General features: G+C 53.1%; 2 protein-coding genes across 6 annotated transcripts; one reads left to right on the forward strand and one right to left on the reverse strand.

The window, feature by feature from the left end:
• The first annotated feature begins 29,286 nt into the window (after positions 1 to 29,286).
• Positions 29,287 to 50,588, forward strand: LOC102445399 (adhesion G protein-coupled receptor E2-like). 5 transcript variants are annotated; one of them, XM_075910029.2, is made up of 17 exons: positions 29,309 to 29,411; positions 30,756 to 30,791; positions 31,442 to 31,471; positions 31,864 to 32,094; positions 32,326 to 32,402; positions 32,905 to 33,012; positions 33,540 to 33,717; positions 34,099 to 34,218; positions 36,317 to 36,513; positions 38,319 to 38,489; positions 44,910 to 45,107; positions 45,746 to 45,981; positions 46,736 to 46,802; positions 47,925 to 48,016; positions 48,766 to 48,934; positions 49,285 to 49,389; positions 50,395 to 50,588. In XM_075910029.2, exons 1-17 carry the CDS (start codon positions 29,381 to 29,383, stop codon positions 50,443 to 50,445), a joined length of 2,097 nt encoding a protein of 698 aa, XP_075766144.2. In that variant the 5' UTR covers positions 29,309 to 29,380; the 3' UTR covers positions 50,446 to 50,588. The 5 variants fall into 5 exon arrangements, with proteins under 5 accessions (XP_075766148.2, XP_075766144.2, XP_025037135.3 ...); XM_025181350.3 differs by having other exon boundaries at positions 29,321 to 29,411; positions 31,864 to 32,028; XM_075910030.2 differs by having other exon boundaries at positions 29,346 to 29,411; positions 30,759 to 30,791.
• A 3,820-nt stretch (positions 50,589 to 54,408) lies between these two features.
• Positions 54,409 to 61,775, reverse strand: PROK1 (prokineticin 1). The gene is made up of 3 exons (XM_006116404.5): positions 60,630 to 61,775; positions 58,713 to 58,838; positions 54,409 to 55,935 (listed from the first exon to the last, which is right to left on the reverse strand). The coding sequence occupies exons 1-3, from the start codon at positions 60,699 to 60,701 to the stop codon at positions 55,816 to 55,818; spliced, it is 318 nt and encodes a 105-aa protein (XP_006116466.1). The 5' UTR covers positions 60,702 to 61,775; the 3' UTR covers positions 54,409 to 55,815.
• Between the last annotated feature and the right edge of the window lie 8,089 nt (positions 61,776 to 69,864).

Genomic DNA, 69,864 nt, shown 5'->3' on the forward strand with positions numbered 1-69,864 from the left:
ACCCGTATCCATCAAAGCTGTTTGCTTAATACCATGGAGAAAATAGATCTTAACCATATGCCTATATAAACTAACTTGATTTACATTATCATTCATTATGGTTTCCTAAGGTAACACAGTAAGTTCTCCAGGAGTCATGCATTCCCTCAACATAGCTATGAAATCATGTGTTAAATCCGGCGTCATCGACACTCGCGCTAACCAATTCAAAAACATACTTTTTATTACAAGGCCCCACACGCTTACCTAAGGCCTGGGCTTGCCCTGGTGTATAGGCCTTGGTTTCCTGCTCAACGTCTGTTTCCATCATATGCAGTCACTGTGGTGAAAACCTGCATTAGGTTCCTTCAGGCCCATCTCCTCAGGAGGGGCAGATGGTACCACCCATGAAGGACGCTCCTCTGAATAGTTTGGAGGGAGACTCTCGTTTTCAAAGTTAGCATCTGGCCCCTCATAGTCCCCGTGGAGTGCAGTCAATAGGTCACTGCTGACGGCACCTTTTACTCTCCTCAGCAGCTGAAGCTGTTTTTGCAGCTTCATAATGTGCTGCTGGCACTCACCGTAGCTGGTGGGCCCCACTATTTTCTTACAAGCCTCCTTTAACAGCTGCCACACAGTGGCTTGAGACGCCTGCACTCCCACAGCATGTATTTCAGCAGCTTGCGGCCCCTTGCTGCATCAGACTTCTGACTCTCCAAGTGGGAGACCTGCAAGGTCAGTGATGTCATCTGGGCCTTTTTGGCCATCAGGTCAGCACCTTGCTGCTGAATCAATTGATTCTTTTGTTTTTCAGACTCAGAGTTTCTGAGCCACTTGCTTTAGTAGCAGAATTACCTGGTGGTCTAGTTCCCTGCTTACCATGGCCAAGCCGGACAGGACGCATTTTGCTGCTTTGCTTTCTTTGGGTTGGTTTACAGATGGCATACGGCTCCCATAACTCAGAAAACCTTTTCAGAGAGTCCACCCTGCCAGGGACCTCTCCTTCCAAAGATTTCTCCCCTTCCCGAAAGATTGGAGACTGGAGTCAAATGAGCTTTTATTTTTCTGCGTCTCCTGTCCTCTTCTGTCGGATATGCAGTCCATGCTGGACACCTAAGAGCTTGGCCCCGTTCTCGGTGTTCAGGCAAAGACTGCTTGCAGGGCTCTCACTGGGAAGGGCTTATGGAAGCTGCTTAAGAAGCTGCTGCTTCAGAAAAGGGATGGTGCTGTGAACGCAGAGCACCCCTACAAATGTTCTCGGCTCTTAGCCTATCCCTGCCTCTGTCCAAAATCACTAGGTGCAGTCTCGCCACTGGAATAGCCTCCGAATGATGGTTGACCTGCTATTCCATCTGGAAAAAGCGGCACCCGGCAGAGCCCAATTTGGTGTTCAGGGGCAAACCAGGCAAAACGTTGTCCAGGGATTCATGGCAGCGGGGGCGAGAGAACCCGAGCAGGCCTGACAACCTCAGGCACACTGTTGACGGCACGAACGGCCCTGAAGCCCAGACCCACTACGTCGACCCCCTTGGCCGAGTGTTGTAAACTGGTAAGAGAACCAGGGCGGACGGGATTTTTCTCTCCTCAGGACGGGCCGTGGCGCTGGTGGGGCTGCCCAGGACCTTCCCCGCTCGGGCTGATGAGGGCCCTTGGGAGGAGCACAGGGCAGTGCCTGGTGTCCTGTCCCGGGCGTGGGGTGAAGAGTCACAGGCCATGTGGGTGAGGATGGTAAAATCCCCTTCTTCCTCCGCTGCAGGCACGGCCGGGACTGCCCCTTGGGAGCAGGGCAGCGCAGCCCTTCTGCAGCCGCAAGGCGGGAGACGCCTGAGGAGAGCGGACCCCGCCTGAGCGCTTGGCGGGAAAATCCAGTTCCGACTGGTCTCTGCTCGGTCAGTGCCTGAGGAGTTCCCGCGGGGATTCCTAGGTCAATTGGTTGTCCCAATTACTGACTTAAACACCATCATAACATTACATTTAGGCTGCGTCTAGACTGGCATGATTTTGCGGAAATACTTTTAACGGAAAAGTTTTTCCATTAAAAGTATTTCCGCAAAAGAGTGTCTAGATTGGCACGGACTCTTTTGTGCAAAAAGTGCTTTTGCGCAAAAGCATCCGTGCCCAGTATAGACGTGCTTTTGCACAAGAAAGCTCCAATGGCCATTTTAGCCATCAGGCTTTCCTGCGCAAAAAATTAAGGTGCCTGTCTACACTAGCCCTCTTGTGCAAGTATTCTTGCGCAAGAGGGCTTATCCCTGAGTGGGAGCATCAAACTATTTGTGCAAGAAGCACTGAATTCTTACATTAGAACGTCAGTGCTCTTGCGCAAATTCAAGCCGCCAGTGTAGACAGCTGGCAAGTTTTTGCTTTTGCGCAAAATCTTGCCAGTCTAGACACACCCTTAATGAAGTAGAACCATTAAACCATGCATAAACAAAACTCCCTTGCAGCACCGGGGTGCACCCCCTTACTTTCACACTGCATCTAGTGGTACACAAAGCGAGGCGAGAAGTAAATCTTCTGGTCAGTGTCGTCTTTATCAATCAATTTGGCAGGCAGATTGCAAAGAGTTTGCAGTGCATTGGTTGATTTAAAATGCAATGGCTGCATAAAGCCCCAAACCACTAAAGACTCACAGTGCACCTTAGAAAACAGAGGGGAGATTTAGATGGTGAGCATTCAGAGCAAAGGGGTTCTGCTTGTTTGGCGTTTGCCTAGCACAAATGGTTCATGACAGGACCCAGTAGATGCTACCATAATACAGATAGAAAGGCTCCTGAGATAATAAAGCAGTAGAAGGTTTCTGAGTGTCTTAATTCACCCCAGAATAGACATCTTCCAACTTGTGGGTTCCTTAAGGGCAGCAGGGAAGCTGTGTATCAACCAGATGTGGGCAACCCCCCAATTCCTCCCGACACGGGCAATTATTTCATTCAAGGGAACATGGGCTAAGTTCACAATCTCATTAGCAGCATGAGGGAGACAGAGGGAGACAGATGAGATATGTGATCGCTGGCTGGGGTGAAGTAAAGGCTCTGACCTCCAAAGCAAACAGGAGACATAAGAAGGGGCATGGGACCAAGAATGAAACTGTGGGGCAAATACCATCAATCCTCCAGTGAGCAAAGCCAGCAAAACCAGACTGAGCCTGCTGCAGATAATAAGGATGAAGGCAAGAGACAGCCGTTCTAGAAACTCCTGCAAAGAGGACCCCACACCTCCACCAAGGCTAATGGTATCAGACATAATGGGCAAGAAGGGGATGCAAGCATGACCTCTGTCTCCCTCTGGCATCGCCTGCGCCTGACTGCCCTTGGCTGATGCAGCTGTTATGCAGACACAGGGACCCCTCACCAGTTTCCCTGGAAGCTGAGCACTTGGGCAGCCTCCCAGGAGAGATTCAAATGCGCCCCAGCTAACTAACAGAGCTCACAGCCAGCAGCGTGTGTTGTTACTGGTGATGTGCATCCACACATGCTTCAGTGCACATAACAACATTTATTCTGCATATGGTTGGAAAAAAATAGAGGGCACATTGCTGCTCACAACCCCATTTGCTCCTGTTGCAGTTGTCTGGCTTCCATGTGGCCTTCTGAGAGATTCACGGGGCTGAACACTTTCCTGCCCGCTCTGTCTGCATCAGAATGGCACTGGAATGCAACAGACACGATAGGCCAGTTCCCCAGAATCGGCAAGGAGTCCTGTGGCACCTCATAGACTAACTGAAGTGTAGGAGCATAAGCTTTCGTGGGCAAAGACCCACTTCGTCAGATGCATGTAGTGGAAATTTCCAGAGGCAGGAATAAATATGCAGGCCAGGATCAGGCTGGAGATGACCAGGTGGATCCAATCAAGGAGGATGAGGCCCACTTCTAGTAGCTGATCTGGAGGTGTTTAAACAAAGACTGTGAATGGCTCGCTAACTACAAAAGCAGCTTCTGCTCTCTTGGAATTCACACCTCCAGATCAGCTACTAGAAGTGGGCCTCATCCTCCTTGATTGGATCCACCTCGTCATCTCCAGCCTGAGTCTGGCCTGCATATTTATACCTGCCTCTGGAAATTTCCACTACATGCATCTGACGAAGTGGGTCTTTGCCCATGAAAGCTTATGCTCCTACACTTCAGCTAGTCTATAAGGTGCCACAGGACTCCTCGCCGTTTTTGCAGATTCAGACTAACACGACTCCCCCTCTGATACTTTTCCCCAGAATGTGTAAATCAGAGAAGACCTGTTGATTTGGATGAAGCTCCAGTGATTTACACCTGCTGGGGATATGAATGGAAGAAGTGCTGAGGAATCCTTCTGTAGCCCATGTTCACTTCCACACAGGCAGTGCGGTCTAGTGAGCAGCACACTGGCTTGGTAGTCAGGAGCCATAGGCCTTGCTCAGGCTTTGCCTTTGACTCCTTGGGTGAGTTGACTCCCTTCTCTGTGCCTCGGTGTGGCTTAGCCCAACTTCCACCTCTGCAGCTAACCGTGGTTGAGCTGTCTTGGCTGCCCTGGCAGAGATGCCAAAGATCACATGGACCCGAGAGACTGAAGTGTCTGTGCCTGCCATGGGAGACAGTTCCCTCACTCTATTCAGTGCATTGGTGGAAGGGTGCATGAGAAGGAAATACTTTTTTAAGACAGTGTATTGTTGGCCTGTGGAACTCAGTGCCACAGGATATTAGCAAAATGCAGGACAATGTAGCACTTTAAAGACTAACAAGATGGTTTATTAGATGATGAGCTTTCGTGGGCCAGACCCACTTCCTCAGATCAAATAGTGGAAGAAAGTAGTCACAACCATATATACCAAAGGATACAATTAAAAAAATGAACAAATATGAAAAGGACAAATCACATTGCAGAACAGAAGGGGGATGCGGGGGGGGGGGGAAGGGGGAGGAAGGAAGTAAGTGTCTGTGAATTGATGATATTAAAGGTAGGGAGAGTGGGATGTTTGTGAGTTAATGGTATTACAGGTGATAATTTCCCCAATTATCACCTGTAATACCATTAACTCACAAACATCCCACTCTCCCTACCTTTAATATCATCAATTCACAGACACTTACCTTCCTTCCTCTCCCTCCCCTCCCCCGCATCCCCCTTCTGTTCTGCAATGTGATTTGTCCTTTTCATATTTGTTCATTTTTTTAATTGTATCCTTTGGTATATATGGTTGTGACTACTTTCTTCCACTATTTGATCTGAGGAAGTGGGTCTGGCCCACGAAAGCTCATCATCTAATAAACCATCTTGTTAGTCTTTAAAGAGCTACATTGTCCTGCATTTTGCTTCAACTACCCCAGACTAACACGGCTACATTTCTATCACTATTCTACAGGATATTAGGGAAGCCAAGGGCTCATCACCTGGGAAAAGGATAGGATAGTTAGAGTTGAATACTGACATGGCTAATACTTCTGTAAGGATATGTAGCTGAATGAAGAGAATAGTCAGTTAGGAGAATAAGACTAAAGACGCAAAAGGTATGGAAGGGCTAGAAACCCTCCTGCTTTAGAGCATGAGCTGTCATCTATCCAATATGGTGAGGAGGAAATTTCCCCTAAGTAAGCTAGCCCATCACTACCTACTGATGGGTTCCTGAAACTGTCCTCTGAAGGTGCAGGTGCAGGTGCAGGTGCAGGCTCATGTTGAGACTGGATCTGCATGGGCTCTGGACCCCAGTCTGATCCATGGTTAAAGATCTTGTGTTTATATTGATCTGCTGTGTGGTTAAACCTAGGGCTGTCAGTCAGTGGTCACCTGATACCTTCCACCTCCACTGAATTCAAATAATCACCTGGCCACAGAGGCACAGGAGGGTGGGAGCATTGAGACACTGTGTAACCATCCTACCTCCATAGCATCCTGTTTCCAAGATACTGTGATGCCCCCTGGAAGTGATCATGCCGGCAAAGATGCCAGGGACCATGAGTGCATGATGGATAGATGCACCCAGGCCCCCTGCCCTAAAACATCCAGCTGCCCTTCCTGATGTGTGTAGCACAGCTGTGAGAAAACGTTCATTGCTGGCTAATGAAGCTGCATAATTACATTATCAGCTGAGTTCCTAGTGGGCATTTGAGAAGGCAGCAGGGATTTTATCCCTCTGCCTTCAGAGAGATGCAAAAGACTAATAAAAATCTGCATTTAAGGGACAGAGCAAGCTCCAGGCAACTGACACGCATGGCAGGGTATGTTCACCCCACTAAATCAATGGGCATTTGATGACATGCAAGGATCCCCCCCTTCTCTTCTTATCATGGGTGAATCCCACAGCCTCAGCTGACATCTAGTGGGGACTCCTTAGTATTATCTGATGAAGAAAGCAGAGCAGGCTAGGACCTATTCTATATCCGTAATGGGTCAAATCCCTACCTGGTGTAAATCAGGGTATGTCTACACTACAGTGCTATTTCGAATTAACTTAATTCAAAATAGTTAATTCGAATTAAGCTAATTCGAAATAACGCATCTATACACAAAAACTATTTCGAAATAGAGTTTTGCTATTTAGAAATAGCACGTCCACACTGAGTGGACCCTGAACTGAAGTTAAGGCTGGCCAGAACCAGTGCCGGCAGGGCACCAGGTTAGGACTCAGTGTGTGGGGCTGATGCCTGAGGCTAACTGAGCTTGGTGCTTAAAGGGACCGTACCCCTGTGACGTAGTGGGGGTACCTTGCTGGTTGCTAGGCTTGGGTTGTGAGTGACTGCTGTCTGCAGCATGGCCCAGCAGGGCAGGGGATGAGTCATTATGCAAGGGTGCTTCGAACCTGTCTGAAGAGTTATCTCCCAGGGAGCGGAACAATGGGAAGAAGGGGAGTGGAGCCCTGGCTGGGGGCAGGGCTGTAAGTGGGTTAGTTAAGTTTCAATCTGGGAAACAGGGGAGAAGGAGCTAGAGAGGGGGCTGGGATTGTAGGGCCCAGCCACCCCACATCTCAAGGGGGGGCTGAGGCCTCCTAGCCCCAGTTCCTGTAACCAGATGACATCTGTGCTATGCTGTATCCTGGAGAAGCAATAAACTCCCTCTATTCTACTGGCTGGTGGAGTCTGTTCGTGCCACTATAGGGGTGCAGGAGACGGGAAAACCCAGACGCGCCATCACAACCCCCACCCTGGACAGACAGTTCTCAGGGTTCCCCGCTTGCTTGTCTACCTCAATGAGGGACAGCAAAGCAGTCCTGGCTTGTAGTGCCCTGAGTGCCCACACTCGGGACACCACAGCACTCTGCCACAGGGAGCCAGAGCTGCCCCTGGGCATGCCAGTGCATCTCGTGGGGTCGTTGCCATCAGCCCGGCTGTACTTGCTGCAGGCTGCCATCTGGGGAGTTCATCAGGGGGCTGTCAGGACCCAGGAGGCCCTGAGGGAGAGCATCCACCCCAAGGAGCCCTCAGAGCCTCCCCGGTCCTCCCCACTGGGGGCTCGTGCCCCATTCCTCCCTCACATCCTTCCACTTACCCCTCCCTAGCCCCCCTTCCTGATGTCAAATAAAAGACACATATGTTCAAAAATAGAAACTGGGTTTATTGAACAAAACTGGGGGGGTGAACCTCTGGGGAAACTGGAAAAGGAGATGGGAGAGGGGAAGAGAGAGGGTGGGAGAGGGGAGGGGGAAACCTGGGAGGAGGGAGCTGGAAGGGGGAAGCAAGGGGAAGAAGGGGGAGGGGAAGCTCAGGGCTCAGGATTGGGGGTCTCGCCAGACCAACTTGACTTTCATGCTAACCTGCTCCTGGGTTCGCATGTGGCTTTTGGTGCCAGGTTGGCAGCTATCCTGCCATAGACGGCTGCATTCCTCTGTCTAGTGTGGAGATCATGGATGTTGGGGGCACCCCCCCCAAACCTGAATAAGGCCCATGATCTCCATTCTGGACCAGAAAGGTGCCTGCCTTCTCCAGCCCCTGTCAGGCTCCTGGGAGCTGGCAGACTGCTCCTGGGGAGCGGTGGAGGGCTGGCTGCCCGTGGCTTGCTGGCTCATGTTTTGGGGCCACTGGGTCAGAGGCCCCGGTGGGCACTGCTGGCTCTGGGCTGGCAGGCTTGGAGCTGGCACAGGCACTGTGGCCAGGGTCTACCCCTTTAATGGCTCTGGGGCTGGGGGAGAGGAGAGTAAGTTTTCCTGGCTGTGCCCAGAGTGGCCACCAGGGCTCCCTGGGAAGGGCTGGAGGGCCCCTATTTCGAATTAAGTGTCTACACAGCACTTCATTCCAAATAGCTATTTCAAATTTGGTGTTACTCCTCGTAGAATGACGTTTACCAAATTAAAATTAAGGGCTCTAAATAAGGAAATTTATTTTGAAATAGCGGTTTGCCTGTGTGGACGCCCATTAAAGTTAATTCGGAATAACTGCTGTTATTTCGAATTAACTCTGTAGTGTAGATATACCCTTACAGAAGCGCCGCTGATTTTAATGCAGACAGTGGTTCACACCAGTTTTGCTGGCCCTGCATTCTCTACCCATTTAGGTTTTCATGGACTTCTGATTGACTTCTTTCTGTTGCTTGTAAGTGTTTGTGGCTGAGGAGTTTGGATGAACTGTTGTCACCCTGGGATGTGGCAGGAGTTCTTAGCTGCCATGGGAGAGCCTAAAACATCGCCACCAGCTCTGTCATTGGAAATGGAGCGTGCACAGCTCGAAATGCTCACTGAGGATGTCAGACTGTACATTAGCATTGCCAAATACCTTCCTGGAGGGGTGGAGAAGGATTGGTCCAACCTGGAGGTGTTCAAATTGCCTCCAGAAAGAACTGACAACAAGCCAACATGCAGAAATGGGGTTTCCAGTGGTCAAAATGCATGTGACTGGAACGAAACACAAACCATGCAGCATTTGCTGGCTCATGGAACATCTTGCCCGGCTATGGACCAGGCTGCTTCTAGTGCCCAGCACTGGAACAACCTGTGATTGTGTTGGAATGTCATAAGAAGAAGCCTATGCGGTAACAAAGGGGTGACACACGGGCGATGGTAAGAACCTGGATTTATCCCCTGAACCCTGCCACCTCGCAGGTATCAGGATTGCAAAGGGTTGAAAATGTCCATGGTCCATAGTAAGGGTCAATATTCACTGACTCCAGTAGCCACTAACATATCCTCTCACCAACATTACCCGACAACCTACTCCAGTGAAATGTGCAAACCGCAGGCTAATCCTGGCAACTACAAACTGCAGGTGGCAACTGGGAGATGGGAAGCGTCTCTCGGAGTCCTGTGGGGAGTGCTCCACTGCTGTGATGGAGGAGAGATCAGAACACAGAGGTGCTTTCTACTCCAGCATCCAAAATACAGAGCATGAAATGGTTGCCACAAATTACCAGCCCAGTCAAAAACCAAAAGAAAGTCAATTTTTCATAAAAAACAAATATCCAAGATACGGAGCAGCTCAGATTAGACCAAAGGGACTGAGTGTCAGTTTTCTGCTCCTGACTGTTGTGGCAGGGTCAGTCCCTCTCCTGGGTCCCAGACCCCTGTTCTGCCCCCTATCCTGCAGTTTAGGGGCCACAGCACAAGCCTCACTCACCTTTCTCAGTGCTTGGCCTTCTGTCCCTTGGCAAAACATTAGAGTGCCGGGACTGATGCCCATGGCCAGTCGGGGCTGAGTAAACAGTCCTCCCCTGGCTACTTCAAACGCTCCCTGTCGGAGCCCCTCACCTCCCCCTGCGGCTTTAAGTAATGCTGGTGTTGTTCTTCTCAGCTCTTCTGAGTCTCCTTTAAGAAGGTGATCATAGAGGGTGCGGCCCCTTATTGGATGAGGGAGGTACCCTAGTGACGGACGATGTGGGGAAAGCGGAAGTACTCAGGGCTTTCTTTGCCTCTGTCTTCACAGACAAGGTCAGCTCCCAGACAAATGCACTAGGCAACACAGTTTGGGGAGGAGGTGGACAGCCCTTGGTGGGGAAAGAACAGGTTAGGAACTATTTAGAAAAGCTAAACATACATAAATCTATGGGCCCGGGTTTAATGCATCTGAGGGTACTGAGGAAGTTGGCAAATGTCATTGCAGAGCCTTTGGCCATTATCTTTGAAAACTCGTGGAGATCGGGAGAGATCCCGGATGATTGGAAAAAGGCAAATGTAGTGCCCATCGTCAAAAAAGGGAAGAAGGACGATCCAGGGAACTACAGACAGGTCAGCCTTACCTCAGTCCCCAGATAAATCATGGAGGGGATCCTCAAGGAATCCATTCTGAAGCACTAGGGAGAAGGGAAAGTGATCAGGAATAGTCAACATGGATTCACGAAGAGCAAGTCGTGCCTGACCAATCTGATTAGCTTCTATGATGAGGTACCTGGCTCTGTGGACATGGGGATGTCAGTGGATATGATCTACCTTGACTTTAACAAAGCTTTTGACACGGTCTCCCACAATATTCTTGCCAGCAAGTTAAGGGATTGTGGATTGGATACATGGACGGTAAGATGGATAGAAAGCTGGCTAGACTGTCAGGCCCAGCGGGTAGTGATCAACAGCTCGATGTCAGGTTGGTGGTCGGTTTCTAGCAGAGCGCCCCAAGGATCAGTTCTAGGGCTGGTTTTGTTCACCATCTTTATTAATGATCTGGATGAGTGGATGGATGTCACCCTCAGCAAGTTCGCAAATGACACTAAGCTAGGGGGAGAGGTAGATACGGTGGAGGGCAGGGATAGGGTCCAGAGTGACCTAGATAGATTAGAGGATTGGGCCAAAAGAAATCTGATGAGGTTCAACAAGAACAAGTGTAGAGTCCTGCATTTGGGACGGAAGAATCCCAAGCATTGGTACAGGCTGGGTACCGACTGGCTAAGTAGCAGTTCTGCAGAAAGGACCTGGGGGTTACAGTGGATGAGAAGCTGGAGATGAGTCACCAGTGTGCCCTTGTAGCCAAGAAGGCTAATGGCGTATTAGGGGGCATTAGGAGGAGCATTGCCAGCAGATCTAGAGAAGTGATTATTCCCCTTTATTCGGCTCTGGTGAGGCCACATCTGGAGTATTGTGTCAAGTTCTGGGCCCCCCACTACAGAAAGGATGTGGATGCATTGGAGAGAGTCCAGCGGAGGGCAACCAAAATGATTAGGAGGCTGGAGCGCATGACCTGTGAGGAGAGACAGAGGGTACGTCTACACTACAGCACTAATTCGAACTAACTTAATTTGAATTAGTTAATTCGAAATAAGCTAATTCGAATTAGTGCATCTAGACCTAAAAACTAATTCAAATTAGCGTTTTGCTAATTCAAAATAGCATGTCCACATTGAGTGGACCCTGAACCGGGGTTAAGGCTGGCCAGAACCAGTGCCGGCAGGGCATCAGGTTAGGACTTAGAGCATGGAGCTGCTGCCTCAGGCTAGCCGAGGGCTGTGCTTAAAGGGACCCGACCCCCACCCTAGACAGACAGTTCTCAGGGTTCCCCGCTTGCTTGTCTAACTCGATGAGGGACAGCAAAGTAGACCTGGCTTGTAGTGCCCTGAATGCCCACTCTCGGCACATCACAGCACTCGGCCATCAGCCCGGCTGCATTTGCCGCAGGCTGCCATCCGGGAGGGGTCAGTCGGGGGGGTGTCAGGATCCAGGAGGCCCTGCAGGAGAGCTTCCACCCCAAGGAGCCCACAGTCCTCCCCATTGGGGGCTCGTGCCCCATTCCTCCCTCATCTGATTCCACTTACCCCTCCCTAGCCCCCCTTCCTGATGTAAAGGACACGTGTGTTCAAAAATAGAAACTCTCTTTATTTAACAAAACGGGGGAGAGGGGATTAACCTCTGGGGAAACTGGGAAAAGGAGGTGGGAGAGGGGAAGAGGGAAGAGAGAGGGTGGGAGAGGGGAGGGGAAACCTGGGAGGAGGGAGCTGGAAGGGGGAAGCCAGGGGAAGAAGGAGGAGGGGAAGTATCAAACTGTGGTACGCCATAACTTCAGTACTGTGTACAGATGTGGTCTCCTCGCCTCAAAAAAGATATTTTGGCCTTGGAAAGGGTTAAGAAAAGGGCAACTAAAATGATCAGGGGTTTGGAACAGGTCCCATATGAAGAGAGGCTAAAGAGACTGGGACTTTTCAGCTTAGAAAAGAGGAGACTGAGGGGGGATATGATAGAGGTCTATAAAAGCATGAGTGGTGTGAAGAGGGTGAATAAAGAAAAGTTCTTCATTAGTTCCCATAATATAAGGACTAGAGGACACCAAGGCTGTGTCTACATTGACACCCTTTTCCAGAAAGGGGATGCTAATGAGACACTTTGGAATTGCAAATGCCGCGGGGATTTAAATATTCCCCGCGGCATTTGCATGAACATGACTGCCGCTTTTTTCTGGCTCGGGGCTTTGCCGGAGAAAAGTACCAGTCTAGACAGGGATCTTTCGGAAAATAAAGCCTTTTCTGGAAGATCCCTTATTCCTGATTTTAAGAGGAATAAGGGATCTTCCGGAAAAGGCTTTATTTTCCAAAAGATCCCTGTCTAGAGTGGCTCTTTTTTCCGGCAAAGCCCCGAGCTGGAAAAAAGCGGCAGCCACGTTCATGCAAATGCCGTGGGGAATATATAAATCCCCGCGGCATTTGCAATGCCGAAGTGTCTCATTAGCATCCCCTTTCCAGAAAAGGGTGCCAATGTAGACACAGCCCAAATAAAATTAATGGGCAGCAGGTTTAAAACTAATAAGCGAACGTTCTTCTTCACACAGCACATAGTCAACCTGTGGAACTCCTTGCCACAGGAGGCTCTGAAGGCTAGAACTATAACAGAGTTTAAAAAGAAGTTAGATAAAGTCATGGAGGTTGGGTCCATGGAGTGCTATTAGCCAGGGGGTAGGAACAGTGTCCCTGGCCTCTGTTTGTGGAAGGCTGGAGATGGATGGCACAAGACAAATGGCTTGGTCATTGTCTTCAGTCCATCCCCTCCAGGGTAGCTGGTGTTGGCCGCTGTCGGCAGACAGGCTACTGGGCTAGATGGACCTTTGGTCTGACCCAGTACAGCCATTCCTATGTTCTTATATTCTAAGCTCAGGGCTCAGGGTTGGGGGTCTTGCTGGACCAACTTGATTTTCATGCAAACCTGCTCCTGGGTTCGCATGTGGCCTTTGGTGGCCAGGCTGGCAGCTATCCTGCCCTACACAGCCGCATTCCTGTGCCTAGTGCGGAGATCGTGAACATTGGAGACCTCCCCCCAAACCTCAATGAGGTCCACGATCTCCACACTAGACCAGGCAGGCAGGCAGGCTCTTGCGGCCCTGGGCAGGCTCCTGGGAGCTGCCCGCCAGGTCCTGGAAGAGGCGAAGGGCTGGGTGGCAGCGGGTGGCTGGCTCAGGCTGTGCCAGTTGCAGGGTCTGCTTGCTGGGTGCTGGCAGGCTTGTAACTGGCACAAGCACTGTAGCCAGACCATGCCCCTTTAAGGGCTCCGGGGCCGGGAGGGGGGCAGAAGAGTTTCCCTGGTTTGGCTTAGAGTGGCCACCAGGGCAAGCTGGGAAGGGTTAACCTCCCACTACTTCAAATTAAGCGCTCCGCTAGTTCGATTTAAATTCGAACTAGCGATTTGTATGTGTAGCGCCTATGAAAGTTAATTCGAACTAACGTCTGTTAGTTCGAATTAACTTTGTAGTGTAGACATACCTGAGGGATTTGGGTTTGTTTAGTCTGCAGAAGAGAAGAGTGAGGGGGGATTTGATAGTTGCCTTCAACTTCCTGAAGGGGGGTTCCAAAGAGGCTGGAGAGAGGCTGTTCACAGTGGTCATGGATGGCAGAACAAGGAGCAATGGTCTCAGGTTACAGTGGTGGAGGGCTAGGTTGGATATTAGGAAAACTATTTCCCTAGGAGGGTGGTGAAGCACTGGGGGTATGTCTACACTACAGCACTAATTCGAACTAACTTAATTCGAATTAGTTAATTTGAACTAAGCTAATTCGAACTAGTGCATCTAGACCTAAAAACTAGTTCGAATTAGCATTTTGCTAATTTGAACTAGCATGTCCACATTGAGTGGACCCTGAACCAAGGTTAAGGATGGCCGGAAGCAGTGCCGGCAGGGCATCAGATGAGGACTTAGAGCGTGGAGCTGCTGTCTCAGGCTAGCCGAGGGCTGTGCTTAAAGGGACCCGACCCCCACCCCGGACAGACAGTTCTCAGGGGTTCCCCGCTTGCAAAGCAGTCCTGGCTTGAAGTGCCCTGAGTGCCCACACTCGGCACATCACAGCACTCGGCCATCGGCCGGCTGCACTTGCCACAGGCTGCCATCCGGGGGGTCAATCGGGGGCTGCAGGAGAGCTTCCACGCCACGGAGCCCGCAGAGCCACCCCAATCCTCCCCATCGGGAGCTCGTACCCCATTCCTTCCTCACCTCCTTCTACTTACCCCTCCCTAGCCCCCCTTCCTGATGTACAAAATAAAGGACACGTGTGGTCAAAAATAGAAACTCTCTTTATTGAACAAAACTCGGGGAGACTGGGAAAAGGAGGTGGGAGAGGGGAGGGCAACTAAAATGATCAGGGGTTTGGAACAGGTCCCATATGAAGAGAGGCTAAAGAGACTGGGACTTCTCAGCTTAGAAAAGAGGAGACTGAGGGGGGATATGATAGAGGTCTATAAAAGCACGCGTGGTGTGGAGAGGGTGCATAAAGAAAAGTTCTTCACTAGTTCCCATGATAGAAGGACTAGAGGACACCAAATGAAATGAATGAGTAGCAGGCTTCAAACTAATAACAGAAAGTTCTTCTTCACAAAGCAAATAGTCAACCTGTGGATCTCCTTGCCGCAGGAGGCTGTGAAGGCTAGAAGTAGAACAGAGTTTAAAGAGAAGTTAGATAAATTCATGGAGGCTGGGTCCATGGAGTGGTATTAGCCAGGGGGTAGAAATGGTGTCCCTGGCCTCTGTTTTGGAATGCTGGATATGGATGGCACGAGACAAATGGCTTGGTCATTGTCTTCTGTCCATCCCCTCCACGGTAGCTGGTGTTGGCCGCTGTCAGTAGACAGGCTACTGGGCTAGATGGACCTTTGGTCTGACCCAGTACGGCCGTTCTAAGCTCAGGGTCGGGGGTCTCACTGGACCACCTTGATTTTCATGCAAACCTGCTCCTGGGTGGCCAAGCTGGCAGCTCTCCTGCCCTAGACGGCCACTTTCCTGTGCCTAGTGCGGAGGTCGTGGACGTTGGAGGCTTCCCCCCAAACCTGGATGAGGTCCACGATCTCTGCACTAGACCAGGCGGGCGCCCGCCTCTTGCGGCCCCGGGCAGGCTCCTGGGAGCCACCAGTCTGGTCCCGGGAAGAGGTGGAGGGCTGGGGGGCAGCGGGTGGCTGGCTCGTGCTGTGCCATGTTCAGGGTCTGCTGGGTGGGTGCTGGCAGGCTTGCACCTGGCACGGGCACCGTAGCCAGACCGTGCCCCTTTAAGGGCTCCAGGGCCGGGAGGGGGGCAGAAGAGTTTCCCTGGTGGTGCGCAGAGTGGCCACCAGGGCAAGCTGGGGAGGGCTAGCTTCTCACTAGTTCGAATTAAGTGGCTACACAGCCCTTAATTCGAACTAGTTAATTCGAACTAGGCGTTAGTCCTCGTAGAATGAGGTTTACCTAGTTCGAATTAAGTTCCAACTAGCGGTTTGTATGTGTAGCGCCTAGCAAAGTTAATTCGAACTAACGTTTGTTAGTTCGAATTAACTTTGTAGTGTAGACAGACCCTAAGGTGCTACAGAGTTTTTCCTTTTGTTTTGAAGAGGCCCCCGGCAGCCTGAAATCAGCTCACTTGGCCCTTCACTGATTTATAGCATCCCTGTCTCAGCTCCCCTGATTAGCCAGGGCCCTTGCTGGTTTTTTTAAAGAGCTGCCTCTCTCCTCTTCTATCAAGCTGTAGCGCCCCCTCTCCACCTGGTTACCTTCTTTTAAAGCCAATCTCCTTTCAGGTTCGGATGGATAGGTCTGGGTTCTTCTGGATCCTGCCGCCCACTCAATTTTATTCTTTCTGATTGATGTACTTGGCGGTGCCTCCACCCCCCTCACTCCTTCCTAGCAGGGTCACCAGGGCAGCTTGGGAGGAAAATTCTAGCCCAGGATAATCCCCACGTATTTGCCAGATAGTTGGAGACTCCCAGAAAATAACAAACACATACACTATAATAAACACAATTATATTAAACAGGAGACAATTATAACGGAACAGGGTAAAACACTATTTTTAGGGTCACCGGTGCCCAGCAACTGTGAGGTTAGTGTCCCGTTGGTACGCGTACTTTGTTGGGGCCCTTGATGACTGTTGACCACACAATCCTTCTCTGCAGAGGTTTAGCAGCGGGGCTGACTAGGTCCAGTACAGCCCAAAGGACTCACACATGGGAGAAGGCAGCAAATCCCTCCACAGTTTAATAGGCTGCAGGTAATAAAATCCCCACACAAATTCCCTGCCTGACTAACTAAAAATTGGTGCACTCACACACTCCATGAATGACCTCAGGCTGAGAGGTGACTCGTCTCTGCAAAGGGCTGTTCTCTTCTCACAGGGGTCCTCTTCAAGCAGGAACCAGGCTGCTTCGGTCCCAGGATTTCCCCTCCCCGCGAAGGGGTGCAGGGCTCAAGGTGCAGGCCACACAACTGCACCAAAGTTCAAACTACAGCCTCCCCCCCAGCATGCAGACCCGCCCAGCAGGCAGCAGCCCTGAACTCGCTGCTAGAGCCGAGCTGACCATGCGGTGACTGGTCCCACCCAGGGAGCCGGAGCCAACTCAGCCTGGCTGGGGAAGCCTCCCAGCAAACTCCACAAACTGGGAATCAACAGGGGAGACACAAACCCAGCTGAGGGATCCTGCCTTCAGGTCCCTAGAGGCCAGTTCTCAGGGGGACCCTGCATGCAGGCCTGGGGCTTACTAGCTCCCACACAGCCAGCCTCCCCTTGCCCTGCTGGCTCCAGACTCCCCCCACAATGGTCTCTCCTTCCCCCTGGGAGGGGCATCTCACTCCCCATGGGGTTGCCGGGCAGACTCTGGCCCTGGTGGGGGGGGGGGAGCCAAGGCAAACTCAGAGCCTCTCCCTGAGCTGCCAGCAGACAAGGCCCCGGGAATCCAAGCAATCTCCTTGGGGGTTACAAAGCCTTTTAACCTGCTCTGTCATGAGACTGCTAAGTGGAAAGAGGAAAGCACTCCTCCACCGGAGTGTAGCAGATTGCTGGTCTGGGCCTGTTGCATTTTCTCTCCCCTGCACCCCTCTTCTTCTCTCCTTTGGGAGGGTGGGTTGGGGGGTTACTGCGGTTGTGGCAGGCAGGTGTATAGGCAAAAAGTGAAACCTCTCCGTTTTCGGCCAGGCCCTCTCTTCTCTCACTTGCTGTGTCTAGACTGGCAAGTTTTTCCGCAGCAGAAAAACTTGCCAGCTGTCTACACTGGCCGCTTGAATTTCCGCAAGAGCACTGACGATCTCATGTAAGATTGTCAGTGTTCTTGCGGACATGCTATGCTGCTCCCGTTCGGACAAAAGTCCTCTCGCACAAATGCTTTTGTGCAAGAGGGCCAGTGTAGACAACGCGGTATTGTTTTGCACAAAAAAGCCCCAATGGCGAAAATGGCGATCGGGGCTTTCTTGCGCAAAACCGCGTCTAGATTGGCACGGACGCTTTTCCGCAAAAAGTGCTTTTGCGAAAAGCGTCTGTGCCCATCTAGGCGCTCTTTTCCAAAAATGCTTTTAATGGAAAACTTTTCTATTAATAGCATTTGCAGAAAATCATGCCAGTGTAGACGTAGCCGCTGGGTTTGCAGGCAGCTTCCTCCCCCCACCCCTTCACCTCAGCAGGCTGCAGGAGCTACTGGGTGTGTGGTGCTGGGTAGGCGGGGCATCTGCAGCCCTCACCCTGGGTGGGGGGAGGAGGACCCCCATTTTCCATCTTTTTGGGGACTGCTGGCCCCTTTCTTCACTGCTGCAGGTCTGGACTTACCGTTTCCTGCGGCTGCTACTCCCTTTGGGGCAGAGGAGGTGGGGGGGCTGCTTTAGAGCAGCTCCTGGGGTTCTTCCTTTCCCTCCATAGTTAGTTCTGTGTGTTGGGAGGGGAGAGTTTGTAAGGGACCCTCCTCCCAACTGGATCTCTAGATGGGGACTGGTGCAGCTCCTGTGGGGGGCTGGAGTGAGGGCTGGTTCCCCTGTATCTCTGTTGCTGCTCCTTCCCCAGCCCCAGGTGCTGCAGGGGCCCTTTCCATCCTTGGCCTCTCTGCCTCCCCGCCCTCCTCTGCTCCGTTGGGTCCTGCAGCAGGTGCGGGGGCTGCCACGCAGGCACTCATGGACACACTGGTTCTAGGGTTACCAGGTGATTTCAAAAATACACCAGACACAGGTGATCTCAGATGGGGGAGGGGGCTGGGCTGGGCTGGGCGCACACAGATCCTGGGATGCTGCACGGTCCCGGCGAGGTGCACGGGTGAGTCCGGCCCCAGGGATTCCATCCTGCCCCGGCTCCGCCCCCCTCCTCTCTACTGCGCGGTTGCGTATTGATACTCATGATAATAATAAAACTTATTTAATTAGAAAATTCCCGACATTTCTATGTCCAGTATTTTCTCAATTTGTTTCCCGGACAGAAAGCTCAACTACAGGACTATCCAGGTCAAAAGTGGACACCTGGCGACCCTAACTGGTCCCCCACAGCTGTGTCTGGCTACCCTCCTGCTTTCCTCAGCAGGCACCTCCTCTCTGCCTGCTTCCCTCTCCACCATTCCCCCCCTTCTCCTGTGCCCATGTCCCCCTCTGTTATCTTGTTTGCTTCTTTAGTTACCCTTCCCCATGCACCGTTTCACTTCCCCCATGTTACCCGCTCTCACCATCCTGTGCTGGGAGCTGTACCCCATGTCCCTTTACCCCCCTTCCTCCTATTTGCATTGCTGCCCTCCCACCCCGCTTCCAGCCTAGCAGGGGGGAGGGGTAATGGGGAGCCTTCCTCTTTGCTCCCCCCAAACCTTGCTCCATCCCCTGGCACTATTGGCCTCTCCTAATTGTCTGTTCCTGACCCCCCCCCCCCATGAACACAATGGCGGGGCTGTTGTGTGATGCCCCTGCCACCCCTTGCCCGCCCCTCCCCAATACCTCTATAAATGCCAACCCCTCTGAGGCTGCCAGGCCACCCGCTCATGCAATGGAGGTGGATGGCGATTCCGGGACCCCGACCGCTCCTGCAGCGGCACCTTCCGCCACCAGTGTCACCACTAAAAGGGGCCCCCTGATGGGTAAGAAGAGCCAGGGGACCAAGAAGGGCAAGAGCCCTGCCCAAAAGGCAAAACCTCCTGTGGTGAAGGCTCACCCCTCTGCAACGGCCTTGGATGTGGCATGCCCTCTTTCCCGTCCCCCTGTTCCTTCCACCAGCTCTGGAGGCAACGGTGTCCTGGCCCCCAGGTCATACGCCCAGGTAGCTGCCTGCCTCCTCCCGATCTCCTCAGGTCTCCTCCCGGAATTCCATCTCCAATGGCCGCAGCCCGTTTCCCATCCTGTCCATTGCCTCGCCCCATGTGGAGACCTACGTGAGGGCGGTGGCACATGTGGTGGGGCCCTCTGCCAAGATGGCGGCCTCTAAGATGTTCAAGAAGGTGGCATTCTTCCTGGCATCCAAGACCACTGCCCCGGAGGCGGCGGAGAAGGATTTGGTGGTGGTGGGAGTCTATGTCCCACTCGAGCCTCTGGAAGGGTGATACTTTCCTCTCTTCCTCCCCAATACCGCCCTTTTGCCTTTCCTCACTACCCTGGGGAGGCCCTTGTCAGTTCTAAGTCCCCTTCCGTTGCTCTGCAAGGACCCTACCCTCCGCCGGCAGGTACAAGTCCAACTACTGCCAGTGGGGTGTGGTGGAGAAGCCCTAGAGAGGTCGTTTCTGGTGCCCCATCAACGGGCCCAGTACCGGGTATATTACACCATGGGGAAGGCCTGGTGTTTTCTCTTTCGGGCAACTGGGCATGTCCGAAGGGACTGCTCCTGGCCTGGCTCGGAAATGCATTCAGGACCCCCGACGCCCGGGAGGGACCCTGGGGTTGCCCCTCCTCCAACCGTGACCGTCATCATTCCCACCCGAGCTCCACAGGGTCTAGATGAGCTAGCGGGCACCACTGCCAGAAGTGGCAAAGCCAGGCCCGTGGAGAGGGCGGCGGGGTCAGCAATGGGACTCAGATAGGGCCTACCTTGGGGGGAAGTCTCATCATTCCCCGCTGCCCACCCCTTGTCCTCCCTTGCCCTCCCACCGCTGCCCTTGTCCCCTGGTTCTTCCCCCGTTCGGGCCCAGCCCTCCTCCTCTGAGGGCTGGGAGCTTGCCAAGGGGAGGCGCCGCAAGTGCGCCCGGAATTCCACCCCGCCTGCTGAGGGGGAGGACAACCTCCCCACTCCTCTGGGGGTGGAGGTTGGAGCCCCCGGGTGCTTCGCAGTGCTGTGGGGTGGCTGAGGTGACCGCGATGATTGCAGGAGGGATACACATCTCCCTCCCAGAGTCCCTGCAAGAGGGAGTGTCCATGGAGGATGCTCCCACGGTTCCCACCTCCGCTGTGGAGGCAATGGCCGACCCTGCCACCGACAAGGGCGACCACGTGGCGGCGAGCAGCCGACTCGCCTTCCTCTCCCAGGAGGTGGAGGCTTTGGGGTTGACCCCAGCTGCCTCAGAGGGGGATCACCATGCCCTGGAGGGACAACAGCTGCCCTCTCCTTCCCCTTCTGACCCGCCACTCTCCCTTCTCCCTGCCTCCAGGTTGCCCCAGGGTGTGACCAACTGCCTGGCTATCAGCAGCACTTTGGCCGCAGCCACTGAACCCCCGAGGGCTCCTAGCCGGCGGGAGTTCCCATCATTCCCCATCACCCCTGGTACTGGGGCCTCTGACACTGCACTCTTGGCGGTGCCGGAGCTTGGCGCTGAGGAGATACTAACTTCCCCCACCGCTACCACCAATCCCCTACCCCACGAGGAGGCACCGCATCCCGGCGCCTCTTCCACTGAGGCTTCTGACCCTGTCCCACTTCAGCCCCTCTCCTAACCGAATTTCCCACTCCTCCTCCTGCTCCCTCCCGCCTTGTTCTTTTCCTAATGCTCCACCTCTTCCTCCCCCTACTCCTCTTCCTCCTTTCCACGATCCCCTCCCTGACCTCTTCTCCTCCCCTTACCCTATTGATGCCACCCCTGGGTCTGCCACGTTCAGTTCAGACGTGGCCCCTGGGTGGCGGGTTTTGTTTCTCCTGCTCCCAGCACGTCTGGGGCTGTTCTCCCTCCGCCAGTACCCCTACCATCTTCCCAGCAGGGACTTCAGAGTCCCTGCTTCCCCATGTCGATTGGCCGTGGGGCTTGCAGAGGGGTCTGGCCCAAAGACATTCAGGGGCCCGAGGCCCTGAGGCCCAACACACTGAAGGGCAACATGCGCGACTCCTTGGGGGACATTCATGGCTTCAAGAACAAAGTGGCTCTCGCCCTTCAGTGCTGGTGGGATTTCCATCTCATCCTCCAGACCGTAAGGGCCATTTTGGGGGAGGGTAAAGGGACCAGGTGGCAGGGGGCTGCAGCCTACCAGCAGGCCCGTGACTCCCATGATGCCCTGTTCACGTTTGGGTACATTCCTAGTTTGCTGCGGGGCCCTAGGGGGACTGCCAGGACTCTTGCAGCAGGGATCTTCCCCAGCCCTCTCGACGCCGCCGTTTGTCCTTGCCACTCTGAACACGGGGGCTGCAGGCTGGGTCTCCGCAGGTGTCAGGTGCTCTTCTTCCTTGAGGGGGGTGGTTCTCTCCCATCTTCCTGCAAGAGGTCCTGCAGCTTGGAGTGCTGGGGACAGCCAAGGTGGTGCACCGCCACCAGCTTCACCTCCGGGTCCAGGGGGAGGGGCTGACATTAAATCTCATTAACATCTATGCCCCGACGTTGAGCCTGGAGAGGTTTCTGCCTTCCTTGTCTCTCTGGATCCTCACAAGTGCCTGGTCCTGGGTGGGGATTTCAACTGCACCCTCGAGAAACGAGACCGCACAGGGACCAAGCAATGACCAGACGGATAATAGACCAACACTTCCTGGTGGACGTCTGGAGTTTACCTTTGTCCGGGTGGAGGGTCAACGGTTGTTTTACTCCTGATTGGACTGCATTTCCCTCTCTTATCATCATCTGTTTCGAGCCCACTCCTCCAGCATTTGGCCAGCCCCATTCTTGGACCACCACTTGATTGCCTCTCTTTCCTCGGAAAGGCCGGGGCCGGCCTACTGGCATTTCAACAACAGCCTGCTGGAGGATGTGGGCTTTGTAGAGTCCTTCCAGGAGGTCTGGCTGGCCTGGCATGGGTGGTGGCGCACCCTTCCCTCCACGCGGCGGTGGTGGGCTGTGGGGAAGGTGTGCACGCAGCTCTTCTGCTGCGACTGCACCGGGGAGCCAGCCGGCGGAGAGATGCAGCGATAGAGCAGCTGGAACAGGAGGTTTTAGAACTGGTGAAGCAGCTGGACACCAGTCCCAGAGATCCATCCCTCTGCAGAGCGTTCCGGAAAAAGTGGGAGGAACTCTGGTCCCTCAATGATCCTTTGGCCCGGGGTGCCTTTGTTTGTTCACATCCATCTCCTCTGGTCTCCCACGTCTTCTACACCCTGAAAAAAAGAGGGGGACCAAAATACTCATGGATCTAGTAAAGATGCACAAGAGGGCTTGTGCCTTCTACACCTCTCTGCTCTCCCTGGATCCAACTCATGCCGATGTCCGCAGAGTTCTCTGGAACGAACTCCCGACGGTCACCACGGGCGACCGGGACCGGCTAGAGCTGCCTCTTTCTGTGGCCGAGTTCTCGGAAGCCCTCCATCTCATGCCCACCAACAAGTCCCCAGGCATGGACGGGTTGACCGTTGAGTTCTGTCGCATGTTCTGGGACGTCCTTGGCACGTACCTTGCCAGCGTCTGGGCCGAGTCCTTGGAGAGCGGGGTCCTCCCTTTATCGTGCAGGCGAGCTATTCTTGCCTTGCTGCCCAAGAAGGGGGACCTCCGCGATCTAAGGAACTGGCTTCCCACCTTTCTCCTCAGCATGGACTATAAAATTGTTGCCACAGTCATCTCCCTGAGACTCAAGTCCCTGCTGGCAGACGTGGTCCATCCAGACCAGACCTACACCGTCCCAGGCCAAACCATCTTCGACAACCTCTTTCTGGTCCGGGATATGTTAGAGCTAGAGTGTAGTGATGGTCTGTTGTTCGCTTTCCTGCCCCTGGATCAGGAGAAGGCGTTCGACAGGATGGACCACAGGTACCTCCTGGGCACCCTGCAGGCCTTCGGTTTTGGGCCCCACTTTGTGGGGGTTCTCCAGGTGCTGTATGCGTCTGCGGAGTGCTTGGTCATGCTCAACTGGACTCTGACCGCATTGGTCAGCTTTGGGCGGGGAGTAAGTCGAAGCTGTCCGCTGTTGGGCCAGCTGTATACTCTGGCCATTGAGCCCTTCCTCCGTCTGCTTTGCAAGAGGTTGACGGGCTTGGTGCTCCGTGAGCCGGAGATGCAGCTGGTCCTGTCAGCATATGCCAACGAAGTGCTCCTTGTGGTCCAGGACCCAGGTGACCTTGTGCGGGTGGAGGCCTGCCAAGCCGTCTACTCAACGGCCTCCTCCACCCGGGTCAACTGGGTCAAGAGCTCTGGCCTGGTGGTCGGGGCCGAGTGGCGGGAGAGCTCCTTCCCACCTGCACTTAAGGCCATCAGGTAGAATGTAGGTCCACTGCTCTATCTCGGCGTTTTTCTCTCTGCCACACATCCCTCTCCGCCGGAGAACTGGCAAGGTTTAGAATCCAGGGTGGCTGAGCAGTTGTGGAGATGGACAGGACTGTTCTGGTGCCTCTCCCTGCGTGGAAGGCTACTGGTGCTTAACCAACTGGTCCTGTCCATGTTCTGACACCGTCTCAACACCCTGGTCCTGACTCCGGGTTTCCTGGCTCAGATCCAGCAGCTAATGCTGCGGTTCTTCTAGCCAGGACTGCATTGGGTCTCTGCAGGGGTTCTCCATCTTCCTCTGGAGGAGGGAGCGCAGGGCCTGATGTGTCTGTGCACACGGGACCATGTCCTCTGCCTCTGTGCCCTGCAGAGGCTCCTACTTGATGCAGGTAGTCTGGTGTGGAGCACGCTGGCGCACACTTTCCTTGCCTCTTCCAAGGGCTCCGATGTGACTGGCAGCTTCTTTATTTGAGAGGTCTTCCACAAGACTTCTCCAAGCTGCCGGCCTTCTACCAGGACCTCCTCCGGACTTGGAAGCTGCTTTTGGCAACCAGGTCCTTGGAAGCCACCGTGGGGGCAGACCTCCTCGCAGAGCCCTGTGAAAGCAGCGGAGTCCCCCTTGGTGCGCCAGAGGCTGGTCCTGGCACAAGTCACCAGAATCGGAGACCTCCTGGCCTACAACCAGGGAGACTGGGTGGATCCTCGGCTGCTTGCCCAGCGCATGGCTCTCTCCACCCTACTTCAGGAGGTGAAGGACGCTTTGCTGCCCATTGCTTGGGTTTATCTCTACAGGGTCCCGCGAGAGGGTGCACCCCACCCACCCCTCAGCCCCGGCTCACCTGATCTATCCATCGGCCCCAATACCTTCCCAACAGCCTCCCCCTCATCACCCAAACTGGCTGCACATGATGCATCTGGTCCCCTTCTGAGCTGCGCCAAAGAGCAATCTGTGCACGCTCGGGCTTCACACGCTCCACTTCCCCACCCTTGTGCACGTCTACCTCGAATGTGCCAGGCTACAGCCCCTCTTTCGACTCCTCCAGAACTCTTGTTGAGGTTCTGGCTGCACGTCTCCCCTCACCTACTAATCTGCACACACCCCATCCGTGGCCCCACACAGTCGCGGGACCTCCTGGTCAACCTCCTCCTGGCTATCGCCAAGATGGTAATTTATAAGACCAGGGAGCAGAGGTTGGCCGGGGGAGGGGCCTGCGACTGTGGGGCCTATTTCCGTTCCTGCATCCGCTCACGCTTCCGGGCAGAGTTCCACTGGGCGTCCGCTGGCTCTCTCCAGCCCTTTGGGGGGCAGCGGGCGCTGTCCGGGGTTCTCTGCTCAGTGTCTCCGTCTGGTTCCCTTGTGTTAGCCCTTTGACTCTCACACCCGTCCCTGTTTTCTCTTTATTTGTCCTAAGTAATCATTTGGTTTTCTGGGCTCAGTGGACCCTCCCCGGAGCCTGGGGGGAGGTCCTTTATATGTGGGCGGCTAGCCCGCCCACCTCCCGGACTTCAATAGGCACATTGTCTGTGACTTAGATTAAGTCACCTCACCTCTCTGCCTCAGTTTCCCAATGTGTAAAATATGAATTATGATACTGACTCTGCTTTGTAAAGTGCTGTGATAGTTTTTGGCTAGCTGTTCTTCAAATTCTTTTTTGGCTTTCCCAATTACATTTTTACACTTCATTTGTCAGAGTTTATGTTCCTTTTTATTTTCCTCATTAGGATTTAACTTTTGCTTTCCAAACTATGCCTTTTTGCCTCTCACTACTTCTTTTATTTAGCTGTTCAGCAACAGTGGCACTTTTTGGTTCTCTCTATATGTTTAATTTGGGGTATACACTTCAGTGGAGCCTCTCTTAAAATAAAGAATAAGGGATCTTTTGGAAAAGGCTTTATTTTCCGAAAGATCCCCGTCTAGACTGGCGCTTTTTTCTGGCAAAGCTCTGAGCTGGAAAAAAGCGGCAGCCCTCAATGGTATCATGGGGTATGTCTATACTAGTCCCCTAGTTCGAACTAGGGAGGCTAATGTAGGCATTCGAACTTGCAAATAAAGCCCAGGATTTAAATATCCCAGGCTTTATTTGCATCTTCCCATCTGGGCGCCATTTTTAAATGCCACTAGTCTAGGCTAACTGCTACACACGGCAGTTAAACGGTAATTCGAACTAAGTCCTTAGTTCAAATGACCTGTTACACCTCATTCTGCCTGCATTCTGCATTCTCTTTTACTACTGATGTTGCTTTGTTTTGATCAGGATTTATTTTTTGTTTACATTTGAAGAACATTAGGTGTGTCTAGCCCCTCCACACACACTCCCCCTCTCAGCTCCCTCTCCAAACATCCCTGTGAGCCACTTCTGTTCACTAGCTCCAAAGAACAAGCCATGGGAGGAGAAAGCGAGATAGAGCTGTGCTAGGCAGGGGATGCACACTGGGGCCAGCATGGGCTGGAGCCTTTGTGAAGCCCCTTGCCCACCCCCAACCACAGGCATCCTTTGGCCGGGTCAGAGCCCTCACTGGCAGCTGCAGCCAAGTGCCTGGGCTCAGTTTAAATCAGTCCTAAAGAAAAGGAAGTATCATGGTCAAAAACACTAGCTCAGACCTTTCTGGAGCCTGATTATCCCTCAGACAAAATAGCGGTTAAAATAATCTCTCCGAACATGTCAGAACGAAGAGGGGAAGGTTGTGGAAAATGTCTCCCTCCTCCGCCCGAGCAAAATACTCTGACTCAGGGCATGGCCAAAAATGAGGAAATGTTGCAATAGGCTAGATTTGGCTCACAGAAGTGAGATCTCAGGCCTAGGGGACCCTGATTTCCAGCTACTTGGGCAGCTGGGGAAAAAGAGAAATATTTTCCATTTCTGTAACGCCTTCCATTTCAATTTAACCCAAGCGCTACACAGCCCCCTTCTATGAGGATGGGAAGGGTTGTGCTTATTTTACGGCAGGGTAGCTGAGGCATAGAGTGATGGTGTGACGGGCTGATGATCTGCAGCCAAGCTGCACCAGATCTCCCGTACCCTAAGTTGCTGCCTTGACCCCGTTACAGAAAGCATGTGGACACATTAGATCAACAACAATGACTAGGGGCCTGCAGCGCATGGCTTATGAGCCCCGCTCGCCGGCCGCGCGTTTGGCACGCTGCACATGTGCAGACCGCGATGCACATACCGCGATGCGCATGCACTAACCACACTGCACGGCTGTGCTGGCTTGTAATCTACTCCCCACGGGCAAGTAGATTATATTGATTGTCAAGCCCTGCTCATGAGGAGAGGCTGAGGGATTTGGGCTTATTTAGTCTGCAGAAGAGCAGAGTGAGGGGGGATTTTGTAGCACCCTCCAACTACCTGAAGGGGGGCTCCAAAGAGGCTGGAGAGAGGCTGTTCTCAGTGGTGGCAGACGACAGAACGAGGAGCAATGGGCTCAAGTTGCAGTGGGGGAGGGTAGGACAAACGATTTTCTATTTGCAGATCTTCCACCACGGTGTGTGTACGTGTGTGGTTGTGATGGGAGGGTTTTCCCCTTTCAGAAGGAGACACGGGCTGCCCTCTCTTCCCTTGTAGATGTTGGGAGTTCCCAGTACTGTCAACCCCACCTGTTCAAAAACATGACATTGACTTAACCAGCACGCATGGGATTTATTTAAACTAGCAGGGGTTGCTCTGGTCCTTGACTCAATTTTTTTTTAAATGAAAGGAAAATGTTCAAGCTTCATTGCAATCATTGTTCTTGGGTGAGGCTGGAGATGAGGGGCTACTCTGGGGAGAGAGGACAACTCCAGCCCTCTCTCACTGCAGCTGCTTGGGGCCAGGGTTGTAGCTGCAGCAGGCACAGCTGGGGGAGGGGTGCATGTCCCCCACACTGGGGCAGGTCAGATCCCAATGTAAGGGCTCAGATGTTGGGGCAGGGGAGGCATGGATGTTAGAGGTAGGGGCTGCAGGCAGGATCCCAGTGTGAGGTTACAGATGTTTGTGGGGTGGGGGGAGGGGAATCCCAGTGTGCGGGTGCGAATGTTAGTGGGAGGGGGGCATCCCAGCAGGAAGACATGGGGGTGTCTGGCTGAGGACACAGTTTCATGGGTTTGTAGGAGCCTGGTCTCTGGGCTTCTGGACACAGGGGGAGACACTGTCAACTTGCAACCCAAGAATTCAAAACTCATGAATCAGCCCCTGAAGCCCCCAAAGAAAATGGCTTCTTGTAGCCACAGAAACTCTTGGCAGGTGCGGAACCATCAAGGCGAATGGCAGGTTGTTTAGTTTCTAAGAAATTCAAAATAAAAAATACAAGAGACTTTTTTCCCCCCAAACACCATCTCCAGTGACATCATCAGCCCACCGGGAGAGTCTGAGGACCAGCTGTGACCCAAAGGTAAACTGAGTCCCAGTAATTATTTAATGTCAGCAGAGATTGTCTGATCCCCTATAACAGGAGCGGGGAACCGTTTTTGGATTGCAGGCCACTGACCTACAGAAAAATCAGTTGGGGGCTGCAAACAAGTGAGAAACAAAAACAGACCCCCCCCCCCCTCACCAGCATGAACCCCCCCACCTCAGCAGCATGAGCCTCAGGGGCTGGATCCAGGCAAGCTAGAGGCTTCATCCAGGCCCCAGGCCTCAGGTTCCCCCAGTGCAACTGTGACAACTGAGAACTTTAAAAACTTTAAACTAGACATTGACATCTGTCAAGAATGTCTGTCACAATCGAATTCCACTCAGCCTCCCCACTGTGCACGCTGCAGAAATGCTGTACTTCTGTTTCAGGACTAGAAATAGCTGGGTTATTAATAGTTAGAAGCTTGTGGCTGGTTTTCAGCCCAGGGTCTCTTCCTCTTTACTTTACCACTCATGAAATCCACTGGCCTGAGGAAATGAACATTCGGCCCCCCCCAGAGCAAGCCCAGGCCTGCATTTGGTTAATTCATGGGGCTTATTCTTTGACAAATGAGGAGGAAACAGTTTGGGATTGTCACTTACAGGCAGAAGTTACAGTGCATCTCTAAGGGAAACTGAGGGTCTGTGGTTCTGGTCGATCACCTTCTGGCTGAATGAGCCAAACCAGAGATTTCCCTCATTTCTTCTCTTTTCTCACATCAGACTCATTTGTTGTGGTTGGAAATGTACCAGCACCCTCTGGTGAGGAAGCCTGGGAAGAGCTGTAGGCAGCTCTTCCTCCAGCTCCACGCACATTTTCCTGGCACTTTCACCAAATCAACAGTAACAGCTTCAGGCATGGCTAGAACTGCATGTTAACCTGGGGCGTCAGAGCTGGCTTGTGCTGGCATGTCCACCCTGCACTGTGAACCAAGGGTCAGAGTTGCTGGACTCGGGTACTCAGTACCGCCACCAACCATGCAGATCTTCTGGCTTGGGTCCATGGCGTGACCTGCATCCACACTACAAAGACTGGGCTTGAATCCTATTGCAGTAGCATTCAGGTTCCCTAGTTTGAACTAGGGGGCAAGTGTAGAAATACCCAAAGTCTGTACTCACTTCACTAATGCTTTTTCTGTAACAAAACTAGGTAAATATTAGAAGAATCAGTGTATCCTGGGAAGACCTCTGCCTGTTCCCAGAGGTGTGCATATACTTAGTTGAGAACCACCAATCTACTACAGATAGATAGAGGGCTAACTGCTGTGCAGAGAGATTAGCAGGCGGGGTCCATACAGTGAATGTTTCTACAAGGAGGCCCCAGTATTTGCAGAAGTAAATGAAGCAATTCCTTTCCTATATAAACCACTCCCAGCGTTCTGAAATTCCTTCGTGCTTTGGATCAGATGACACATGAACTCATCCCAGCCACACCATGAGGAGCAGACCTGGCTGCTTTCTTCTGGGTAAGTCCGACACCTTGGGGAAAGGGGAAATATTTTCACTGGTCTGTGGCACAACATTGAAAGGTCATTTTCTCCAAGAATCTCATTGTGTGAAAACTGTTTTTTTTTAATCATACTCAATTGTTTGATCTTCAGGTTATGATAAAATGAGTCTATTCCTGGGGCCCAAATCTCCCAACGACAAATCTATTTGACTGTCAACATATGGGACACTACCTATCTTTCCATCTCTATAGCTGTCTATCAAGACTTGGTCTTTTACTCCTCTGTTTCTCCATCTGTCTCTCTCAGTGGTTAGAAATGAAGTCGAGTGATTCTAAGATGGGGTCATTTATTATTTATTATTTTATTGTATTAATGTATTGCATTTTGTTGGTCTAGTCTATAAGGTTATGATGATGTGCTCATCACAATAGTAGCTGACCAGCTTTCAGCAGTTCACTAAGCAATGCAATTAACATGTTTCATAGTAGCCCTGTTCACCAGCCCCCTTAGCTTGTAAATTACACCAGTTTATACTAGACCCACTCTTTTAACAACTTGTAACTTTCACCTCCGGTCACACAGTTTAATGAAGGTCCTATTCATGCATGACTGGGATTCTGATACAGTACCAGCTCCTTCCCCCCTCCACCCCCATCCCCTTCCTTCTAGAACTAGAGTTGAAGGGGCATTTCCACAGAGCCCCTGGAATCTCAGCTAGAGACAGCAACACACCAGAGCTTTCCTGGGCTGTAGTTAATTTCAACACACAACACAGCTTTTGTACAGCTTTCTTCCCACACGCCGTTTACGTAATGCAGCACAGAATGCAAGGTTGTGGTGGAATAAAGCCTAGCTGAGAGCGAGGGGAGACACTAAAGGAGATGGTATAGGCAAAGGAGAAAAGATGTCTTTTCAGATGAGGTGTGAAGACAGGTGGACAGCTGATGAGACAGGACCAGGTAGGTTCTAGGCCTCAGAGGTTGCAGAGAAGACTTGCACCAGCGGATTCTTCAAAAGGTGTGTAAGCAGGCTGGTAATAGAGGAGAAGAAGGATCAAAGCAGAGAGTAAGAGACCAGTTTTATGGAACTGGATGGTGCAAGTGAGAGCACAGGATAGAGACGGTGGATAGGGGACAAAGCTGTCTATTGCAGAATCCCTGCCTGGTAACACTGGAAGATAGTGAGGCTTCCAGTCATTTCCAATCACAACTACCTTTCTTTAAAGAACAAAGAGTCTGGCTGGTTAGTGCTTTTTGGCCCAGCCCCCTCCATCGCTCTGGGTCAGGTTAAGAAGAGGGAAGCCCTCACAGTCTCCGTCCTCCTGCACAGCCCTTTTAACAGCCTGTTACTCTTTCACAGCAGGTCTCAGCTTCCTTCTCCACTGCAGAGAATCAGGTGGGATCATTTTTATCTTTCTGACATCGGGTGGGTCGCCTGGGTTATTTTGCACCTCTGTGGGGAAGGGATCTGGAGACTGATCTGGATTAAATTGGCAACTATGGATCTGTATCTGTTGTGGGAAACAACACATGGCCCCTCCCTGCACCTCTGCCTCCTGCAGGTACCAATCACTCCTGCAGGTTCGGGTGGGTCCTTCATTTTGTAAAGTCCTTTTTTGGAGGGCCAGCTCCTCACCTGATGTCAATCATTTTACAGTCCAGGGAGCTCTGGCAGCCTGCTCTCACTGGGGATCTGACTCTCCCTTTTTGACTCTCACGGGAAGCCTGATCCAACTTGCATTGCAATCAGTGAGAAAGATTCCCCATTGAGCGCAGTGGGAGTCGAGTCAATTGTCCCTTCCCATCATTCTCCCAGATGGTGCATGTGGCACATTTCATCTGTCTGAAGCATCTTAATTTGAAAAAACTGAAAACACAAGGACTTAAAGACGAACGAAACATGTAGATGGTGTCATGAGCTTTCGTGGGCACCGCCCACTTCTTCAGATGACCGGAGTAATTTGCACTGGGATTTTTCTGATCGGCTCTCCCGCGGCACTTAACTTACTGCACTCTGAGATTATCTGCACCTTTTTCTTTCCCCAGCCTTCAGCTCTGACAGTCTGACAGCATACTGTGAGTATGAACCGGCGTTTCCTCCCGTTCCTTATTACATCCTAGTGAGAGGGGAAAGGGGCCAACGCAAACAGCTGCTTGTGTTGCAGACAAAAGGGGAGATTCTGAGCACTGATGTGATTTGGGAGATCCCTGCGAGTGGAGCCCTGAGGGGGACAAAAGTCCTGTTTGGCAAAGGCTTTCGAGATTTCAGCCTCGGCTCGGTGCCGAATTGGAACAAAGCCAGGCCGTTTTGAAGTGTGCGTTAGTCTACAGGGCCAGTTGGGACATCCGCCTCCATCCCCAGGGCTGGCTGGGATTCCTCCCCAGCGGAGGCCCAGCCGGGGTGCAAGTGGCAGGGCCAGCAGAGCCTGACACTTTTGCACTGACACAGGCTCCTTTTCTTGCTCCAGATGATAATGCGGACTATGTTTACAGTGGGAGTGGCAGTGTCGCCGGCATGGACTGTGGGCCCCATGGAGCGCCCTGGAACCTCTCCCACTGCGTCTGTGAAGAGGGGTTCAGGGCCATCTCCGGGATAGCCCCATTCCGTGGAACCAGTGAGACTGGCTGTGAGGGTAAGCGCCCTGTGGCATCTGCTGGGCTCCACTCAGGCTGGCATTCACCCCATGCAGCAGGCCAGGGTAAGCGCCACACTAGCCCTGTGGCATCTTCTGGGCTCCACTCAGGCTGGCATTCACCCCGTGCAGCAGGCCAGCACAGGGCCATGCATCATTTCCAGCCATGGGGCCCTAAATTGGGCTCCAGAGTGTCAGCAGCCTGAGCCGGTGGACAAAACCAAAAATCACGAGCTGCATTTGCGCTGCACAGCTTGACAAGGGCAAATGGTCACGCGGTGTCCTTGCCTTGCACAGAACAGCCCCCTCACTGCCGATCAGGTTTCACAAAAGGAAAGGACTACATGAAGAGGTGTTTGAATGGATCGCAGCAGGTAAACTCGCAATGCCAGTGAGTTAGCATTGTTTGGCGGATGTGAAAATAGCACGGGAAGGGACACACTCACATGCCAGTGTGGGACTTAGTAGAGCTGTCTCTGACACTGGCCTGCTCACTGACCTTTGACCGGTCACTTCACTGCCTGTGCCTCAGTTTCCCCACCTGTAAAATAAGCTAAGGAAGATGCTCTGTGAGACCCATTGAAGAAAAGGGCTGTATTAGAGCCAGGGATTTTCATCTGCTAGACTAAGTGTCAATGAAAAGTGTCACGTTGATGGTAATTCCCAGAGGTTTCTTGCCCTGCAGAGATAAGATAGAAGGGAGAGTGTAGGATGTAGGGGTGCTGTAGTTCTTACATTAAAGGTATTTGTACCCCTGTAGCTCCTTCGGCTTGAGTGCAACTATACTGGCCCACACTAGTCTATGTCCCGGGACATTGGCCTTTGCTCACTGGATGTACCCTAATGACATGAGTTTTCTCTCTTGCGGTGGCCTAGGTTCCCTTGGACAACAGGCAAGCCAGCTTGTTCTGTTCGCTGGTCAATTTCACCCTGAGCCTCTTGACACCTGCCTGTGAAAACGTCAGCCTGACGACTTCCCTAAAGGTCAGAAATGGGGCCTTGTTAGCGATACCCATCTTCACATGGGAGGCACACCCAGGATCTCTGCCAGGGCCTGAGTAGGTCCCTGACTGGTGCAGGTGCAGCCTGCTTCAATTCCTCGTATAACGCACCCCTTTTGGAACCATGGTCCAGGGATTGATGCCTAACCCCTGTGGACACCAAATTCACCCCTGTGCAGGGGGCCAGCCAATGGGGGTGTGTCAGGACAGCTCCTATCAGTCTAACAACCTGCAGATGCCTACCCTGATGGGGGCAGGGGCGCTGGCATCAACAGGACAGATTTTAGGACCATCTTTCACTCTTTGGGCATCTTCTTAAGTGTGTGAACCATCTGCTAGGGCCTGATCCCCAAGGCCACAGAAATGCGTGGGCTGCAGCCCACCACGCAGCCCCTCTATCCCAGCAGGAGTTCCACATGCAGGTGCGTGGAGTTGGACATAGAGAATGCAGGGGGAAGCCAGAGTCTTCCCAGAGAGTCATGATATCGCTCTAGTCCCTGCATCCTTTAGGAGACGGCGGCATCCTTCAGACACGTCCTTGTTGACAGCTCCCTCTGGAGCATGGAAAGCCGGGAGGAAGTGGCTTCTGCTGCCACGCTGCTTCTGCAGAGCCTAGGGTCGGCTGCAGTAACAGCTGCCCTCGCTGCGCCGGAGAACCAAACCCAGACTGCGACCACCAAACTAATGGGTAAGAAGCCAAGGCTGGCCATGAAATTCACAAGGAGTTGGGAGCCAGGCTTTTAACCACTGCTCCTCAGCTTTTTGGGGTGTTCAGTGCAGGGTTTTCATTAAGTTTGTCTTAGCGAGAGGCTCGACATTCTGCCCTGGATCCAGGTCTGGATTTAGAGGTGGAGTTGCCCAGAGAAGACAAGATCCAGCTTTGTGACAGGCTCCCTTTGGGGCTGGTCCATGAACTGCTGCTGAAGTTACGTTGATTGTAAGAGCACTGGGGCTGGCACTTTCTGGGCAACACCCTGCAGAGTGGGGCTTCTGGGGCTACTGTAATGCAGCTAATAAATGCGCATGAGAAATCCCCAGTTACCCAAGCCCTTCTCTCGGCACCATGCAGCGATTCAGACGAAGCTCACCGATGAGAACTGCAGTCGGCAGAGCGACATTCTCCAGCTCACTGCTCATGGAGACAGCCTGGAGATTGACTGCACTGCAGTCACTGCAGCTGACACAAAAGGTACCACTGAGGCATCCCCGCAACCCACCAATCCCAACTACGTTCCCTTCCGGTGCCTTGTCTTCCAGGGCTCAGGAATATGAAACTGGTACCCTCGTGGAGTAGTAACTTCCTCAGGGCAGATTGGCCCCTACTCTGTGGACACGAGTGCTGTCTGGTCTACAGGACTCCGAGTGGAGTGGGTGACTGGCCATAGTCTTCAGTGGGTTGACAGCAGTGAGTGTAATGCTGGCTGGTAGAATCCAGTTGTGCTGTGTGAGTCCCTGAGTAATGAAATCACAGACGCTGAGAAATGGACGGCTGGGGGCGATCTCAAGAGGCCACCTAGTCCGTCCCTCAGCTCCGAGGCAGGATGAAATCGATCTGTTCTCACCTGTTCTGGAAAGCAGCCCCTCCCTGGGTCTCCCGGAACAGTGCTGAGCTGCACTTGGAGGCTGTCTACACTGTGGTTTTTTTGCAGAAGAGGATATGCAAATGGTTCACTCATTTGCATATCTTTTTCCAATTCTTTTTGTCAGAAAAAAAACCCTTTTTGCAAGATCCCGTAAACCTCGATTTTTGAGGAATAAGGGATCTTGTGAAAGGTTTTCTTTTCTGACCAATGGCCAGGGCTTTTTAGTGGCAAAGCCTCTTCCGCAGAAAGAATTGGAAAAAGATATGCAAATGAGCGCACCAGAGTTAGGCAGATTGAAGCTCCCTGTGTGTGGAACCTGAACCCTTCGTGCACCAGCAAAGGGCCAGCTCTGGTCCCGCACTGTCAGATCTCACTGATTCCTCATGAGCAAGCCCAGGTCCTGCACTCCTTAAAGGGCCCTTCCTCCCCATTCTGATCAGATCAAGCTCTGAAGTTCCCTACTGTGGTTTGAAGGCCATGTCTACACAGGGCAGGTTTGGGGATGATAGTGCTGCCGACATGCAAAAGTTGCAAAAAGTGAAAACTGGTCAAACCGTTTTTTCTGCCTCCCATTGTCGACATTGCAGGGCCACATGGCTCGCTCCCCTGGTGACAGATAGAGCCAAGCCATGTGGGGAAGCATCCCCCAGGGCACTGCTGTGAGAAGGCAGAGCTGATCCCTGCGCTTCTCTGGTAGTTCTGTGAGTTCTCCGTGCTAAGGAATGTCAGAGCGGCACAGCAGTCTCTCCAGCCCTCCCCCTGCACCTGCTGCTGTGTTCCTAGCAGGGCAGAATAGGAGCATTTCAGTGATTTGCTCTTTGTTTGTTCCCAAACAGAGCAGCTCATCAGCTGTCAGATACTTTTCAGAGCTTTGAAAGGGGAGGAGCACATGCCTGCAGGGCAGCAGAGATCACAAAACATAGAGCACAGCCATCAGGATGACAAAATAAACAGCAGGTCCACACTGGCTCTTTGTCGACAATAAAGGGAGGAAAAAAACAAAAGTCTCTTCAAGGGTTAGAAGTTTTTTGTTGACAAAACTGGGTGTTTTTCCCAACAAAAGTTGCATGACAATGCACTCAGGCTACGTCTACACTGGCATGATTTTCTGGAAATGCTTTTAACGGAAAAGTTTTCCATTAAAAGCATTTTCGGAACAGAGCATCTAGATTGGCACGGACGCTTTTCTGCAAAAGCACTTTTTGCGGAAAAGCGTCCATGGCCAATCTAGACGCGCTTTTCCGCAAAAAAGCCCCAATCGCCATTTTCGTGATTGGGGCTTTTTTGCAGAAAACAAATCTGGGCTGTCTACACTGGCCCTTTTGCGCAAAACTTTTGTGCAAAAAGACTTTTGCCCAAACAGGAGCAGCATAGTATTTCCGCAAAAACACTGACAATCTTACATGAGATCGTCAGTGCTTTTGCAGAAATTCAAGCAGCCAGTGTAGACAACTAGCAAGTTTTTCCAGAAAAGCGGCTGATTTTCCGGAAAAACTAGCCAGTCTAGACACAGCCTATCACTGTTTTATTACCAGAAGGCAGTTTTGGTTGAAAAAAAAATCCTTGTTTTTGACAAAAACACAGAAAAAAGGAAGAAAACAGGAGAAATTTTCATCCCAATTTTTTGCAGGAAAAAACTGAACTGCCCAACCAGTCATACCATCTACCCCTAAACTGTTCCATTCCCTGCTCCACTGCTCACAGGTCCTGCTGCTGTTGCTTTTCTCTCCTACACTGGGCTGGAGTCCCTACTGGGAGGGAGATTTCTACAGGATGAAAATCCAGGGAGCGAGGCAAGGCCAGAACAGTTTCGTGTGAATTCCAGAGTGGTGAGCGCCTCCACCAGCAACTGGAGGAAGAACATATCCAGGCCCATCAACCTCACCTTCCTGCATCTCGAGGTGGGTTGACCACGTATGTTCTCAGTAGGTGATAGCACGAGATGGAGGAGAGAGTCTGGTTTTGACCCTGCTTGTGTGTAATTCCATTCTCTTGGTCCATGGCAGAGGGTGTTTGTACATAAAAGCCCAGACCACGACCCTGGGCCTCTGAGAGCCCTCAGGGAGTTTGGATCTGGATTTGCATCTAGATGTGATCTCCTGGAATTGGGCCCAGCTTTAGAGGCATGTTGCAGCAGTGCAGTCAGGGCAGGGTGACTGGTTTCCCACCTTTCGTGTACAAAAAAGCAGGGCTCGTGGGATGATGTTGTGCCCAGACCACTGAGCAGCTGGCCCTGTGCACTGCGCCCCCTACAGATCCCAAAAGGGGATGATCCTGGAAAAACCTGGGCAGGTGGCAACCCAGGTGATAGGTAAAGACGAGACGGTCTGCCGGGCCTTGTGTCCTGTGGTGTGAAAGGCGGAGCGAGGGGGCAGACACTGGGGGACTCTCATGGCATCATCCCCCAAATGGAAGGGCTGGCTGGCCCGATATGGCACTGCGGGCCCTGGCCTGTATCCAGTGGGGCAAGTCACAGGCCCCCTGGCAAGTTGCGTCCTGGGATCCCAATAGCGCGGCAGCCCATGGGGGTCCCTCCCGCAGGCCCTGGGAAGGGCGTCATCAGCCTCAGTTTATGTGCGCCTGTGGCTGGGCACAGAGCTTCCTCTGGCTCTGGCCTTTGTGCCGTCCCTGCACCATCCCTGTTGCCGTGGTGCTGCCTCCTGCTGGAGGCCTCTGTGAGGTCGCTGGCCTGGTCTCTAGCACAGGTGCCTTGAGCTGCAGCCTGGCTCCTGTTTCCTTGTGGGGCTGCTGGCCTGGCATGGAGTGGGATAGGGTCGGCACACCCCGCCCTCTGTCCCTCTCTGGCTTCCCCCGCCCCGCCCTGACCACCCCCAAGGATCCATGAGCAGGTGGATGGTTCCGTTCTCTTGGCAGCGGGGCTCTTGTTGGGTTCCTTTAATTTTGCTGGTTCATAATTGACCAGTCTGAATTCTAGAGGAGGGGTCACACGTGGCCCAGACACGCCCAGACTTTAGCATCTGTCCCCAGAGCCACGCGCCCATTTCTCCCCCCTCCGGGCTGAATACTTGGGCTCAAATTCTCTGCAATCGCTCCACGGGAGCCAGTAAGTTAATTCACCATCTCAGCCCATTCCCCTGGTGTTTGCCCATCTCCCTTGTCTCTCCTAAGCTTCGACGCTCATGGGTAGGGACCCTGCCGGACCGGAGGGAATAAGCACGATTTCAGACTGGCCCTCTGCTCGGGAGATGTGGATGCTGCTCCAGGGTCTTCTGTGGGTTTGAAGGATGAACCTGAATTACTTAACTGCTCTGTTCCTCCTCCCCCCCACTGTGAAACAAGGCTCTTCACGTGGACCTCCAGCTGAGGTCCTTGGATAACAATAATTAGTGATAGTGCTCACAATATTTATTGTTTATAGTAACAATAACCCAGTGTTTCAGCCCATTGCCATACTACAGTGCAGCGCTGTGGGCACTTTATGCCAGCCTATCATTCCTGCTGCCTGAAATTAGCAGGGTTGGCCCCATGGGCGCTCACCCTTCCGAGCCACGAAAGACCGAATGCACAGAGACTCCAAAGGGCATGTGACTGGCTGTTGCATTCAACCATCAAATGCAGCGTCTTTCCCGATGAGCATGGTGGGCGGGGAGAAACTCCTGCCTGACTCACATCACCACGTCCTGTGCTCAGAGCTCATCCCTCGGGCCTGAATCCCTATTCTGTCGCTGATTGCAAATCCCTGCAGGACAAGCCTCTGCTGGATCGTGCCATCTGCGTCCACTGGGACTCCACGGGCCAGGATGCTGTGTGGTCCCCCCAAGGCTGCCAGAACCTTCACTCCAATGTCACCCACACACGGTGCCGCTGTCACTCTCTGACCAGCTTTGTGGTACTGATGGCGCCTGGTCTCATCCAGGTATCTGGGACTTTGGGCTTGAAATCGGGTCAGTGCATGGGATGCTGGGCTCCCTGCTGATGGCCCTTTGGCCAGGATTTGGGGTCCTTGCAGGGTGGAGGAATTGATGCTATTGCTCAGGTCTGTACTTTGGTGTATTTTGAGATGTGCACAAAGTCCTGTTTTCCTGAACCCAATGCAAACAAAAACCAGGCAGTTGTCTGGCTCAGAAATCCCCGTGTCTGCCCCTCCAGCAAGCTGAGTGCCCGGGAAGGTCCATCTCTTGGCTTCCTTTCATGCTGACACTTGCTTCTCAGGGCTTTCTGCCTCCGACACAGGCAGCAAAAGCCAATCTCCTCAGCCAGGGAACCCCCTCGGTCTTCCTTGCTCAGCTCTGACTGCCGTGTGCCTGGAGCTGGCCCTCTGTTATTCAGAGAACATTAGAACTGGAACTGGAAGGGACCCAGCACCGTCTAGACCATCCCTGACAGATACCTGTCTAACCTGCTCTTAAATAGCCCCAGAAGTGGAGATTCCACAACCTCCCCGGGCAACTTATTCCAGTGTCTAACCCCCCTGCCAGGCAGGAACCTTTTCCTAGTGTCCAACCTAAATCTCCCTTGCTGCAGTTTAAGCCCATTGCTGCTTGTCCTAAGCTGTCTGCTGTGTAAACCAGAGCCGACTTGTACAGCAACAGCTCCAGCCATCTCAACTTACGTATGTTATTCCCAGGGAGAACAGGTCAGGTCTCAGCCTCCATTCCTGCCAAACCCCATCACCACTGCACCAGTCCACAGAGCTTTGTCATGCACACGTCACTGCGGCTTTCCTGCTAGCCTGGAGATCTGGGGCCCTTTCTCTTGGGTCTGGGGGTTTGAACTGACAGCATTTGCTATTTAAAGTGATAACCTAGAGCCCTCTGGCTTCAGCCACCACTAGTGCCCCTCAGTCACGAGGCAGGGTTGCTCAGAGAGAGGACTGGGAGGCAACAGCATCTCTTACCATAGAATCCTGGAACTGGAAGGGACCTCGAGAGGTCATCAAGTCCAGCCCCTGCCCTCAGGGCACCATCTAGATCATCTCTGACAGGCATTTGTTAACCTGCTCTTCAATGTCTCCAGGGATGGAGACTCCACAACCCCCCTAGGCAACTTATTCCAGTGTTTCACCACCCTGACAGTTGGGAACTTTTTCCTAATGTCCAACCTAAACCTCCCTTGCTGCAATTTAAGCCCATTGCTTCTTGTCCTGTCCTCAGAGGCCAAGGAAAACAATTTTTCCTTGTAACAACCTTGCACAGAAAATGAATGGAAATGAGGTTAAACTCAGGTATATGTACCAAATGCGCCCACTGCCTGGGTTCTACAGGGCAGTCAGCATAAAAACAGGTTTCAGGCAGCATGGCCTAGTGAGTAAAGCACTTACCTGGGAATCAGGAGTCCTGGGTTCTTTCCATTGCTTATGTGGCACCCAGCACAATGAGCCCCTAATCTTAGAGGGGACATCTAGTTGCTGTTGTAATCATCTCTAATAATCCGTTGTTCTAATCTGCTTCCTGTGGGGATTCAGCTTTGTGACTAAAATACAATTTTGCTCCTGTTCACTCTCCTGAGACAGCACAGCTAGGCTGTGTCTAGACTGGCCAGTTTTTCCAGAAAATCAGCCGCTTTTCCGGAAAAACTTGCCAGCTGTCTACACTGGCCGCTTGAATTTCCACAAAAGCACTGACTTCCTACTGTAAGAAATCAGTGCTTCTTGCGGAAATACCATGCTGCTCCCGTTCCGGCAAAAGTCCCTTTTGCGCAAAAGGGCCAGTGTAGACAGCTCAGATTTGTTTTCCGCAAAAAAGCCCCGATCGCGAAAATGACGATCGGGGCTTTTTTGCGGAAACCGCGTCTAGATTGGCACGGACGCTTTTCTGCAAAAAGTGCTTTTGTGCAAAAGCGTCCTGCCAATCTAGACGCTCTGTTCCGAAAATGCTTTTAACGGAAAAACTTTTCTGTTAAAAGCATTTCTGGAAAATCCTGCCAGTGTAAACGCAGCCCTAAGGCAGAGTGCGCAAGATTTGCTTGTGGCTCATGCAGAATCAGCAGGACTGGGTCCTAGAATCTAACTGCAGAATCTTTGACACTTGGGAACCCAGCTAGATGCATGTAATATCTATATTACTGGGACAAAAGCTTCAGAGGGGGAGCCCCGTTAGTACGTAACTGGAAAACTTAAAAAACAACCAATAGTCTAGCAGCATCTTAAAGACTAACAAAACATGTTGATTGTATCATGAGCTTTCGTGGGCACAAGAAGTGGGTTTGCCCATGAAAGCTCATGATCCTACGTACATGTTTTGTTAGTCTTTAAAGTGCTGCTAGACTATTCGTTGTTTTTTAAGTTTTTCTGTATTACTGGGAGTTAGGCAACTATTTCTTGAGACCTGTCAGCTGAGCACCAGGTTGAACAGGGGCACCAAGATGCTAAGCCAAGTGTCATTTCTATGTAGAACCTCACCTTAGTTGAGTTGCTCAGAAGATAAAAAGACTCATGCTGAGCACCTTTAACTCTACTCACCTGGAAAATGGAAAAACAAAAGCCATTTTCATTGTAAAGGGAGTAGTGAAAAACTGAACTCCTGTTGCCATGGACCCGAAATGCTAGACTTTAGTTTTTGGGTTCATGACAGGGCATCTTCTAGCCACAAACCACTCAGAGACCATACGCTCCTTAGCTCACTCCGCGAAGGGCAGCGGCAGAAAAGCATTTCCCCCTTCAGAGACTGACTCTAAAAGGTTCGGGTATGGTGTGATGTTATGTTCCAACCCATCCTGTGCCCCTGCCTTCCTCTTCCTTTTCTATTGTCTGGGCTGATGGGTGATTAGCCTTGTAGCTTTCTGCAGCCCTTGCCCAATTTAGCAATTAGGCACAACTTTGCTCCCTAGCTCATTCTGGGGTGATTTAATTGGTGAGCCAGAGATCTGAGTGCTAGAACAGCTCCTGTTGCCACAGGGTTAAATACCACTGCAATAACCAATGGATAATCAGCCTCAGTGTTCCATTAGGGTTATAATTTTAAATACTGGCAGCTAGACTAGAGGTTGTGTCTGCATTGGCGTGATCTTGCGCAAAAGCAACTGCTTTTGCACAAAAACTTGCTGCCTGTCTACACAGCCCGTGAGTTCTTGCGCAAGAGCACTGACGTTCTAATGTATGAAATCAGGGCTTCTTGTGCAAGAACTATGATGCTCTCGCTCAGGAATAAGCCCTCTTGCACAACAGTTCTTGTGCAAGAGGCCAGTGTAGACGGGCAACATGAATTTCTTGCGCAAGAAAGCCCAATGGTTAAAATGGCCATCGGAGATTTCTTGCGCAAGAGAGCGTCTACACTGGCATGGATGCTCTTGCGCAAAAGTACATGCCAGTGTAGATGCTCTCTTCTGGAAGAGCTTTTGCACAAGAACTCTTCCACAAAAGAGTTCTTCCGGCAGATCATGCCTGTGTAGGCGTAGCCTTCAATTATAGGCTGGCTTATAGGATGTTTAGCCATGTTAGTCTGTTTCTGAAAAAATAAGAAGAATTCTGGTGTCAGGAGTTAGTGTCCACATATTTACCCTAGTGCCACCATCACAGGACCTAGCCACATCGGCCATACCATCACAGGCTCATTCACGTGCACATCTGCCAGTGTGATGTATGCTACCACGTGCTAGCAATGCCCCTCTGCCATGGACACTGAACAAACTGGACTGTCTCTCTGCAAAAGAATAAATGGGCACAAATCAGACATTAAGAATGGAAAAACCCAAAAGCCAGTGGGGGAGCACTTTCACCTCCCTGGGCACACAGTTACTGACTGGCAAGTTGCCTTTCTCAGGCAAAAAAAAAAAAAAAGTCAAAACCAGACTGCCGTGGGAAACGTCTGAGCTGAAATTCACATGCAACTTTGACACCCTGAACCAAGATCTAAATAGACACGTGGAGTGGTTCTTGCATGGCACTAGGTAATTTCCCGTTCAAGTACTCTCACCTCATCGCTGCTGGAAATGAGCCACATCCACTGTGATTTAACTAGCCAATTAGCCTGCCATAAGATGGGATTTTCAGGTCTCTCCTCCACGTCCATCTTCTCTCCTGAGCCTCCGGTCTCTCGCTCCATCTCTCTCTCCTCCTTCTCCTACTGCCCCTCCCCCAGCTCTCCTCCACCTTTTGCCTCTCCTCTCTCTCTTTCTCTTCTCCCCCTCCTGCCTCTCACTCTCCGTTCTCCTCCTTCTCCGTCAGGGATGCACTCTCGTCCAAGCCCCACCCCCTGGGCGTGTACGTCACCTTCACCTCCTGCTGTGGCACTCGGCTGACTTTTGTGCTGCTCAGCCAGGCCGCCACGGAGGAGCAAGGCCCAAAGCGCCGCTCAGCTGGGAGTGAGGCACCACGCAGGAAGGGGAAGGGGAAGGGGCTGGCTGGAAGGGGGGTAGAAAGCAGAGCTGGGTGGGGGATTTGGGGCAGGGGGGCTGGAGGAGAGGATGGAGGAAGGGGGGAGGGAAGCAGCGCTGGTGGAGGGGAGGTGTCCGGGGGGGCCGTGTGGCCCGAACCGCCATGGATCGAGGGGAAGGGGGGCGTGGTCGTGGCCGGGGGCGTGGTCGTGTACGTCAGCGTTACAGACGCACAGACGCTGGGCTACTAAATATATGATTAGCACTGATGTCACACTCTGGTCTCTGGATCCTTCCTTTCTTTTCTCTTTCTTTTCTCTTCAGCATCTGAGGCAGTGAGCTGTAGCTCACGAAAGCTGATGCTCTAAAACCGTAATGCATTTGTTAGTCTTTCAGGTGTCACGGGACTCCTTGTTGTTTTAGGGTGTTGTGCCTCTTCCCACTAGGATGTGCTGTTGCTTTGGAGAATTCATAGCAAGCGGATGAAGAGACAAGCAAAGATGGGGAGGAGAGAAACAATTTCCTTCCTCGGATGGCAGTTCAGATGGCTCATCATGATGACAGAGAAAATATTGCATTTAATAATCTAGCAACATCCCTTGCAATTTTCTCATTATTGCTAAAAAATAAAAACTAACTAGCCTACGGGCCAGATTCTCAGCTGGTGTAATCGACATAGCTCCATGGAACTCTGTAGAGTGATTTACACCAGGCAAGGAGCTAGGCCTTTAAATAAAGTGCAATTAACTCATTGGGTAAACTGAACTAATGACGCTCTGTCCCAAGGGGCCTCAGCAAACTGCTGTAAAATGAACCGATCCATGTACGGTATTAGTTCTTCCTTCCCTAGTCCTGAGCAGGTTGATAGAATGTCACGCTAATCCACCCACGACAGTCTAGGTCCCCTGAGAATCCACTACATTTAGATCATAGCTGTCATGCTCATATAGCAGAAATAAGATGGGGGGGAGAGAGTTTCCAGCAATTCTCACGTGTCCATTGCAGCATGGGTAGGAGAATTGCTCCTCTCACCTCTGAAATGCAGCTGCCTCTTGGGTGGAATGCATCCCTGATAATCAAACCACTAGAACCTGAACCACTAGAACCATTACACCAGGCCAGTTAGGCACTCTGTGGGCAGCCTTAGCGGCGATGTCTACACTGCAGGCTTCTTTCAGAAGAAGCTTTTCCAGAAGAGATCTTCCAAAAGAGACAGTAAAAGCGCGTTGAAAAAGCGATCTGCTTTTTTGAAAGAGCGTCCACAAATGGCACTATTTCGCATGTAAGCTGTGATTCCTGTGGATGGAGTGGCCACCAGGGCACCTGTGCTTTTGCCTCTTTCCTCTTCTTTGAAAGGAACTCCCTCTTCCCCCTCCACACACGCCTTTTTCTGAAAGAGCTCTTTCACAAAAAGACTTCTTCCTTGTAGAAAGAGGTTTACCAATGTCGGAAAAAACCCCTCTGCTCTTTCAATTTTTCCCTCGAAAGAACGAGATTGCAGAGTGGACGTAAGTGAGGTTTTTTCGGAAAAACTGCCATTTTTCTGAAAAATCTCTGCAGTGTAGACATACCCAGAGGCTGTGTCTACATTGGCACCCTTTTCCGGAAAAGGGATGCTAATGAGACCGGTCAGAATTGCAAATGCCACGGGGATTTAAATCATCCCTTTTCCCAAAGATCCCTTATTCCTTGAAAGTAGGAATAAGGGATCTTGCAGAAAAGGGCTTGTTTTCCGCAAGATCCTGTCTAGACTGGCGCTTTTGTCCGGCAAAACCCCGTGCCGGAAAAAAGCGGCAGCCATGTTCATGCAAATTCTGCAGGGGATATTTAAATCCCCCACGGCATTTGCAATTCCGACTGGTCTCATTAGCATCCCTTTTCCGGAAAAGGGTGCCAGTGTAGACACAGCCAGAGTGTGTCGTGGGCCATCACCCCAAAGCAGCATGCTAAGGCGTGGTTCCCAGACAGGCCAGGCAAGTGGGGGGCAGTCCCTAGCCCTGACTTCAGCTGTTCTGTGTTGCAGGTGGATTTTGCCCTCTTTGTTATCAGTCAAACCGGGCTCATCATCTCTCTGATCTGTCTCGTCCTGGCTATTGTCACCTTCCTCTTCTGCCGGCCCATCCGCAACTCCCACAGCACCTTCCTGCACCTACAGCTCAGCCTATGCCTCTTCCTGGCCGATCTCCTCTTCATAGCGGGGATAGACAAAACTTACAACCAGGTACCAGAGGGGATGAATTCCCAAGTCTTTTCACAGCTCCCGTCAGCGATTCTTCACTATGTGTCTCCTGGTTCTGCTGCCATGTACACGCTGCTATTCCAGTGGAGTTACTCCTGATTTACACCAGCATGAGTGACCAGGGAGGCAGATCAATGGATTGCAGGAGAGACTGCTGCACCCGGGATCATTTTAGCCCTCACAAACCCTGCATCTGAGCGGTGGGTTAGACTAGCTGACCCTTTCTATGCTTCGGTGGCTCATTGCAACTGCAACCTTTGCTGGAGTCTGTAACTAGAGCTGGGCTAATCCCCAGTAACCTAACCACACCCAGCTCGGAACCCCAGGACAGAGGCTTCCTTTCAGCCCTACAACTGGGGTTGGTGACTTGGGGCAGATATTTGGAGCAGACTGGAACTGGTTCCATCCCAGTGCAAATCTCAGCAGGTATGAAACAATGCCAAAGGCTGCTCTGGCCCTGCTAGGACAAGATCCCCAGGCTAGCCCTAGCGGGTGGCTTAGGGTCAGTTTCAGGTCCCCACTCGAAGTGTTTGCCTGGCCGCAGTCCAGGCCCACCCGCCCACTCAGGACGAGAGCGCCTCTCTCCCAGTAACCCTGGACTGTTCCCATTTCCCCTCCAGCTTGCGTGTTCCATCACGGCTGGCTTGCTGCATTACCTCTTCCTGGCTTGCTTTGCCTGGATGCTGCTGGAGGCGGTGAGCCTGTACCTCATCGTCAGGAACCTGAAGGTGGAACGTTACGCCAGCCTGGGCACAGGCATGAGGAAATACATGTACGCCTTCGGCTACGGCCTCCCGGCCGCGATTGTGACTGTGTCTGCAGCCAGCGCGCCCAACAGCTACGGAACGCCTTACCAGTAAGCAGCATGGAGAGCCTGTGCCTAGGCCCTGTGCCTTGTGTGTCCTCCAGGCAAGGCGGGCATTCCACTGACACCCCACCTTAGACCAGCAGTGGCATGCAGGCTGGTCCTTCAGGGCCAAAGCACAGACCTCTCCTGCTGGAGCCAAGTGGGCGCAATGCGAGGCTCTTATCCTCTATGTGGACCAGCCGCTGGTGGGAGCTGGGGACACGCACATTTAGCTAACATCTGTCGCTCTGTCCTTCTGGCCCCTGACATTACCACAGCTGCCCCTTCCTCACGCCAGCTCCTAGGCCTCTGCCCTGCCAAGCCCTGCCTCCGTCTTCCCTCTCAGCCCCCCACGGTGAACCCAGGCTTGGAGTTCTCTCCGTGCGCAGACTCCCCCAGTCTCTATAACAACGCACGCTTGGTTTCCATTGGCGACCACCCACCTCAGCTGGGTGCTGCTTGAGACCTAGCTCCAGAAACCGGTGTCCTCTTCGCTCTGTCGTAAGCCCCAGTGACCAGCTGGAACTGGCTTGTCCCCTTTCAGTCTGAGCCTTTCAACTGTCCCCAGTTCGACCCCCGGAGGCTCCTGTTATCCTGGAGTCTGACTGGATTCCTGCCACCAGTGGCTCTGCTAGTAGAACCTGGGGGTGGGCACACAGGGCCATGCTGGTGCCCCCTACACACATGGGGGTGATGCTGGGGTGGCCAGTGTAGGCAGCCCTGCCAGGGTTCTGCTGACAGCCTTTCTCCCTTTTCTTTGTAGTTGCTGGCTCAACCCTGAGAATGGTTTTAGGTGGCATTTCCTCGGACCTGTCTGCGCCGTGGTTGTGGTGGGTACCGCAGGGTCTCGAGTGTCCCAGAGCGGCAGCACCCAAGGGTTGTCATAGACTCCCTCAGGGTCTGTCTACACTATCGAGTTTTTCGGAAAAACGGCTTTTTTTCTGAAAAAACCTCACTTACATCCACACTGCAATTGTGTTCTTTCGGAAAAAAATTGAAAGAACAGAGGGGGCTTTCTGACGTTGGTGGCTGCTCTTTCTACGAGGAAGAAGCCTTTTTCCTGAAAGAGCTGTCTCAGAAAAAGGCGTGTGCGGATGGGGAGTTCCTTTGAAAGAAGAGGAAGGAGGCAAAAGCACAGGTGCCCTGGAAGCAACTCAGTCCAAAGGAATCACACCTTAAATGCCAGATCGCGTCCGTTCCATGCGCATTGGCAGTGTGGAGGCTCTCTCGGAAGAAGTTTTTTCCGAAGATCTCTTCTGGAAAAGCTTCTTCCGAAAGAAGCCTTCAGTCTAGACATCGCCTCAGAGACGGGAACACTCCAGAGACGGGCCCCAGCCATGATTTACCAGGAGGAGGCAGGACTATGGCGCCCTGGATCCTGAGTCCAAAAGCAAAAACCTGAGCCAGGCAACCTGGCAAAAATGAACACATGGGTGGCTGCTCTGTTTGGGGAGCAGCTGGCATACTCCCAGAGCCCTGGCCCCATGATCCTGCCTCATCCTCCTCACATCAGTCACTCTCTGTTGGCTTCAGAGGAGATGCCCCGATTTTCACAGGAATGCGGGGAGGGAAAGCAAGCCCAATGGAGTTACTCCTGATTTGCGCCAGGCTGAGTGAGAGGGGAATCAGGCGCCTCTGTGTGTTTTCACTGATGTTCAGTCGTCTCATTGTCCAGAAGATTTCCATGCAGGCCCCCAGCCCGGACATCATGCATTCGCTCAAGGCCTGGGGACTGGAGTAGCAAGTTGGCCACAAGGCGTTTCTGCGGGACACTAGTCTTTCTCCAACCTCAGGCCCAAACTAACTCCAACCCACAGGGCCAATCTACTCTTCCACCCCAGGCCAGACCCTGAGCTGGGGACTTGGTCAGCGCCTGTCACCCCAGCTGCGGCTCTGGAGCACGAGCGTGAGCTGAAATGTGCTGGGGCCTCCTTTGGTATTTCTCTTTGCAGATCAATTTAGGGTTCTTCTGCCTCACTATGAAGCTTTTGCAAGAGCATCTTTCCTCCCTCAACGCCGAGCTGTCGACTCTGAGGAGCACCAGGCAAGCTGCCTCATGGAAAGGGGGACTGATTGTCTCTTTCTAAGCTCTTACAGGGTCACTGTCATGAGAGGGGGCTGAACACCTCAGGGAAGTACTAGCAATTGTAGCCTGGCAACAGCCCCCTGGGGTGGGGGGGAATTGGTAACCCCATTTCCCAGGCAGGGGGACTGAGACATAGAACAGTCACCTGATTGGCCCACAGAAAAACCTGTGGCTGCAACAGGACTTGAACTCAGATCCCCTGAGTGCTAAGCCTGTACCTTACTTACAAGCCCTGCCTTCTCCCTGGTGTCTGTGCCGTTTTAACCACCCCCATGCCTCCTGACAGTGGCTAGTCTGTGTTCCCCATTGCCTTCTGCAATGAGACTTAGCTCTTCTGGAGCATTTTTCATTTGTGGCTCTCACAGCGCTTCACAAAGGAGGTCAGGGGTAGTATCATTAGTTTTGCATAAGGGGAAACTGAGGCACAGAGAAGGACCATGATTTGCCTAGAGAAATGCAGCAGGCCAGTGGCAGGAATAGAACCCAGTCTCACACGGGAACTCTGTGCACAAGACTGTGCTACCTCCCGTACATGCTCCGCTCCCGTTGCTGGTGGCAGCCTCTTCCCAGCCCTTCCCTGAGCAGGAGGGAAACATTTTCAAGGGCTTTGGAATGGAAACTAGGAATGAGCTTCTGCCGTCATGGCCCAGCCCTGCTGGTGCTGGTATCCGAGTGGCTCTCACGTTGTTGCTTTTCTGCTGTCTCAGGTCCCTAACTTTTAAAGCCCTGGCTCATCTCTTAGTCCTGGGCCTCACGTGGGGGCTGGGCACCTTCCAGTTCGGCCCACTGGCCACGGTGATGGGGTACCTGTTCACCATCACCAACAGCCTGCAGGGAGCCTTCATCTTCATGGTGCACTGCCTGCTCAATCAAAAGGTGATGCCTCCAGGCAGCGGGGCGGGCTGGGCTGAGCTCGTACTGGGGATGACAAAGAGACAGCGACGGGAGAGAGCTGGAAGGAGTAGCAAAAGGGAGGGGAAGGGAGAGCGGTAGGGTGCTGAAACGCAGCCTCCTCTGGGGCAAAGCATGGCAACTGTTTATCGGCATACAGCAACACAGCCCAACTCCTTAGTGCTGGAACTGCTGGGCTGGCTGCTCTGTGGGGGTAATTACCTGGGCTGGGCTTTGGCCAGGCTGCTGGGATGAATGGTCTGCATTTGTGGGATTTAGTGTGGTCAGGGACTTGGGGTTGCACCCGTTAGTGATGGGGGATTTTCCACCCACAGGTGAGAGCGGAGTATTGGAAATGGTTCAAGAGGCTTCGGCGCTCAAAGGAAGAATCTTCCTCTTCCAAGATTACTATGTCTGCTCTTCCCCCCAGCACGGCCACGGTAAGAGAGGCTGCAAGACATGAGCAGGAATAAGCTAACATCGACCTTCTCACCTCCGTCCCTTTCCCCTTGTTTTCATCAGCTCCACGGCCAGGGTACGTCTAGACTACATGGCACCGTCGACGGAGCCGTGTAAAATAGTTCACTCGGCGTAGGCAAAGAAGAGGGGATGTAAATAATGCCTTGTGAAACGAGGTTTACCAGAGCGGTCAACAAAGGCTTCCCTTGTCGACCGTGCTGCGTCTAGACTGCCACGCTGTGCCGGATCAGCTGATCATCGGCACAGTGCGGCGGCCATTTTTATTTTAATGAAGCGGGGATTATTTAAATCCCCGCTTCTTTGACTATGCCGAATAAACTATTTTATACGGCTCCGTCGACGGAGCCGTGTAGTCTAGACATAGCCATAGGGTATTACAAGCACTGCCAAAACTTACATGATCCATACAAGTTCCTCTCCTTGTCGAGGGCAGAGTTTCAGCCTAGCGAAATGTGGCCCTGGGGTTTACAGGTTTTGAGGTTGGTTTAGACCATCGGTAGAAAAAGGAGGAACAAAATTTTGCAAGCATTGTAAAGAAAAATTGTCATCAACATTCTGAATTTTCAAAGCATCTCGGCCACTCAGGAAGTTGGTATAGAAGTGATATAAAAACAGCCACCAATGTTGGCAAAATGTTCTGACGTATTTTTAGTGCCATATTTATGCCACATATTTGCAAAAGAACCTTTTTAAAGTTCAAAAAAATTGCCAGAAAAAATTGACAACTTTTTATGATTTTAAAAACACTTGATCATCTCCAGTCAGCAAATTATTTCAGTGTTGGCTTTATTAGGGAGGGGTCTGAATGTCACTAGTGGCTTTTTAATGGCAGAGGATACCTGCAGAACGTTATCATTTTATAACCAGATTCAACGGCACCAATATCCATATTGTGCTGCTGGTGTGTAAGGCTGGCCTGGCACGCAAGACATGCAGTGCCTGATTCAGGCTTTCTTTTCTTTCAGTCTCAGGATCCTCAGCAAAAGGCTGTGTCTCAGCCCACCCGCAGACGGTGACATGGGATTGATGTTTGTCGCCCGGCCTCTGTGTCTATTGGTTTTCAACGTTGTTTTCCTCCCCTGGTCCTTGATGCAGCGGAAAGGACTTGGCAGAGTCCATGACAGTCTCAATAAATGCTTCTGCTGTGTGCTCAAAGAAAGTCTCCATTCCCAAGACCTTAACCTGTGAGCCACCAGGCAACACTCTGATACCTCAAGAGAGCACAGCTTGATCCTGATCTTCAAGCCCTTCCCCTGGGTCAAAGCAGTTCCGTTCAGGTTCCGCTTAAGGAAGTCTCAGACTGGATCTTAAAAATGTTCCCCCTGGGGCTCGGTGTATGCTTTATTTGATCCTTATCCTGAAACTCATTCTAGACAATGATCCAGCACACTAGTTCTCATCTAGGGGTATCTGTAACCCTGAGGATATGCAGATGTCTTCCAGGAAGCACATCAACTCATCTAGTTTTATAACTGGCTCCATAAAAAGCACTAGAGAGGTCAGTACAAACGAACACACCATACAATGACTTGCTCTGTATAATAAGTACAATATTTGTATTCCAATTGATTTGTAATTATATGGCAACAGTGAGAAAGCCAGCAAGTTTTCAGTAATAATCTACTTTAGTACTTTTGTATTCTTATGTAAGCAAGTTGTTTTTAAGTGAGGAGTAATCTGGGAGTACGCAAGACAAATCAACGTCCTGAAAGGAGTTCTGAAGTCTGGAAAGGTTGAGAGCCACTGAGCTAGAAACTGGCCTTCACACCCAACATTTGGATCCAGATCTGGATTTTTCAACATTTTTGAAATTTGGAGGGGTGTGAGAGACCCAGGGCTTTATCATGGCCTGTCTTTGTTCTTTGCTTATGTAATTGTGTGTCATTTTCATTGCAATACAGATTCCTGTACTATGGTAGTTGGTGATGGCTACATAGTGTGGAATTCTGGAGCAAAACTCCCATTGGCTTCAGTGCGTGGAATTTTACCCACAGACGGGGGAATGGGTCGGTGTGTTTCTGTTTGCATTATAGCTGGAGAAGGAGCCACAGATAGCTTTACATTGCCCGAGTGTTCCCCTTCCAAGCTGCTATTTGACACATGAAAGCTTTACAGTCATACTTCTGACTGTAATGTAGCTACAATGTAAGACCAAGGGCCTGATCCTTGGACATCAAGATCAGGACAGGGTCGTGGGTTTGAGTCCCACCTCCCCCGGGGTTAGGTCTGGTCGGGTTGGGACGGGATGGGCGGCCCTGGGGCAGGCTGAATAAAGGTCATCCAGGTCTGGACCAAGACTGAACTAAAGCAAGACCAGGTGGGTTTCCTCTTTTGCTGAGTGTTATTGTTACAGGGATTCCCAGTTCTTGTGGGGCTTGCTGTGGAGCAAAGGCACTCGTGATAAAACACTGAGGCTAATTTACGTGGTGGTTTGGGGCTGGAGTTTATAGATCTATAGATATATATGGATATTACATGCACAATTTTTGCATCAAATATTAATAACTAGAGCATCAATTTATAATGAGATTCAGCATTTTCAGCTTCAATCCCAGGTGTGCATGTGATGACTCTCAAAGAGGAAAACTTTTCTGGTGCATCAGAAGCAAGTCAGGTCGGCAACACTAGGGCTTCATCTTAGAGAGAGAACACTGAATAGCAAGGAGCTGCAACACACGCGCAGAGGAGAACTGAGCTTGGCATGTTAGAAAACAATGCATGTAATCTGTAGTTAGCAGCCTCTGCTGCCCTGATGAGGAGGTTCTATGAACTTCCCTGGCTGGAGGACATGGGCTTTTGCTTCATTGGTCCTTTTCCCCAACAAAACATGGCTGTGTGTACTAGGGATGTAATAGTGGAGTCGATTAAGTGATTAAGCGATAAGTAAAAACTTATAGGTTAATCAAAGAATCAAAGAGCTGGAAGAGACCTCAGGAGTCATCAAGTCCAGCCCCCTGCCCAAGGCAGGACCAATCCCAACTAAATCAACCCGGCCAGGGCTTTGTCAAGCAAAGACTTAAACACCTCAGGGATGGAGACTCCACCCCCTCCCTACATAACCCATTCCAGTGCTTCACCACCCTCCCAGTGAAATAGTCTTTCCTAATATCCAACCTGGACCTCTCCCACAGTAACTTGAGACCATTGCTCCTTGTTCTGCCATCTGTCACCACTGAGAACAGCCTCTCTCCATCCTCTTTGGAACCTCCCTTCAGGAAGTTGCAGGCTGCTATCAAATCCCCCCTCACTCTTCTCTTCTGCAGACTTAACAAACCCAAATCCCTCAGTCTCTCCTCATAGGTCATATGCTCCAGCCCCCTCAGCATTTTGGTTGCCCTCCACTGGACCCTCTCCAATGCGTCCACATCCTTTTTGTAGTGGGGGGCCCAGAACTGGACACAATACTCCAGATGTGGCCTCACCAGAGCCGAATAAAGGGGAATAATGACATCTCTGGATCTGCTGGCAATGCTCCTCTTAATGCAGCCTAATATGCCATTAGCCTTCTTGGCTACAAGGACACACTGTTGACTCATATCTAGCTTCTCATCCACTGTAACCCCCAGGTCCTTTTCTGCAGAACTGCTACTTAGCCCGTCGGTCCCCAGCCTGTAACTATGCTTGGGATTCTTCCGTCCCAAATGCAGGACTCTGCACTTGTCCTTGTTGAACCTCATCAGATTTCTTTTGGCCCAATCCTCTAATCTATCCAGGTCACTCTGGATCCTATCCCTGCCCTTCAGCGTATCTACCTCTGCCCCTAGCTTAGTGTCATCTGCAAACTTGCTGAAGGTGCAATCCATCCCCTCATCTAGGTCATTAATAAAGATATTGAACAAAACCGGTCCTAGAACCGATCCTTGGGGCACTCCGCTAGAAACCAACTGCCATCCTGACATTGAGCCATTGATCACTACCCGCTGGGCCCGGCCCTCTAGCCAGCTTTCTATCCATCTTACCGTCCATTTATCCAATCCACATTCCCTTAACTTGCTGGCAAGAATATTGTGGGAGACCGTATCAAAAGCCTTGCTAAAGTCAAGGTAGATCACATCCACTGACTTTCCCACGGCCACAGAGCCAGTTACCTCATCACAGAAGCTAGATTACCTCCCTCATCCAATAAAGGCCCCACCCCCTCTCTGATCACCCTCTAATTGCTAACATGTCTGTAGAAACCTTTCTTGTTATCCTTCATATCCCTTGCCAGCTGCAGTTCCAATTGCACCTTTGCCTTGCTGATGACTCCCCTGCATTCTTGAGCAGTATATTTATACTCCTCCCTAGTCATCTGTCCAAGATTCCCCTTCTTGTAATGCTATAGACTACACACATTTACCTCCTCCCCTTGCCAATACATTTTTAGCAGGCTGGCCAGCAGCCTGGCTCAGTTCTGGCTCGCCCTGAGTCCGGGACCTACCCTGACTGTGGCTCTGCATTTAAAGTGAATTAGGAGCCAAGTGGGCAGTCAGCCCGGATCAGTTCCAGCTGGGGCTGGTTCCAGGAGCTCTGCCTCCCCTGACAGGGTCTGCTGCCACCTTGTGCTGCTGTCTCTGTGCCAGAGGCAGCCACGTGGGAGACAGGCAGCTGGTCCGCGAAGGGGGCTGGTTTTTAAACTTCTCTCTGGCTAGAACCCCCTGAGCCCCAGACAGGGTCACTGCATTGTGCCCCATCCTGACCCCGTCAGAAGCTGCAGTATGTGGGATGCTGTAGAATGCTGAAGCATCTGTTTAGCAGGCCAGCGCTACGTCTGGCGACTACAGCTAGTGCAGAGCGCGGCTCTCTGGTTCATCTGCCCACCGGGTGCGGGGCACGTTACACTAACTGTCCTTCCGCTTCACATTCATTGCTGGGTGCATTGCACAGTGTAGGGTTTTACTTTCAATTGGGTCCTTCTTAAAGCTGGGCAAACTGACCTTTTGGGTCACTAAACAGCCCTGAACTAGACTGCATACAAATCAAAACATCAAAACACAATTTGACTATTACGTATGTTTATCATAATACAGTCAGATGGAGGTTTCCCACATAGATAATATTATGAGCAGAACATTAGGTCCCCAGGGAACTGGGTTTTTTGTCTCCATACCAAAAATAAATGCTGAATTTGAGCAATGCTTCTATCTTACCGGAAACAATCCTACGGTTTGCCATCAATGGCTCAGATTAAACCAATGAAGATCAAATGACACAGAAGGGCCTTGAGCAGGCCTTTGGAAAGGGCAAGTGAACACATGCCTCTGAACTGCTGGGCTTTCCTGAAGGTAACATGCCACAGAAATTAGTGAGCAAGATTGAATTAGACTTGTCCTCCTGCAGCGAGACTGACAGACGTAAAAGTTTAGGTGGCTGCTGCGTAGGGTGTGACTAGCTAACCCTTTCAGAGAACCACAGAGCTGGAGAGACCTCAGGAATCATTGAGTCCAGCCCCTGCCCAGGGCAGGACCAATCCCACCTTTCCTTACAGTGGTGTGTATTCATCCTACGGACTGATTCAAACACCCGCTGAAGTCAATGTAAAGCCTGTCGGTACTTCCTTGTGGAGCAGTCCCAGTAGATACAACAGGAGCAAGGATGGGGGATTTGGCTTGCAGAGGCCAACATTGCTCCTCCGTTTGCAAGGTGGAGCTCTGGGGTGGACTCCATACAGCAATCAGAGAGTGGCTGATGTAGCCTGCCTCTGTCTCCTATCTTATAGTTTTATTCCAGCATCCCGTAACTGGGCCATACGTTCTCCAGGCTGTAATAGGAATAACAGCACAGGGGCTATTTGTGTGACTAAGCCCAGAATGAGGGTTACACAATTTGCCAGAGTTATTTAATCCTGAAACCCTTTCTAGGAACACCCAACCCTTCGCTCTACTTTATAAGATAAATGTTGGGTCTGAAGCATTGGTGACAGCATCCCTTTTGTTACATGCAAACTGTCATTTTCAGAAGCTGTTGGGGGATATTTTCAAAGGGACGTAAGGCAGCCAATTCATTGAAAATCAATGGGAATTAGGCAAGTTCATGCAAGCTAGTGGTGAAAACACTGGACATGGATGCAGGAGCCCTGGATGCGATTCCTGGCTCTGCCCCTGATCTGCTGAGTGACCATGCGTAAGTCACTTTGCCTCCTTGTTCTTCAGTTTTCCCTTCTATAAAATGGGTCTAATGATACCTCCCTCTTTAGTAATGTGCTGAGAGATCTAGTGAGGACAGTGCTTAATCAGTGCTCAGTGTTATTTGTGCCTCTGAAAATCTCCTGCCCTTATTTTGTCTTTCCACTCACTGTGGTGGTGACGGTGAAGAGAAATGAAAAGAGGCTCTGAGTGGTGCACATTTCAGAGAGCAGTGCTGCCCGGCTCTCCATTTGGGAAGCTCTCTGATGCGCCATCCTGTTGCTAAAAGTCTATGTTCTTGAAGTCCACTGAACACCGGAATCGGCCATCGAGGAATCTGGCACATATGAAGTTTGGCAGACACGGGCAGGTGTGATGTTGGCGTTTTCCGAGGAAAGGGACCTTCAGCAGAAAATGAAAGAGACAAAAGACACCGCAAAAATGTCAGAGCTTCAGCCACAGAGACGCCAGGACAATTCTTGGGTGGGTAAAAGAGATTCCTTCCCACAGGGGTCCATGACCCCGACAATGGACCAGACCCTGAAGTTCTTTACTCTGGCTGCAATCTAGCAAAGCATGCATCGCTCCGACCGTGTGCGTGATCCCCGGGCTCCCATGGCACAGCCCAGAGGTCGGACTGCCAGCGCTAGGTGTTCACGGCTCAGGAGGCGAGCCTCCTGCAAATCAGGAGTTGGACTCATTTGAGTAGCCTCCTAGTTTCTGAGCTTTCGGGGGCCTGTGGGCCCTGTTTAATCGGCTTCCCGCTACAACCCCGCAGGCTGGCAACTGACGCTTTCAAGGCCTAATCCTGCAGCTCTGATGGGCAACGGGGGGCCCTTGCTCATAATGGGAGGAGTAAAGGGCTGCAGGATTGGGCCCCTAATCCTCATTCAGCTCATTTGAACGGCAGCCCAGTCTGAGAGGCCCAAAACTCCTGGCAGCAATGAGTGCTGTTAGCCTGGCTACCCCGCAGCCTCCACTGGCCCGGGGAATAACTCTCGTCCCTTAACTCAGGCACTGCCCGCCCAATGCCCTGCTCGCGCTGTCTGCCTCTGGGCTGGCTTCTCCCCTCCCGTGTATCGGTGCCGGGTTCTAACCCTGGCGGGCGGGCAGCTTGTGGCTGCTGCTGGCTCACCCTGCTCTGCAGGGAGCCCTGGGACCGAGGACTCAGCGTTTCCACACTGGGGTGGGTAGAGTGAGGCCCGTACGGGCTGGGGGGAGGGGCTAAAGCACCCAGTTCCCCTTAAGGCAGGAGTGTCCAAACTTTTTTCAACGAGGGCCAGATTTGATGAAGTGAACATGCGTGAGGGCCGACCATTTTGCCTGACATTCTTTGAACCATTAAAATTAAATGCAAATTAACTATTTTATGCAAAGTTTATTGAAAACAGCATACTTTTCATTTCGTCACATGGATGACAAATCTAAACAGGTGTTAAATCACTCTGCCTTTCATATCTGAAGGCCAGATGAAAAAGAAATCCAGGAAGCTGAAATATATGTCAGGAACATTGTAAAGTACATTACATATTATTGGTAATAAAGGTTGTCTGTCAACTTTTAAGTTCAAAAAAAATAACACCAAGTATACATGTTGTGTCCAAATATATTTATAACTGATTTAGACCAACTGACATTAACTGAGATTTTACAATGTATTCATCTCAATACATATGGATTCATTGGGGGCCATAAAAGATAGATATTGCCAAATTACCTGTGGGGCCGTATTAAACCGGAACACGGGCCGCAATTGGCCCGCGGGCCGGACTTTGGACATGCCTGCCTTAAGGTGACTGGCTCCTTTACAATCCCGGGGCAGCGGCGTCCGAGCAGCGTGACTTTCAGAGGGGCGGCTGCAGGAGGGGTCCCTCCTGTTTGTCTCCTGTTTTCATTCACCCTCCATGGTTCCAAGGCCAGAAGGGTGATTAGCCAGTGTGAGCCCCTACCCAGCAGCACGGGGCATCCGTATCCCCTGCACCCTTCAGACTACAGCGCGGTGTGCTGCAAACGGCACAATTACACACTGTCACTTTACATCCTCAGGGCTTTCGTGGTCTTGCTTGTTAAAAAATAATAATAATGGAGATTGCTTATCTCCTAGAACTGGAAGGGACCTTGAGAGGTCATCAAGTCCAGTCCCCTGCCTTCTCAGCAGGACCAAGTACCATCCCTGATGAATTTTTGCCCCAAATCCCTAAACAGCCTCCACAAGGATTGAACTCACAACCCTGGGTTTAGCAGGCCAATGCTCAAACCACTGAGCTATCCCAGGGCTTGGGAGGGAAACCTGCAACTGGTCACTGTGCAGAGTCAGTCCAGTGAGCTGGAATCAGCTGAGCCTCTCTGCTTTAGAGCAGCCAGTTTTCTTTCTGTGTGTTCTTGGGCTCTTCCGTGTTTATCCATCTGAACTCTGATGTGTTACACTGCAAGCGTCCAGCAAGAGAATTCATGTTCCCTGGGCCATGCAGATACTCTACAGCAGTGGTCCCCGACGCGGTGCCCGTGGATGCCATGGCACCCGCCGGGGCATTTATGTGCGCCCGCCTAGGCAGGGTCGCGAGGAGGGATGGCCGGGCCGCATGTTCTGCGGGGCCGAACTCGCACTGTGACGGGGCGTGGGGATGCGCCGGTGGCGGGAGAACCTGCCAGGGAGCATGGCGGGGAAGCCGCGGGAGCAGGGTGGCCGGTCCGCAGCAGTGAAATGGCCGTGGTGGGGGGTCTGGAACCGGCGCAGGCGCACTTGGCATGGGGCTGGCCAGCCAGGCGATGCAGCAGGATGACATCACCCACCACACAAGACGGTTGGGGACCACTGCTGTACAAGATCCGGTGAGCAGGGTTATTACAGCACTTCCTAGACCAATGCCATATGCCATTGTTAAAAAATACAAGCTCTCAACTCATCCTGCCCGAAGAAAAGTTGATCTGGAAAATCTAGTTGCAGCAATGCTGGAACGGTGACGTGAATGTGTGGCCGGATGGATAAGGCCTCTGCCTTTAGCTCAGAAGATTGAGGGTTTAAGACCTTCCATGGCTGGTTAGTTTCAGAGCCCTAGCTGGGATGGGTCCTGCCTTGGGCAGGGGCTGGACTAGGGTTCTATGGCTCCGTGATGCTAAGATCAGCCTGGGCCATTGCTCAGACTGGGCTGAGAAAGGGTTAAAGCGGTGGGCCCTACCTTGTGACTGAATGGGTGGCATTGGTCCCCTTCCTGTCCCAGCGGAGTGCACATCCTGAGCCCGCGAAGCCACAGGCTGACAGCGCAGCACGTCCCGGCTCCGCACTGCAGATCTCTCTCACACGCCTAGTGGGGAGGAAAAGCCCAGACAGAGGTGAGTGTGGGCAGGGCAGTGGCAGGGGAAATCCCTGCTCCTGGACACTGGTAACGGAGCTGGGCTGGCCAGCGCCGCGCTGACAGGCACCGATTCCTAAGGCAACAGGAGCCACGTGTCTCAGGTCAGGTCCAGGAGGGCTTGTAATGAGAGCGACAGTCAGATTCTGGCTCGAGGGGCTTTCCCCAGGCCAACAGGCCGGACAGGGCTTCGTGCGCCTGAGGCTGACGATTGGGATGCTCAGGGGAGCTGGCCGTGCTGAGCTCAAGGCAGCCCAGCACTGAACCAACGGCTACATAACCGTCAGTTACTAGCAGCCTTAGCCGCCGCTGCCCAAGCCCTTCAGAGAGCAGGGCCTTGGGGATCTGCAGGGTGGGCAGGAGGCTGGGGGCCAGGGATGAGTCCTCTCCCCCCACCCACTGGTACCTGTCCTCCCCCCGCCCGCCGCGGCCACCTCCAGCTGCCTGGGGCCTGTTCAGATTTCACTGCAGCCCGACCCCAGTTGAATAATACCACACTCCTCGCGCAAGGCCCGTTCAACTCTTTCAATGCATTGGGATACATGACGTGGCCTCTTGGCCTCTCTCCTTTTCTCTGTAAATTCCCATCTTGTGTTCTCTTGAAAGACACTCTGAATTCTTCGGGTCTAAATGAATGAGACTGACATTAGTTAGGACACTGGGGCAGATGGCTCCATTAAAGTCATCGTCACCCGTGGCAGGCGGCATATGCCAGCTGGAGGTCGGGGCCTCTTTCTGAGGGGGCTTTGCTCCTCTCATAGGTGGTGAAGTCAGTGAAAGTTTGAGATGCTCAGCACCTCTGAAATCAAATCCCCCCCGTTCCTATGGGCCGTACGGGGGTGTCTTATCAGCATCTCCACACTTTTCTCAACCTGAAAACGTTTTACTATTTTCCCCTCCCCTCTTTGACTCAAATGGTGTGGCGTGGTGTGTTCTGAACAAGAACCTCTGGTTCCCTGGCCGGATTTGTATCTGCATACATTGCGCTCTGTGGACTCATAGCTGATAGCATATAAAAGATGATCAGTGAATAAGAATTTAGTATTCAGTCTAACTCATTAAAAAATACTGAATGTGTATGTCATTTAGCTAGCTTTGTATCGCTTTGTAAAGAATTTAATTAGATACAAGCAATCACAGCTAAAAAATATGCATAATTAAACCAATTATTTGTGATACCAATAAACCTTGACAGAACCCAAACAAATATAAATGTCGTAATGCACTTTCCTGTAGTTGTTCTATTTCATTTCCCCCCTATCTTTTTGCTCAAATGCAGGGGTGGAGGGAATCATGTCTGTTTCACTTTTGTATATACGTAGTCAGTGTCACTTTCAAATTCACGGAGTATCAAGCACTGCTGGAGAAATGTTGATTTAGTTCCAAGTAAGAATATCCATCGGGAACAGAGCATTTATTAATGCAAGCATGTCTCTTGGGTTTAGGATTGCTTCTTTTTGATCAAACTGTGTGCTGTTAATACACACACGGTAATATTTCATTATAATTATGAATACGAAGGCACGCTTTGAAGATATAAGCACACTATACAATTTTTACTTGAAAGTATTCTTCTTTGAGCTTCCAGGAGGAAATTCTTTTCTGAATTACTGAAAATAAAATCACTTCTCCGCTAGAAGATGCAATTATTTTCTCCAATCACATGGAATCTAGCTCAGAAGGAATACAAGATCTCAGACATGTTCAAGTGTCACATTAGCAAGACAAGGAAATCAGACTTACCCCAGTGATGACCGCACATTTGTAAAAAGTTATTAAAAAGAAGAAGCACAAGATCTGGACGACCGTTTTCATGGTGACTAGATAAATAAGGAAACTCTTCTCTCTTCGGTGTGCGGTTGCTGAAGTCCTTGTTGCCTGTCTCCTTGCTGTCCTACCGAGGAGATCTGAAAGCACCCTCCCTCCCCTCGCTCTGCCTTTAACACCTCAGCCCCTTCAGTCTCCTTCACTGATGTGATGGGTTTTTTCTGATGAGCCCAGAATAGGCAAATGAGACTGAATCTACTGGTGTAAAAAAAAATAATGAACCAGAATGAGAAGACGATTATTCTCCCCTTACAAATTATCCCAGTTTTAAATCATGTAAATACATCTGGATTTGTTTTAAAGTGCCCTTCTATAGCCACTACAAGTTTGTGTTAGAATAAAATTAAGGAAACAAAACAGACAAAATTCAGTTGATTTCCACCTCCAGGCTAGTGCAGAGTGCAAGTGTAGGTATGTGTGATGTGTGTGCCTAGCATGTTGTGCGCAAGGTGGGGGAGGGGGTGGCAGAGAGAGAGAGAGAGAGAGAGAGAATTGCATGGGTGATTATATTGCATCTGAATAGAGTATGTAAATATCCTAATATAGGTTTGAAAATATTCTGTGCCTCTGTTTATATTTGGAATATCTTCCAAGACATGTCAAAGTCCAGGAAACAATATGAACAACACGCTTATTTAAACAGATAACTGGCTATCCGGACAGATAAGAGAATAGGGTAGTTTAAGATGATGCCATGTTGGACATAAAACAATCTCCCAGCTAGCTTGAGGCACAGTTGGCAGCCCTCCCGTGGCACTTGCTGCCCCATGCCGGCCATCTGAGTCCCCCTCCTCACACAGACAGGGCAGGAAGGGGCGTGGATGTGCTGCTATGCAAAGGCAGCCGGAGCCAAATCCTCCACTTGCTGCTCCAGCTTGCCCCAGGGTTGAGGAGAGGGTCTGGCCCTGGGTGTTATTAACTACAGGTGTTGACCCACAAAAACACAGGCCCCAAATCCAACCCCCCCAGCCCTGATAAATCACAAGACTGGCCAGCCCCCCCAGCCCAATTCGTCATTGGGAGCCTTCTCTACTCAGGATAACAAGACCAGAGGCATGTAGATTTGTTTTTTTGGCAAAGGCAAATGAAGCCATGATTTAAATGATCGCGGCTTCATTTACATTTACATGGCTGCCGCGCTGAGCCGACAAACAGCTGATCAACTGTTTGTCGGCTCGTGCGCTAGTCTGGACGTTCCCCCTGTTGAAATCAAAGCCCTTTGTCGGCAGCCCCGGTAAACCTCATTCCACAAGGAATAACGGGGCTGCCGACAAAGGGCTTTGATGTCGACAGGGGGAACGTCCAGACTAGCGCGCGAGCCGACAAACAGCTGATCAGCTGTTTGTCGGGTCAGCGCGGCAGCCATGTAAATGTAAGTGAAGCCGCGATCATTTAAATCATGGCTTCATTTGCCTTTGCCTATGTGTCTAATCTACATGCCTCTGCCGACAGAGGCATGTAGTCTAGACACAGCCCTGGAGTCTGCCTTGATTGCATCAGGCTGCTGTCTGGGCTCAGGTGTAGAGAGAGGACTAGAAAGAACCTACTGCTGCATCGTGCCAGGGGCTTGGCTTGGACGGACCTTCTGGCCCCGCTAGCCCTTTGGTTCTGTGGCTCTGACCGGAACGGAGCAGCTGTAGTAACTCACCATGGAAGCGGGTGAATGCCAAAGGAAGAATGTGCAGCACAGAGAGAAAAGTGCAGCCCCTCTGCCGGCCAGCCCAGATCCTGGGGAAAGGAGGGTTTTAGGTTGGCAGGGTCCCCCTCCAAAAGCAAATGGGGAAACCGGAAGAGCAAAGTGACCTAAGCCGAGGAGGATAATGGCAGCGCTGCCAGGGCTACGAACCAACGCCAGGCCTCGCAACCGGCCTGAGCCGCAGCTTACACCAGGGGGTGTGCTGCCCCCTCAGAGGATCTCCCCTAGGAGCTTCCAGGTCAGATGTTGGACATGGGGTTGCTGCCCATTGAGCCAGGCCACGGATGCATGGGCTGCATCCCTTCCCACCCGCAGGGAGGGCCTGCGCCTGCCTGTCTGTCAGTGCAGGAAGAGGCTCTAGCAGGCCGGAGAAGGGGTTCGCTCACACCCAGCCTGGTTGCCACTGGCCAGTGACATAAGCCGGCTCTGTGCTCCCAGCAGGCAAAATGCCCCCTCCCTGCTTGCAGAGCACAAAGCCCGGCACCAATTCAACTCCAGCTCAGCCTCCGCACCCACCTCCTGGTCTTCGTCTTTCCTTCCTCCCTTCCGGTTGTTAGTACCCCCATAGGCCCTCAGGCTGCTATTTCCCAAAGTGCCTATGGGAATTAGGTACCCGGGTCTGCCTGAAAAGCCAGTGGGAGTTGGGTGCCTGGCTGGTAGGGTGCTGTGAAAACCCTGGCCTCGCTGCTTCTCACACCCTTCCTGACCTGCCGGCATTAATCCCAGCAAGCGAGCCCCCTGCAACGCCGCAGGTACCCCCATAAGCCACCAATGAACAGCCACAGAGGAGGCTCCTGCCTAGTGAGTTAAGGGGGGGAGGCCACGTTTCCAGGGAGCCAGAAAGAGCCGCTTGTGGCTATTGATGTGTCAGCCTCTGAGGAGACGTGCGATTAGCCCTGCAGCCACGGCGCTGCTCCACGGGGCCGTTAATCGGCTGCCTCTAGGCAGCTCCGTGGGGCTTGCTTTATGGGCTATTCACTCAGCCAGGAGCTCTGCTGCCTCTCCACCAGTGCCCTCAGCAGGAGGCTGGTCCCTGCGTAGGCCAATGTTATCAGCATTGTCGATAGTATCACCTACTTCTAGAGCCATAAATGTGCATGGCACTTCACCGACAGCGACGCTTCCCTGCCGGCCCCCAGGGGACGAGCTGGCTCTTCGGCCGAGGGCCTCAGCTGGTGCCAATTGGCCTCAGTGGCATGATGCTGATTTATTCAGCGGAGGCGCTGACCGCCAGGCTGCGGAGCTCAGCCAGCCTTCGGGGACCAGCCTCTGCTCCCAGCCCCCGTTCTCTGCATTGCCCTGCAGGCCTGTGTACATCACCGGGGTGGCAGCCCCCACGGATTCCTCCCCCCAACACTTCCCCCCATGATGCCTCCCACGACCAGGGCAAACCGCAGCTGGGCTGGCAGCAGAACCTCACCTGGCTGCGGGCCGAGGCATTGCATGGGGCATGGGGCATGGGGCAAGGGGCTGGGCGGGAGGGAATTCCTCAGGATCTGCCTGCTTGCCTGGGCTCTCGGAGAGGCTGTTCTGAGGTAACTAGCCCAGGCCTGTGTGTGTTCAGCAGTGCACACGCACCCGTAGAGAACCTGAGAGGAAAGAAACCGGACCCTGGCCTCCCTCGGCCCAAAGCAGAGCGCTGGCCGCAGGACCATCCTTCCTTCCTAGCCACAAACGCCTCTCTGCCCAGCCATCCATCGCAGGGGGTTGAGGGCCTGGGTGAACCAAGCTCCACATCCACTCTAGGGAGAAGGAGCGGTCTAGAATGAGAGCTCTTCATGGGCACAGTGTCCTCAGGTTCCCGGCCCGGGCCAGAACGGCTGTGGCGGGTCGCTTACCGGACGTCACCACCCGCGAGCGACACTGGCTGAGCCATAGGACTGACCGGCCAGGCCCGTCCCAGGCAGTGCGCCCGGACCCGCTTTACCTGAATTTACACACACAGCCGCGCGCCACAATGTGCCCGACTCACGGAGCTCAGCACCGTCCGACGCAGCGAGCCACGCCGGACCCGACTCACGGAGCTCAGCACCGTCAGACACAGCGAGCCACGCCGGGCACGACTCACAGAGCTCAGCACCGTCAGACACAGCGAGCCACCCCGGGCCCAACTCACGGAGCTCAGCACCGTCAGACACAGCGAGCCACGCCGGGCACGACTCACAGAGCTCAGCACCGTCAGACACAGCGAGCCACGCCGGGCCCGACTCACAGAGTTCAGCACCGTCAGACACAGCGAGCCACGCCGGGCCCAACTCACGGAGCTCAGCACCGTCAGACGCAGTGAGCCACGCCGGGCCTGACTCACGGAGCTCAGCGCCATCCGAGGCAGTGGGCCACACCGGGCCCGACTCACAGAGATCAGCACCGTCAGACACAGTGAGCCACGCCAGGCACGACTCACAGAGCTCAGCACCGTCAGACACAGCGAGCCACGCCGGGCCCGACTCACAGAGTTCAGCACCGTCAGATACAGCGAGCCACGCCGGGCCCAACTCACGGAGCTCAGCACCGTCAGACGCAGTGAGCCACGCCGGGCCTGACTCACGGAGCTCAGCGCCATCCGAGGCAGTGGGCCACGCCGGGCCCGACTCACAGAGCTCAGCACCGTCAGACACAGCGAGCCACACCGGGCCCGACTCACGGAGCTCAGCGCCATCCGAGGCAGTGGGCCATGCCGGGCCCGACTCACAGAGCTCAGCACCGTCAGACACAGTGAGCCACGCCGGGCCCGACTCACGGAGCTCAGCGCCATCCGAGGCAGTGGGCCACACCGGGCCCGACTCACAGAGCTCAGCACCGTCAGACACAGCGAGCCACGCCGGGCCCGACTCACAGAGCTCAGCACCGTCAGACACAGCGAGCCACACTGGGCCCGACTCACGGAGCTCAGTGCCATCCGACGCAGTGGGCCACGCCGGGCCCGACTCACGGAGCTCAGTGCCATCCGATGCCGTGGGCCACGCCGGGCCTAACTCACGGAGCTCAGCACCGTCCGACACGGCGGGCCACGCCAGGCCTAACTCACGGAGCTCAGTGCCATCCGACGCAGTGGGCCACGCCGGGCCCGACTCAAGGAGCTCAGCACCGTCTGACACGGCGGGCCACGCCAGGCCTAACTCACGGAGCTCAGTGCCATCCGACGCAGCGGGCCACGCCGGGCCCGACTCACGGAGCTCAGCACCGTCCGACACGGCGGGCCACGCCAGGCCTAACTCACGGAGCTCAGTGCCATCTGACGCAGTGGGCCACGCCGGGCCCGACTCATGGAGCTCAGCGCCATCCGACGCAGCGAGCCACGCCGGGCCCAACTCACGGAGCTCAGCGCCATCTGACGCAGCGGACCACGCCGGGCCTAACTCACGGAGCTTAGTGCCATCTGACGCGGCGGACCACGCCGGGCCTAACTCATGGAGCTCAGCACCGTCCAACGCGGCAGGCCATGCCGGGCCCGACTCACGGAGCTCTGCGCCGTCCGACGCGGCGGGCCACGCCGAGCCTGACTTACGGATCTCAGCGCCATCTGACGCAGCGGGCCATGCCAGGCCCAACTCACAGAGCTCAGCGCCGTCTGATGCAGTGGGCCACGCCGGGCCCGACTCACGGAGCTCAGCGCCGTCTGACGCAGTGGGCCACGCCAGGCCCAACTCACGGAGCTCAGCGCCATCTGACGCAGTGGGCCACGCCAGGCCCAACTCACGGAGCTCAGCGCCATCTGACGCAGCGGGCCACGCCAGGCCCAACTCACGGAGCTCAGCGCCATCTGACGCAGTGGGCCACGACGGGCCCGACTCACGGAGCTCAGCATCATCTGACGCAGCGGGCCACACCGGGCCCGACTCACGGAGCTCAGCGCCATCTGACGCAGCGGGCCACACCGGGCCCGACTCACGGAGCTCAGCGCCATCTGACGCAGTGGGCCACGCCGGGCCCGACTCACGGAGCTCAGCGCCATCTGACGCAGTGGGCCACGCCGGGCCCGACTCACGGAGCTCAGCGCCATCCGAGGCAGTGGGCCACGCCGGGCCCGACTCACAGAGCTCAGCACCGTCAGACACAGCGAGCCACACCGGGCCCGACTCACGGAGCTCAGCGCCATCCGAGGCAGTGGGCCATGCCGGGCCCGACTCACAGAGCTCAGCACCGTCAGACACAGTGAGCCACGCCGGGCCCGACTCACGGAGCTCAGCGCCATCCGAGGCAGTGGGCCACGCCGGGCCCGACTCACAGAGCTCAGCACCGTCAGACACAGCGAGCCACGCCGGGCCCGACTCACAGAGCTCAGCACCGTCAGACACAGCGAGCCACACTGGGCCCGACTCACGGAGCTCAGTGCCATCCGACGCAGTGGGCCACGCCGGGCCCGACTCACGGAGCTCAGTGCCATCCGACGCAGTGGGCCACGCCAGGCCTAACTCACGGAGCTCAGTGCCATCCGACGCCGTGGGCCACGCCGGGCCTAACTCACGGAGCTCAGCACCGTCCGACACGGCGGGCCACGCCAGGCCTAACTCACGGAGCTCAGTGCCATCCGACGCAGTGGGCTACGCCGGGCCCGACTCAAGGAGCTCAGCACCGTCTGACACGGCGGGCCACGCCAGGCCTAACTCACGGAGCTCAGCACCGTCCAACGCGGCAGGCCACGCCGGGCCCGACTCACGGAGCTCTGCGCCGTCCGACGCGGCGGGCCACGCCGAGCCTGACTTACGGATCTCAGCGCCATCTGACGCAGCGGGCCATGCCAGGCCCAACTCACAGAGCTCAGCGCCGTCTGATGCAGTGGGCCACGCCGGGCCCGACTCACGGAGCTCAGCGCCGTCTGACGCAGTGGGCCACGCCAGGCCCAACTCACGGAGCTCAGCGCCATCTGACGCAGTGGGCCACGCCAGGCCCAACTCACGGAGCTCAGCGCCATCTGACGCAGTGGGCCACGACGGGCCCGACTCACGGAGCTCAGCATCATCTGACGCAGCGGGCCACACCGGGCCCGACTCACGGAGCTCAGCGCCATCTGACGCAGCGGGCCACACCGGGCCCGACTCACGGAGCTCAGCGCCATCTGACGCAGTGGGCCACGCCGGGCCCGACTCACGGAGCTCAGCGCCATCTGACGCAGTGGGCCACGCCGGGCCCGACTCACGGAGCTCAGCGCCATCTGACGCAGCGGGCCACACCGGGCCCGACTCACGGAGCTCAGCGCCATCTGACGCAGTGGGCCACGCCGGGCCCGACTCACGGAGCTCAGCGCCATCTGACGCAGTGGGCCACGCCGGGCCCGACTCACGGAGCTCAGCGCCATCTGACGCAGCGGGCCACACCGGGCCCGACTCACGGAGCTCAGCGCCATCTGACGCAGTGGGCCACGCCGGGCCCGACTCACGGAGCTCAGCGCCATCTGACTCAGCGGGCCATGCCAGGCCCAACTCACAGAGCTCAGCGCCGTCTGATGCAGTGGGCCACGCCGGGCCCGACTCACGGAGCTCAGCATCATCTGATGCAGCGGGCCACACCGGGCCCGACTCACGGAGCTCAGCGCCATCTGACGCAGCGGGCCACGCCAGGCCCAACTCACAGAGCTCAGCGCCGTCTGATGCAGTGGGCCACGCCGGGCCCGACTCACGGAGCTCAGCGCCATCTGACGCAGCGGGCCACGCTGGCGTTCAGAAGGAACCACGTAGCAACGTCTTAAAATACAGAATAAGAATTCACCACCACCTAATTTGGCGCCCCGAAAGTATGGCCCCCGGGTGACCTCCTAGTTCGCCTGGATGGTCAGGCCAGCCCAGCACTGCCATGTTGTCAGTAGCATGAGGCCAGCAGACCTGTGGGCGGGCTCTGACCTCTCCTGATGGGTGACCATCTCAGAAGGCTCTGGGTGGTCACCTCGCAGCTAACTCCAGGCCTCCGACCACGTGAAGCACGTGGGACCCGCTAGCCGCTGAGTTTTCATCCACGTGTATCGTATTACCCGACACTGCCATTACTCGGCAGCCCAAGGGGCTTTGCCTGAGCCTCTCGGCACCTCACATTTACCTGCCCGTCTGCCCGTCTCACGCCCCATCCCTCTGGAGACAATCAGGCGTCACTTTGGCCTGAGCCATGGGCCATTGCAGGAGACACATTAACACTCTGAGGGGCGCACCTCCAAGGAACAACGGGAGGGTTCCAAAATGCCAGAGCTCTAGGGCCTGGATCTAGAGCTCGCCGGAGGCCTCGGCAGCTTTCCCGTGCACGCCAGCAGGGTTTGGATCAGGCCCGGGGCACAGCAGGAGACCGAGCATGATGCAGAGTGAGCGCCTGCCATTGGGCTGTGCAGAGCGAGCTGGGAATCCGAGCAGGGGGAAGGAGGAGAAAAGGTGGGGTCAGCAATGCCAGACAGCTTGCTAGCAACCGGACTCCTCCTTCTCCATTGCAACAGAGCGATGCAACTGCAGTGGGTTTCCAGGCATTGGTTCTTTTTTTGCAGCAGGATCTGGAGACCAGCCTGGCTGGGACCCCACGGGGCCTGGCACTGCACAAGCAGACAGCACACGACAGCCTGTATTGACCTGTCCCTACCCAGCCCCCCGTGCACAGACTCCCATTCCCACGGGATCACAGCACACATTCCAGGCTCTGCCGGGCCTCCCTTAATTCCATGGCAAAAGGGGCGGATTCCAATCTCGTTTACGTTGGTGAAAGTCCTGAGCGATCTTCAGAGTTCGCCGGGGCAGCTCTGGATTTGCAGGAGCAGTGAGCGAGGAATCTGGCCAAGGACCCACAATCCTTTGCAACTTCTGCCCATCCCACTCTCCTCCCTGTGGCCTTTCTCCTTCACCCCCCGCAACTCTCCTCACTTGGACATGCCTCCCTTTGCCATGAGTGCTCATTGTTGCCATTGCACAGAGCCTAGCTCCTGCCCCAGGGATGCTTCAGGGCCCCACTGGCTGGACCGCCACCCTTGGAAAGACACCTTGGCCCCCAGAGACACACCAGGGCCAATTCTCTTCTGCGAGGAGGACTCACAATTATGCTCTGGCTGAAAAAAAGCTGCTGTAATCCCAGGGGCAGTGGCCAGTCAGCCAGGTGCTTGGCCTGGCACAACACAGCTGGAACACACCCGTGCAAAAGTCCTTCCAGCCCAGGGTGTGGGCTGGTGTCTGCAGAGTTAGGAGTTGGCTGGATGGGCACGGAGAGTGAAGCAGCAGGATACCCTGCCACTCATCGGGGAGATGTTGAATGGTCTCTATGGTTAATTGGTCTAAAAATACCCTCGCAGTTTTCTGCACTGGAGTCCAGTCGCTCCTTTGAAGTAGCAGCTGTTCTAATTCGTCCTAGAGCTTTAATAAGGTCTAATCCATGTGGGCCCCAATTAATTCCTCCCAGCCACAAAGAAAACAAGGCCATGTGGTCTGGCCCGGGGAATGAGCTGAAATCTACGGCTCCAGTGACTTTGCCCCTCAAGGGCTGTGTCTA

Source organism: Pelodiscus sinensis, chromosome 27, assembly GCF_052426305.1.
Source record: "Pelodiscus sinensis isolate ZL-2025 chromosome 27, ASM5242630v1, whole genome shotgun sequence".
In the NCBI taxonomy this organism is placed as follows: domain Eukaryota; kingdom Metazoa; phylum Chordata; order Testudines; family Trionychidae; genus Pelodiscus; species Pelodiscus sinensis.

What these genes read in the sequence shown, in the direction of transcription:
- LOC102445399 (XM_075910029.2), top strand. Translation starts at nt 29,381, where the DNA reads ATGAGGAGCAGACCTGGCTGCTTTCTTCTGG. An exon ending in GTTTGAATGGATCGCAGCAG is followed by an intron (nt 32,403 to 32,904) that starts GTAAACTCGCAA and finishes GCGGTGGCCTAG; the next exon opens with GTTCCCTTGGACAACAGGCA. An exon ending in TGCGACCACCAAACTAATGG is followed by an intron (nt 33,718 to 34,098) that starts GTAAGAAGCCAA and finishes GGCACCATGCAG; the next exon opens with CGATTCAGACGAAGCTCACC.
- PROK1 (XM_006116404.5), bottom strand. Translation starts at nt 60,701, where the DNA reads ATGAAAACGGTCGTCCAGATCTTGTGCTTCTTCTTTTTAATAACTTTT. An exon ending in AATGTGCGGTCATCACTGGG is followed by an intron (nt 58,839 to 60,629) that starts GTAAGTCTGATT and finishes CCTCCCCACTAG; the next exon opens with GCGTGTGAGAGAGATCTGCA. An exon ending in GCCACCCATTCAGTCACAAG is followed by an intron (nt 55,936 to 58,712) that starts GTAGGGCCCACC and finishes TTTCTGCTGAAG; the next exon opens with GTCCCTTTCCTCGGAAAACG.